General features: G+C 35.0%; 1 protein-coding gene across 13 annotated transcripts; it reads left to right on the top strand.

Annotated features, from left to right (window-relative positions):
- The first annotated feature begins 13,888 nt into the window (after window positions 1-13,888).
- Window positions 13,889-65,732, top strand: LOC131145430 (dihydrofolate synthetase). 13 transcript variants are annotated; one of them, XM_058094495.1, is made up of 13 exons: window positions 13,889-14,051; window positions 15,516-15,599; window positions 20,859-21,116; window positions 21,798-21,895; window positions 22,036-22,186; window positions 22,909-22,971; window positions 23,217-23,378; window positions 23,477-23,668; window positions 23,833-23,932; window positions 37,218-37,349; window positions 37,725-37,856; window positions 38,157-38,444; window positions 65,180-65,732. In XM_058094495.1, exons 3-13 carry the CDS (start codon window positions 21,069-21,071, stop codon window positions 65,251-65,253), a joined length of 1,440 nt encoding a protein of 479 aa, XP_057950478.1. In that variant the 5' UTR covers window positions 13,889-14,051; window positions 15,516-15,599; window positions 20,859-21,068; the 3' UTR covers window positions 65,254-65,732. The 13 variants fall into 13 exon arrangements, with proteins under 13 accessions (XP_057950478.1, XP_057950477.1, XP_057950480.1 ...); XM_058094494.1 differs by lacking the exon at window positions 15,516-15,599; XM_058094497.1 differs by lacking the exon at window positions 15,516-15,599 and having other exon boundaries at window positions 13,890-14,051; window positions 65,224-65,732.
- Window positions 65,733-72,089: the final 6,357 nt, after the last annotated feature.

Genomic DNA, 72,089 nt, shown 5'->3' with positions numbered 1-72,089 from the left:
GGAAACCATCCCAAATCCAGGGTAAAAATTTCTACTCAATATTTGGGTTTTTGACGGTTGAGGAAAGTGTTATACTCGTAGAAATACTAAACTTTAATTCTAAGGAATGTTGTTTCCAGGGCATTGAGTTGGGAACCCTGCGGGTGCGGGGCAGATTTTCTTAGGGGCTTTTTAGGAATCAGGTAAGGGGATAAAATAAGCTAGTCCTTTTTTAGGAAATGTATGTATATATATAGCATTTGATTTCTGGAAAGTAAACATGTTTATATATATGATTTATATTTTGGAAAACACTGTTAAAATGATGATACATTGAATATGTGAAAAACCTATTAGTGTGGCATGAGTATAAATGTTATGAAATACTGTTTTCTGGAAATTTGATTATGATACGGATTTTTATAATGTAATATCGGCGTACGGACCGAGATTTTTATATATTTGTCGGCGTACGGGCCATGCTATGTGTATGATTTGCCAGCGTATGGGCTGTGCTATGATTTGCCAGTGCACGGGCTAAGCTATGGATATGTTTGCTGGCGTATGGGCTGAGCTATGGAAATGATTTCCAGCGTATAGGCTATGCTATGATTTGCCGGCGTATGAGCCGAGCTATGGTAAAATATGTAATACCAGCGTACGGGCCGATGATTTTCATGACATACGTATATATATGCAAAATGATATGAGTGATTTGGTAATTAATGATATGAAATATCCATGTATCACAATTTTAGTATATGTTATATGGTATCAGAACCTGGTTGGTTTGGTCTAGGTTAGCACTTACACGGTACCGTTGCTATGTGTCCATGGCCTTCGTGATCATGATATTTATGTTAACGCCGTTGTATGGAGTGGCGTGAGATTGGATAGTTGATGTGGTTTATAAGAAGTGTGTGAGTGCCCCTGGTGTACGGATCAGGCCTAGTAGACCCATCAGACTTACATAGTGTACTTTTGACTTGACAGTGGTCGGCCAACCATTGTCAGGTCCCACCTTCGGGTCACACAACCCAGTCATGTGGGGGTAATACATGACAACAGCCAGCTAACCTACTGGGAATGTTTTGTATTATTATGATATGAGATGAAATATGTTTATGAAAATGCAGTATGTTCTGCCATGTTTGGATAATATATATGTTCTCCCAGATTTGATATAACAGTTACTGATTATGTTTTATATGGTATATGTATAACACGGAATACTCATGTTGCCACACACTGGTATTAGTTTATTTCCCTTATTGAGAGATGTCTCACCCTGAAATTTTATAAACTTTTCAGGAGCCCCAGATAGGAGAGCGAGAAAAGCACCGCTGATCTAGAGCTGTAGATCTGCCCTTCTAGAAAGGTACGTATTTTGATAGGGTCGGATGTATTTTGTGGAAATGGCTTTAAGACATATTTTTGGGTTGAGTGTTGTATATATATATATATATATACAGTGTTTGTAGTAACTCTAGTATTGTGCTGTATGGTATAATGAGATGGATATGATTGTGTATTTCTAAAAAATGGGATTCTTTCATTTCTCTCTAAGTTTCCGGCTCCGTCTCTCCCCGGTTCGACGATCAGAAGCTACCATAGTGATCCTTAGGAGATTCTCTACAACATAGCCGGAGTGAAATGTCGATTTGAGAAATTTGGGAACAATCCAAAAACCTGGGAGAGTGGATTATTTGAGCATTTTCAATATTACCCAGTTCATTTGAGGTCAGATTTAATATTATATGCGAATATACTGGAGTTTTATGAAGTAAAATTTGAGTATTATATTTTCAAGAATAGGGTGTTTTGGGACCCTGTAGACATGGGTTGGGGACCCCAGTGAATAATTTCAGGAGCCCAAGTAAATTATAATCCAGAAAATTTACGAGTATATAGGTTCAGGGAAATATAGTTGATTTATTGGAAATATGCATATGTGTATTATTTGAGGATTTTGGGGATAGTACGCCATGAGGGTGAGAATTAGGTTAGAGGCGAGCCTCCCAGCCAGTTAGATAAGGGAAATATGTTATGCTAGGAAATTCAGAAATATTATTAGTAAATTAAAGTGCTTATTTATTAATATATAGGATACAAATTATACAGTTTTACAAATTTCAGAACATGAGTTTTAATAATTGTGTGGCCTGAGTAGATATTCGATTAGTACAAAATTTGTATAGTTTTCAGAATATAATGATTTACAGAGTATATATATATACAGATATATTTACTAGACAGATATTTACCAGACATATATTATACAAACTAGTATTTTACAGTAATTGCAGAATGCCATGCTTTCCAAAACCATAACTCTCAGACATTACAGATTATTCAGTTAGATACAACAGTTAGATATAGACAGATATTATAGTATTTTCAGATCAAATTTATAGTGTTATCATTATTTTGGAATCATGATGAAAACAGTAGATTATCTATAGAAATAGTATATATAGTATCAGACCTTGATGAATCAAGTTATGTTCAGTTAGCAGAGCACGATATTGTTGCTATTTTCATATTAGAGTGCAACCACATATCTTATATAGTATGTGGATTCCGTCAACCGTGCCTATGAAGAGATTGCAATCTCCCCAGTATTCTAGGTTGAGGAGGCCGGATTGACGAGGTAGTTACCAATTCCGTGTCTAGGAAAGGACGCAGTTTGTCCGGGCTGAGGATTGGTAGAGTTACAATTGACTTACCTTGTGGGCCAACTAGGATTAAGTCCCACCTACGACCGCACAACCCTGTCATGAGGGGTTAAATCATGATCCACAGTTTTTCTAGGGTAAAATCTCAATTATATATGTATGTATACAAATTTATAGAATATCAGCAATATAGTATGATACTAGAAGCAGGAAAAATTAGAAAACTTAGATATTACAGTTATACTTTAAACTATGATAAATGCAAGTTATACCGTATATTGAGTTATCAGCTTTTACAGTTTCAGATATTGTCATTATAATATTTATGAAACTTAGTTGCCACATACTAGTAATAGCATATTTCCTCTTACTGAACGTTGTCTCATCCTAGTAGTTTAACATTTTTCAGGTGATCCAGCTAGGCGAGCGGATCAGACTTGTAGATAGAGAGATATTTTGTATTACCTTATTTTGAAAGGTAAGTGTGTTTAGGGGAATGTATTTTTTTTGGAGTAGATGAAGCTAGGGTGATGTGTAAATATGTATAGATGGTTGGGAACACTAAATTTTGGTATTATAATTATGGTTGTATGACTTTATGTTTTCCTCTACGTAGGCATGTCATTTTGAGTACAGGGATACCTCAGTGCCCATCTAGGGCATGAGATGTTATAGTAGGTATTACAAGTGTATCAGAGTAATTTATATTGTATATGGAAAAAGAATGGTGTAATTTTTGGATCGTTACAATTTGGTATCAGAGCTTAGGTTGTTAGGTTTTGTAAACTCTAAAGTACAGTGGAAAATAATACCAGAAAATAGGAAAGGAATCATAAGAAGAGTGGAATAGGATAACAGTGAGTTAATGATGAGGAATTAGGATGAGAATTTAGGGTTCTGTCTTACGGTTTAGAGGTAGAATTTCGAGGTGGTTTCTGTGTTTTTCCTGGGGTGACAATTTCATGAAAATCGTGGTAAGCTATCGTTGAATTCTATTTTCATATGGTAGGGTCAGACCTTAAATCAGTGATAAGAGGTAAGGGGTATTTTAGTTAGAATAGTATTGTAAGGTTCGAATTCTCAAAATAATTTGGTAATATTGCAGGATGGACCCAAAAGGTAGTAGCGCTCATGCTAGTGGCGACGACGGAGTAGGGCCTTCTGGTGTAAGAGGTGGGGATTTAGATGCTGTGTTATGCAATGTGGCTCAACGGTTATGGCTGAGATTTCTCGGAGCTCCAGGGAATAGGGAAGTGCATCTATAGCTTGGGGGTGCACGATAGAAAAATTTACATAGATGAATCTACCAGCATTTTTAGGAGTGACTGATCTCGTAGTTGTGGAGAACTAGATGTAGGAGATAGAGAAGATTTTGATGGTGCCTCACTGCACCGATAAGCAGAGGGCCCTATATGCCACGTATAAGCTGATAGGGGAGGCCGAGAGATGGTGGACGACCACTAGATTACTAGAGGAGCAGAGATTAATTCCAATACCGATGACTTGGGTCCGATTCAGGGACATATTGTTTAACAAATACTATCTTGCCTTGGTCAAAGAGGCTAGAGTACATGAGTTTCTGAGTTTGTCCTAGGGATCAATGACATCTAGCAATATGCGGCAGGTACTTTGGAACTTTCCAGTAAGCATTTAGGAGAAAGTACTATTATCTAATCTCGTGGTACTAGATATGCAGGGGTTTGATGTAATACTGGGTATGGATTGGCTGGCGGCTAATCACGCCAGCATAGATTGCTACCGAAAAGAAGTGATTTTCAGACCCTCGGGTGAACAAGAATATAGATTTGTGGGTTCACATGTGCGTGCCTCGCCATAGCTAGTGTCAGCTATTCAGGTGAGGAAACTGCTACAGGGTGGTTGCTAGGGGTATGTTGCCTACGTAAAGGAATTGCCAAAAGAAGAACTAAAACAGGCTGATATTTCATCAGTAGTTAGAGAATTTTTTGATGTTTTTCTAGAATAATTGTCTGGCTTACGACCAGATTGAGAGATTGAATTTACCGTGGATCTACTACTAGGGTCGACATCGGTATCTAAAGCACCATATCGTATAACTCTAGTTGAATTGAAGGAATTGAAAGATCAGTTGTAAGAATTGCTGGATAAAGGATTTATCAGGCCTAGTGTGTTGCCGTGGGGGGGGGGGGGCAGTCCTGTTCGTGAAAAAGAAAGATAGGACCATGAGGTTGTGCATAGATTATAGGGAGATAAACAAATTGACAATTAAGAATAGATATCCTCTTCCCAGAATTGACGACTTATTTGATTAGCTTTAGGGGACCAAAGTCTACTCTAAAATTGACCTGCGGTTGGGTTATCATCACGTGAAAGTTAAGGTAGAAGACATTTTGAAGACGGCATTCCAAACTAGATATGAGCATTACGAGTTTCGGGTGATGCCATTTGGGTTGACTAACGCACCAGCAGTATTTATGGATTTAATGAATCAAGTGTTTCATCAGTACTTGGACCAGTTTGTTATAGTATTCATTGACAATATACTGGTCAACTCGAGTAGTTTTGAGGAGCACAAGTATCATTTGAGGCTAGTGTTGCAGATGTTGAGAGAAAGGAAGTTGTACGCAAAATTTAAGAAATGTGAATTCTGGTTAAGGCAGGTTACTTTCCTCGGGCATGTGATCTTCTAGGACGGTATATCGGTTGACCCGAGTAAGATAAAGGTAGTGGTGAGTTGGGAAAGGCCAGGAAATGTCTTGGAGGTCAAGAGTTTTTTGGGTTAGGCAGGCTACTACCGACACTTCGTAAATGGTTTCTTCGAATTACTGAGTCCACTAACACGACTTATGAGGAAAAATGTGAAGTTTGATTGGATCGATGATTATGAGCAGAGCTTTTAGGAGTTAAAGCATCGGTTGGTTTCAGCATCGATACTGGCTATTCCATCAAGGGAGGATGGATTTGTGATATACTGTGATGCATATTTGAAGGGTTTTGGATGTGTGTTAATGTAGCATGGAAGAGTCATTCACTATGCATCTAGACAGCTTAAAGAATATGAGAAAAACTATCCTGTGCATGATTTGGAACTAGCTGTAGTAGTGTACGCTCTCAAGATTCGGAGGCATTAACTGTATGGAGGGAAATGTGAAATCTTCACGGACCATGAAAGCTTAAAGTATTTCTTTACCCATAAAGAGTTAAATATGAGGCAAAGAAGGTGGCTGGAACTCATTAAATATTATAACTGCACTATTAGTTACCACCCAGGGAAATCGAATGTGGTAACAGATGCTCTGAACAGGAAATTAGTGGGACTAGCACTGGCAGCTATGAAGGTTTAGCATCCGATCCTGACGGGTCTGGAAAGACTTGGTGTAGAGTTGGTAGAGAGTAATCCTCAAACATTTATTGCTAGCCTTGTTGCGTAGCCTATGTTATATGAAAAGATTAAAGCTGCTTAGGGAGATGACGCAGAATTAGCGGAAGTAATAGTCAGAGTATAAGAGGGTCAAGGAGAGGAGTTCAGTATCTCTGATGATGGACCTCTAAGGTTTTGCACCAGATTGTGTGTGTCTGTGTATGAGAATGATTCCAGAGGAGGCTCACGAATCTCTATACACGGTTCATCCTGGCAGTACTAAAATGTACAGGGATCTGCGAGAGTATTTCTGGTGGAGTGACATAAAGAGGGAGATTGCCGAATTTGCTCAGTAGTGTTTGACATGCCAGCAAGTTTGAGGTTGAGCACCAAAGACTAGCAGGGTAGTTACAACCACTTTTTATCCCTGAGTAGAAGTGGAACCACATATCCATTGTAACGCCCCGAACCCTTAAACCCGGGTCCGGCGCGTTATACCTGATAAAATCCTTGATAATTCATAATCAACATATACGCAGCGGAAAACATAAACATAATCTCCATATAACATAATACCAGAGTTTACTAATTCTAACTATAATCCATAATAAATCATCCATCCCCTGCATTTCCATAAATCTACATAACTCCCAAAATATTTCAGTATTTTCACAATCATTCCTTACTCAACAGCCTTAAAACTTAAATACATAAAACATAAATATTTACATCCCAAAATTAACATAGAAATATACCCTTTTATTTTTCTATTTCCCAATAATGCTATAAAAACCTCGAGCTCTCAAAGCTCGATCTCGAGGAAATCCTGAAAAAGATAAATTCATATTCGGGTGAGGCACATCTCAGCGAGGGAAGAAACAATATATTAAAACAGTGTGTGGCTAACATGAGTTTGTATAACAACATAAAATTTAACATTTGAAAATCGTTAACATAATTTCTGAAATCATTCTCTAATCCTAACCAAACACATGCAAAAGATTGAACCCACGAGATTACTTAAGGATAGGGGTGATTACCTGCCCATACAAGTAGCACCCCTCTACTCTGATACCTACGCAACTCAAAAGTCACAGTTAAAGTATACCAGGGCACTCACCTTACTCAGTAAACCCTCAAGTAATAAATTGATCTCGTACTCACACAGTTCATACAAAAGTTTACCGGCGAAGGCTCCCAAGAATAGGGAAATCTACCCGCCCATACAAGTAGTTTCCCTCTGCTTTAGCACATTATGCAGCCCACTGCTACACCTAATACAACCAAGACACTCGCCTTTCTCAGCAAGCTCTCAGGCGAAGAGTTGGCATCGCCCAAATGTAACATGTTCTACTAATATAAATACTGCTAATACCATAATACATTATTTTGTTTGCCATTATTCTGCATCTCTTAACTGTTTTACCCAACATTTTTCAGCAGTCATATATTTACCCAGCATCTTTCAGCTATTTTACCCAATATTTTTCAGTTGTTACATATTTACCCAGCATCTTTTAGCTGTTTTACCTAACATCTTTTAACTATTTTACCCAGCATTTTTCAGCTGTTTACCTAACATTTTTCAGTTGTTTACATGGTTGCATTAACACACACAAGCAACATAGTCCATATCATGTTTTATTCACAATGCATTACTTATTTAACCTGCATCTCCTACATTTAACATATATTTGTACAAAACTTACATTTATTCATGCCACACAATTTAATAATAAAATTCATACACATCCTGTAAAATAAGCCAACTAACATTTAATATTTATATACCGAAAATACCTTTCATTTCTTATATAATTATCCTGAAAATATTTTCCATTTTCATCAGTTCATTTTCGTATATACATATCAAATAAACAACCCTAAACTCGAAAAAATATGATTTAAATGGTTGGCATTTACCCATACCCAAACATATACATGTACCTATAACACAATTTATTTTTCATTAAATTCATAAAAATTCTGATTTAATATATATTTTTCCCCTTATCTGGTTTCTTGAACTACGTCAACAGGGATCCTAAAAAGATGCCTGCGGTGCTCACTCGGACCCTGAAATTAAAAATTCTAGTTCCATGTAATTAGTCTTAAATAAAATATTATTTTAATATTTCCTAAATCCATAAATTCTAAATAAATAATTATTCGCTTAAATATAACCAAATTACCAAAATTTTCAAATCTCACTCTCGCTTTGGAGTAGGGCCTAAAAAACCTCAATTGGAACTTTACTTATGTCAAAATGACAACGATCACGACTAGGACCCCATGGTGGTCCTTGATCGTCAATTTGACTATAGATTTAACGAGAAATTGAGAAATTACGAGAAATATACCTTTTTCCAAGAGTGGTGCCTACGCCACTCCCACAACAAATTCGCTCAAGTAGAAATGTCGATAGTGAAGTTAGGAATCCAACGGCACCTTCTATTTCCTTATCAGTCGAATATTCGTCGAGAAATGAGGGAAGAGAGAGAGGTGGAGATGGAGAGGCGACGGGGAGCCTGAGAGAGGTTGAGACGCACCAGTTGTTTCAGGAAGCTGAAAACTTACTGAAGATGTCTCTTTTTTTTTTTTCCTTTTTTTTTCTTTACTTACTTAACTTAACTTACATATACTTATATATATCTTATCCTTATATATTAAAATAGTAATTATATATATATATAATTACTATTTTACTTTACTTAATTAATTCAAATTAATAATATTTAACCAAATAATCATTAATAAAAAATTTTAATTTAATTTATTTTTTTTCTATTCTTTTATTTGTTTATTTAATACATTAACCAATTAATTTTTTTTTTTAATTTTAATATTTTTTTTCGAGTTATTACATCCATGGACTTCGTCACTGAGCTACTGCCAGCGCCGCATGGTCAGAATGTTATCTGGGTAGTTGTTGATCGGCTAACGAAGACAACTCATTTTCTACTTATTAAAGTTAGCTACCCTATGTATAGATTGTCAGAGATTTACATTCAAGAGATTGTTCGACCCCATGGAGTGCCAGTGTCTATAGCCTCGAACCATGATCCACGCTTTACATCACAATTTTGGAAGAGCTTGCAAGAGGCTTTGGGGTCTCAGTTAGCATTTTAGTACCGTTTTTCATCCTCAGACATATGGTTAGATAGAGAGAACGATTCAGGTACTTGAAAATATGTTGTGAGCGTGTGTATTGGACTTTGGGGGTAGTTAGACCCAGTATTTGTCGTTGGTTGAATTTGCCTATAATAACAACTATTAGATCAGCATCGGCATTGCACCTTACGAGGCACTATATATTAGGAGGTGTCGTTCTCCTTTATACTTGGATGAGTTAGGTGAGATGTGAGTTTTGGGGCTAGAAATCGTGCAGCAGGCGTACGATAAAGTCCTACTTATCGAGATAGAATCAGTGTAGCACAGAGTTGGTAAAAAAGTTACGCAGATACTCGCCGCAGGAAATTGGAATTTAAAGTGGGTGACCATGTGTTTCTGAAAATAACATCATTGAAGGGAGTCATGAGGTTTGGGAAGAAGGGTAAGTCGAGCTCTAGGTTTATTGGCCCATTTGAGATACTTGAGAAGATTGGATCAATTGCCTATTGACTAGTTTTACCACTAGTTTTGTTCAGAATACATGACGTATTTCATATTTCTATGTTAAGGAAATACGTCCCAAATCCTTCCCATATCATCAGTTATGCAGGATTAGAATTAAGTGATGCTTTAACATAGAGGAAGTTTTAGTACAAATCTTAGACGGGAAGGAACATGAATTGCGTAGTAAGAAAATACCACTAGTAAAATTCCTGTGGAGGAATCACGCAATGGAAGAAGCTTTTTGGGAGTTTGAAGAGGAAATTAGACAGAAATACCCACAATTGTTTAGCGGGGTACAGTAGTGATTTGTAAATTTTTAGTAATGATAGTTTATTTTGTTTAATATAGGGTAATAGATGTATAGTTGTATTTTAGATTATAGGATAGATAGTGTTTTGGTTTTGAGAGAATTTTCTTTTGTAAGTATATTTGTAATCTCTAGAACCCTGAATGTAATCACGGTATTCCTCCGCCATAAGTGAGGGTAAGTAATAAAATAAGTAACCTATTTTCCTTAATGGATGGTGTTCAATACAGATAACAAATTTCAAGAACAAAAATTATAAGGAGGGGAGAATGTAGAGACCCGTAGAATTATGGTAATTAAATAATAAAAGAAAGGAGGAAATAAAGGAAAATTTTAAGATGGTCAGCAGGGTCTCGTCGATGAATAAGCTTCTTGGGATCGTCGACGTGGACGCGTATCTCATTGACGAGAAGATACTGAGAGGACGATTTTCAAGACCTGAATTTCATTGACGAGGAGTAAGAGTTCATCGACGAAACTCCTTTTGGACTCGTTGATGAGGTGACGTGGCTCGTCGACGAGGCCACGTGTCAAGACATCTATAAATATGTAGGAAATAGGTTTTCAGCAGAGGAAAATTCTCTCTCTCATTTTCTCTCTCTAAAAAACAGGATTCTCTCACTTCTCTCTAAGTTTTCGGCTTCGTCTCTCCCCGGTTCGACAATCAAAAGCTACCATGATGATCCTGGGAAGATTCTCTACAACATAGCCAGAGTGAAATGTCGGTTTGAGAAGTTTGAGAGCCATCCAAAAACCAAGGTGAGTGGATTATAAAAAGTAAAAAACTTAGATATTATAGTTATACTTTAAACTATGATAAATGCAAGTTATACCGTATATTGAGTTATTAGCTTTTACAGTTCCAGATATTGTCATTATAATATTTATGAAATTCAGTTGCCACAAACTAGTAATAGTATAATTTCTTTTACTGAGCGTTGTCTCATCCCAGTGGTTTAACATTTTTCAGTTGATCCAGTTAGGCGAGCGGATATGACTCATAAATAGAGAGATCTTTTGTACTGCCCTATTTTAAAGGGCAAGTGTGTTCAGGGGAATGTATTTTTTTTGGAGTAGATGAAACTGGGGTGATGTGTAAATATGTATATATGGTTGGGAACACTAAATTTTGATATTGTAATTATGGGTGTATGACTTTATGTTTTCTGCTGTGTAGGTATGTTATTTTGAGTATAGGGATACCTTAGTGCTCATTTGGGGTCTGAGAAGTTATAGTAAGTATTACAAGGGTATCAGAGTAATTTATATTGTATATGGAAAAAAAATGGTGTAATTTTTGGGTCGTTACATTGAATATGTATGAAAGTTGTGAACATACTGATATCATTTGTATACGAAAAATGTTTTCTTTGAACAAGTGCGTAGATGGGATATGGTCATTTTTTAAAAGGAGACTGCCAAAATTTTTATAGTTATTTGATACGTTGAATGTGTATGAAAGTTGTGAACATACTAGTATTGTTTGTATACGAAAAATGTTTTCTTTGAATAGGTGCGTGGATGGGATATGATCATTTTTTAAAAGGAGACTCTGCTGAAATTTTTACAATTATTTGATACATTGAATGTGTATGAAAGTTGTGAACATACTGGTATCGTTTGTATATGAAAAATGTTTTCTTTGAACAGATGTGTGGATGGGATATGGTCATTTTTTAAAATGAGACTACCAAAATTTTTACAGTTATTTGATACGTTGAATATGAGAAAGTTGTGAACATACTGGTATTGTTTGTATACAAAAAATGTTTTCTTTGAACATGTGCATGTATGGGATATGGTCATTTTTTAAAAGGAGACTCTATCGAAATTTTTACAGTAATGATTATTTATATAATTGGATGCACAGACCACACTAAATGATATTATTCATATTATAGAATGTTGGTTCAACAACAAAGGAAAATTATAATTTAAGTTTTGTAACAACGAATGATAAATTTATAATTTAATTTTTTTACATTAATGATAAATTAATTATATTTTAAGAATTAGTTAACCAGAACATGACCTTGTAAGTTGTATGGCAGATATGTATATCAAATTTTGAGCTCCAATACTTACTTGATATTATTCATATTATAAAATATTGGTTCAACAACAAATAAATAACTCAAAGCGCATAGCTGAATATGGGCAATGGGAGTCACTAGTCAACAATACATTAGTCATACGTTATAAATATACACTAATAATAAGATTATTTTAAATTAAAATTGTTCAATAACCATCATTTCAGTAGTTACAATTGCCTGAATCTACTTACACATATGACCTATAACTGAACAAGATCTTACAAGTCATCCGCAGAAAAACCAACCTCATCTAACAACACATGGTAATGTGTGGGCATTGTGGTCCCTTGCAAACTAATGCAAGTAGTAAAATAATTACAATTGACATATAGGGTTGAAAGGCGTAAATAACTCTAATTATCCCACATCAATAACATATGAAAATGTAAGTGAGATTCTGGATCGTTAAATAGTCAGTTTAAGAATTTGTTTCCATCTCCCAACCCACAGGACCCTAAAAGATGGAAGAAGAAAGAAATAACGGTGTTTTAGCAAGACACTACTTCACATTTGAAAACATGGTATGTACATCTACAACATTCCTTTTGGACACTCACCAGCTTGGAAGAACTTAGTGTGATGATTATTCTGAGCAACAATTACCACAAATTTGGGACATCACTTCTCATCAAGGAACTTACATGGCTACAAATATGAAACATTGTTAAAAAAATTTATGATCACAGATCTATTTCAAATTAATCCAAGGAAACAGTGGGGGTAACAAGTGTTAAAAAAGGACTTCGATAAGCACAAACACATCTATAATTTGATTCAGCTCAATGTTCAAAACGTGGTTGAATCGGGATTCTCTATAAGGAGATGACGCTTTGTGTTGTGATGATTTCAACATTTTCAATTTTACCAACCAAAGAAGTGATAGGGGAACTTAAGTTCCAAATTTTGGATTGGGTGTTCACTAATGAAATGGATTTAATTTCAACCCATGGGAAGCTAAGTAGTTATGATGGGATGATTTCAATGGATTCAATCTTTTCAGTGGACTGTGAAGCAATGCCTAGGTCAAGAGTATTATTGCTTGGACGTGTTGCTTTCTTTCAACGTCTTTTGAGAAGTTCTTGTGAACTATAAGAAGATGTGAGACTCAGGATAGCTAGAAAGCTTGAATGACTTTTGAATATTTTAATTGAAGAAGAGGTGTATTGTTCATTGCTTGTCTTGTAAATTCTTATATTTCATGACACTGGAAAATCCCATGAGTTAGCTTGGTAGCCAATGTTTTATTGGTTTTTGCATACTTTGAAAAGCTTCATGATTGTGGTCTCTTCAAGTCTAGCATGGGAAGAAGTACTGTACTTCTTGATTGAGAATGTCTTCCATCCTCACTTCCTTTGCAGGGAGATTGTCATAGAACTTTGATGTTTTATGATATGCTATGCACGCACACGTGGTGAATGATGTTGTTGATGAACTTAGTTTATTGTTGAAATTAGTGACATCTTCTCAATATGTTCTTATTATTACTATAATAACTAAATAAAAAAGGAGAACACAAAAAATTGAAACAATTCATGTTACAAATTATAGTTAATTTTTTTTTTTGAAAATGATATACTTTAAATTATCAATAAAAAAAAATAAATGCACAGTAAATCTCACCGCTTGATTCAGCGAGATTTGTTGAAATCTCATTAAACTAAGCAGTGAGATTTAAATGGTAGACCAATTAACTGACTGACATGTGATCTTACTGATTGGTCCAGCGAGATTTGTCTGAGACATAAGTTAGGGTTGACGTGTGACAAATCTTACTGTTTGGTCTAGCGAGAATCTCGCTAGACCAAGAAACGAGTCATTGTGAGAATTATTTTCCCAAATAGGGTATTATTTATTTAATATATTTTTTTTGAAAAAAAGATAAACTGGAGAAAACTCTGTTTCCAAACATACCCCGAGACAGTGGTTGGGCATCGTTTCGGACAGCGACGAGGCCGAGGGATCGACTGGGGGACTTCGAAGTTCGATTGTTCCTCTATCTCCGGCAGCCGGCGAGAATCTGAAAACCACGTTTTGTAACTGTAAGTCTTGCCATCTTTTGATAAAACCCTCAATGATTGTTAGTTTTCTGATTCATATTTGAATGTAAAAATTAAATATAAAATAAATTAGTGCACAGCAGGGAAGTGATTCAAGGTCCCTGCGATTTAAGTGTTTTACTGCTACTCTGCTACTGGTGTCGTTGTGTGGATTTCTGCTATAACCTTGGGTATACCAAGATGGGTATTAGGAAAAGAAGGTATAAGGAATTAAGGTTGTCTTTTCGGGAATAGAGTTTTAGGCGTCAAGATTTTGATGAAACTTAGTACAGGTTCGCATGGCACTTTATCAAAATCCATACAAATCCATCCGAGTTTGGAGTTCCAAGCTCCCAAACATTGGGTAAGTATTGGCCTAGTGGGTAACGTGGGTTTGTCTACTCCTTCGGCGGTGTGAGCTTCTGCTATACTGCTATCGCCTATAGGCGGTGGGTACTGAGAATTTGGGTTTGGCATATGGGAAGGTCGAAGGAATCAGGGGTACCAATGAATGGGACTCATTTATGGCTTGTTTAGTTGTGTACATGAACCTGGTTTTGCTGTAAATCTATGGCAAATGGGGATTATGGGTAAGGGTAATGTAGTTGTGTACCATTGTATATGGGTAAGGGTAGTATAGTTGCTACCAATGAATGGGATATTTGGATTATTCACTGCCATTGCCTGATTGGGCACCCCCATACATCCTCGGTTTCGGTACCTTAGTCTTGCTAAACGCCCCGCTGTTAGAGTTTCCCATAGTAAGAACCATCACATTTATATTTGCAGTCAGTTCAGCTATCTGAGTTTGTAAGGTTTCCATAGTGTGGTGAAAGTCCTCTACATTTCCACTATCGAACTTTGTTGATGCTTTTGTGATCCCTCTAATTCATCAACACGTTCTGTTAGTCGGGTCATATCTATGGCCATATTGTCGGTTGCCGTCTCAGCTTGGGTTCCAGCACACTAATTCTCTCAGCATTGGCTGGCATGGTCATTTACCAAAGCTTTACGAATCCCACAACGAAGGTAATTGAATTCATGTAACAACTAAACGTGCTTTGATACCAGGTGTCACGGGTCGAATATTTCACACTTTTGTGAATGGACCGTGCGACGCTAGCTAACCCTCTTGTTTAACTAGCCAACCTATTGTTTATGACAATTCATTCACAAAACATTTTCATTGTCATTCAAGCAAATTGTTCTGGGCTGTTTGTTGAATTAAATTAAAAATTAATATCAAATTATTTCTCAATTAAATGAAATTATTTTTTAATTTATTAGATATATTGGTTAAGATGCATGATGCGGTGAATATTGATTTTAGTTTTATATTAATATAGTGCTAATATAATTCAAAATGGGAAAAAATAGATAAAAAAATTATTTAGTTTTTTAACTTGTTTTCCATGAAATTTCAATTCATTAAATTTTCACTACATTTGCTTGTATGTTTTTTTTAAGTTAATTGAAGGTTGAAGCCCTCATTTGAGAGCTAAATTTAAGTAAAGTGGGATTCTACAAGACGTAGTTGGAGAGGATCGAGAGGTAAACCAATCTTTATTTATATGATGAATTTTGGCGATGTTTGTGTTTTTTTTTTTTTTTTCTTAATTTTTTTTGTTAAATTTTTGCTGCTAGAATTGATATGTGATGAGTTATAAAATATGAACTTTTAACTGAAAAAAAAGGTGCCTTCAGGCCACAAGATTCCCCGCTTTGCGAGGGTAGGGAAGGGTCATCACAGTGTATGCATCCTTACCTTGCTTTTGTGAGAGAGGCTGTTTCCGTGGAATCAAACCCGTGGCCAATTGGAAAAATAAAAAGGATGTCCTTGGGCCAAAAGGCTCCCTGATTTGCAAGGGCAAAGGAGCATGTTATATTGAATGAAATGAGTTAAACTATAATATTTTTTTTAAAGGAGTAGTTATAGGTGTGATATATATATATATATATATTGTGTATATATTGTTGTTGTTGTTCTTGTTAATGTTGATATATGATTATTTTTAAGATAAGATGGGTTATATTTACCATTTGAATAGGACATGGATTAACTTGATAAACAATTGCTTTAAGAAATACAGATAATGTGCATTCTGCATATGATTGCCCCCACCAACCAAAGATTTGCCACTGCACGTAAACCCTTTTTAAAGAAAAGTAAGGTACACTATCTAATGTTACACGCGATCCAAGCCAATTGCCACGAATATAATTCCATAACCAATGATCGAAACCCAGTTCTTCCGCCTCAAGTAATTGTCTGGTAATAAGAACTTGCATCTCCTATGCGGCTCACTTATAATTCAAGAAAAAATCACGCTATATCAGATTTCTTACCCTCTGTTACAACTAGAGTTTCTGTTTCTCAAGACAACTCCTTAAGTCCAATGAAACAAATTCATGCCTCTTCCTTCATTGCCAGGTGGCTAACTTTCTTCATTGTGCTCTTTTCTTGTGTTTTAGCAAAGCTCGGGTGGCCTTGGCTGTGGAGAATTTCCTGCAAGTGAGCATTTTGGGTTTTTGGCAAATCTAGAAAGAGTAGGGCTTGATGGAGATCTGCAGTTTTTGCTACCTCACAGACTCTGTGGGTCGAGAGGAACTTGAGAATCTTCAAGGGCTGCACAATCTCTCCTAGTTTGTTATGGGATAGAGTTGTGTTTCTTGCGTCATTTTGGGTTCATTCTTTTGGGTTTTTTTGTGGTTGTCACCTCTCTTTGTACTTTGTTATTCTGTTTAGTATATTTTCTCTTATCTAAACGGAACATCATTTTTGATAGAGACTTCTTACGCTTTGTTTTGGTAATGTTTTTACTTAAGCTTCATATTGGTAATGCTTTTACCTAAGCTTCATTTTAGTAATAACTCCTCACAAATCCCATTTTGGCTTACTTATAATTAGAGGGAGAATCACCTCAAGCCATATAAGAGTTCTCCCCCTTATCTGTATTAGCTTACTCCTTTTTTTAGCTTACTAAGTTAAGCATAAGAGGACTATTTGGAACCATTGTCTCTGTCACCACTAGTCTTCTGTTTCTCAAAACAACTCCTCAAGTGCCGTCTTATTCTTGATAAAAAACTGCATCAACACCGCCCTTTTTTAGCAAAGAATTCTTTAGCCTCATCTTGGTAATGTTTTTATTTTAGCTTCAATTTGATAATGTTTTTACTGGTTAAGCAATTTATTTTCTACTAAAAGCAACGTGTTAAAGTGTTTCAAAAAGAGCAGTTGTGCGGCAATAAGATGTAATTATTGTCCCACAAACAACTTTTAAAGAATGAAAGATTGCTTCATGATTAAGTTTTAGTAAAAAGTGATTAAAACTATTATAATTATTAGTTATAAATATTAGTCTTATCTTCTTATCAAAATACAAAGCTACATTGATATGGTTTCTAGTTTGATAATTTGTTGGAATTGGTGTGTTTCCAAGAGGGAGGGGGGTGAATTGGGTATTTAAAAATTTTTGCCTAGGTTCGGTTCAAATCACAATTCATTAAAACACAACCTAGAGTCTTTCTACACAATTCCAAAAACCCAACACAATATAACTGAGCAGATATTAAAATCATATATAGCAGGCTCAGTATTTTCTAATCATTCACAATGTTTAACACATGCACAACATATAAAATAAATCAGATATAAGCATACATGTGCAAGAAATTATAGTGCAGGAATATAAAGAATAGTCACAGAAAAGGATATCGGGGTTCGGCTAATACTGCCTACTTCCCCGCCTCAGGCTCACAAGAAAGATGATTCACTAAATGCTCACTTAACAGGTGGAGCGTCACTGATACAACACCTTACAGGATGGTGCACCTAGTTCTCCTAACCGGGTCTGAACCAATTTGGAATTTTTGTAACTGGGTCTAAGTCTATCCGGTGCTCTCCTAACCGAGTCTGAGCAATTTGAGACTTTTCACAGGGCAAGTCTCCCTCTTCCGACCACACGTCGTGAATACAACGATATTCAAATAAAATATTTTTTTGTACAACCAAGGTGCTTCTAAAAAGCAGATGTGTACATCATTAAAGCACAAATGCCCTCACGTATGATATGAATTAAAGCTCAATGTGAGTATACGAGTTTTTCTCTCAAAAATGATTTTTCCAATAAAAGAGAGTGTGTGAAAATAATTTTTCTCAAAATGAAGAGACCTTTCAAACAAGGATATTATAGTTGAAAAATATGCTCAAGGTTCTTTTGAATAATTCAAATTTTTTCCCAAATATAATTTTTCAAATGAAGTTCAATGGAAGCTGGGACTTGTGCTCAAAATGATTTTGCAAATAAACACAAGTGAGCTTTTGAATCTTTGCAATGCATGCGCAAAGATTCACAATCAAGTAAATAAAATTTCTCCAAAGAGTTTTATCAATAAATCATTGTGGAGAAACTCTAGATTTTACTCTCAAAAATGATTTGAAAAATGAAGTGTAAATATGAGAGTAAACGCTTTGAGTAATGAAAATATATGCCCAAGAGAATAATCCTCCAACAATCTTCAAATGCAACAATATGCAAGTGAAGAGAGTGAGTGAAAATAAAAGCTCTCTTTTAACAAAGATTTATCAAAATAATAATGAAAAGAGAGTAAATATGAATGAAGAACAAAAATTGTTTAGGGAGGATTTTCTAATCTAACCTCTCTTTAAAAATTGAGTTATGAGGGGGTATTTATAGACTCTGGGAAATTTATGACCGTTGGGGATACGCTCATCATTTTAGAAAAGATTAAGTGAAAAATTAATGACGATTAGTGATTAAAAAATAAGCCAACCCGAGAGGTTCAATCGGCTAACCTTTAGCGTCGGTCGACCGAACACACACAAAAAATTTGATTTTTGAACAGTTTCAGTTGGCTGTAGGACATGACCGGTCGGCCGAGCCAAGGGCGATTCCGAGTCTTTGTAGGTTCGGTCGACCGTGGCCTAAGGCCGGTCTGCCGGTTCTTGAGGGTCAGTCGACTGAGGGCATTTTGAACTTAATTGGCCGGTCGGCTGAGGAAGGTAGGAAGGCCTAATTTTAGGTTCGGTCGATCGTGGAAGCTCTGTTCAAATTCGGTTGGTTGACCGAGCTTTAGTCAAATTTTGACTTCGGGCTTACTGTGTGGTCGGTCGACCGTGGAGGCTTAGTTCAAATTCGGTTGGTTAACTGAGCTTTTTAATTAAGCCAAAAACTCCAACATCGGTCGATTGAAGTTTTTGTAAAATTCATTTCAGCTCTAATCTTTGACCCTAACCAATTAGTTATTTAAGAAATTTTTTTTTTTATGGAATGTGTTGGTCCCTAGGGTATGTCTATGGTCGTTCTAAGCTTTCATCCACATCATGTATGTAATGCATTATTACAGACCAAATGGAAAACAAAATACATTTACAATTTAAACCAAATGTCTTCTTCTTCTTCTTCTTCTTTGCTCTTCACTTCATGGAATATGCCAGGTATATGTGTTCTTTGAGTTCCTTCTGGCTTCCATGACCCTCTTCCATGTGTGTGTTCTGAATTATTAACCTGTTCAGTATTAGACACACACATTAGATCCTTGTGCTTTGTCAGCATCAAAACAGGGATTGACTCAAAAAGTCAACATAATTTCTATACAATATTTACCAACATGGAATCATTTCAACTGTTTATAACAACCATTTAAAAATATTTATCAAATATTTTTAAATTTAAAAAGTCCTTTAGTTTTTTATAGTGAGCCTTTGGCAGCAGTTATTTCATATATATACATGTTGGGAGATGGCCAGGGAAGAAGCTAAGGTTTAATATTCATAGGGGCTTGGATAAAAGATATATGAAAAAAATTAAATATATGTCCAAGTTAGTCGTAATAGATGGAAAACAAAAACAAAAACAAAACATGTTTCTATTTTTATATTATAGATTTGTTCTTCACAGTTTGCAAATAAATAAGATGAAGATGAGAAAAAAAAGAATAAGAAAATTTTAGCAAAGGAAACAAAAATAAAGATGAAGACTGTATAAAGAAGGAAGTTCTTTGTGTTATCACAAGATTGTGTAAATTCTATACATACAGTGCTTAAAGCATTGCAACTGCCATAAATTATTTTTCAAATCATTGACATTTTTCCCTTTATAGTTTATATTCCTCATGAATTTTTTTATTAAACTAACCACCATGGATGTGTGTATGTGTATATATATAACTTTAGAAGAGAGGGGAAAGGTTTTTGGGGGGGGGGGGGGGGGTTGAAGTCCTCTGTCTTCTGCCTTTTATATTTGTCCTTTGTCATGGCTCTTGTCTGCCACTGTGTATATGTAACTTTAAAAGAGAGGGGAAGGGGAGGGGGGATCCAAAGCCTCTATCTGCCCTCTTTTGTATTTGTGCTTGGCATGGTTCTTGTCATAAGTTACTTTTTGATTAAATTAAATGTGGTGAATATCTTATCCTCTTCTTCTTGCAATTTCTTCTTTTCTTAATGAAGAAGTTTTATTATCAAAATATATAAGTACATATTTAAAAAACTCTATAATAATTGCATTTGACAGAGCTTAAAGAAGAGCGAGTAAAACGACACTTGTTTGACTTAAAATTGTAATCCTAATAGCCACTTTGGTTGGGAAGAAATAGAAAAAAAGGAACTTTCTAGAAAGAAGATCAGGGAAAAAAACCATGAAAAAGAGAAAGTGAAGGTAATGAAACTGAAAGAGAAACTAATTTTTTAACAAACATTTCTGTTTGTTTACAAATATATACCTTTCAATGTTTTGCACAGATTTCCTATGATTCAAGTCTTTTCTTTTCTGAGAAAGAAACATTATGAAGGTTTCTAGGCTACTTGGTCCATGCACCCACTTTCGGAGGAGAGCATTTGTTTTTGAGAAACCGGAGTTCAAGCAAGGGTTACATACCTCTGCGGAAGACCCAGAGCTGAAAGACTTTGTTGATTACTTGGATAATCTGAAGAACTATGAGAAATGTGGAGTGCCAAGAGGCGCTGGTACGGATTCAGAGGATGGGTTTGATCTGGGTCGGATGAACCGCTTGATGGAATGCCTTGGTAACCCCCAGTCCGGCTTCAAGGTTTGATTTTGTTTCTTCAAATTATAACCATTGATTTCAAAATTAGGAGGTTTTATAAACAAGAAAGGTAATTTCAAAGTTGTCACTCATAATATAGGATGAGTTGCTCTGGATTTATATGTGATACTTTTGTTCTATGTATGGTTCGAGTTTATAGTATAGGCATTGGTTAATATGATAGTCTGATTTTTATTATCAAGCTTCGCAAAAGAGGCTGTGAGATGCTGTTTAGAGAATTAGTCAAACTTGTGGACAGGATAATTTGATTCTTTGAATTATTTGGTTAGCATTTTGAAAGCACCTTTATTGCTTTCAAAAGCAAAAGTGGATTGATTTTTTGCTCCCACAAGGAAGAGAAAGAGTTAATAAAATTATAAAAAGGTAATGCTAAATGTTCTTGACCAGAAAGATTCTTCTGATGAGCTGGTTCATTGCTGAGCTTACTAATGCTGTTGAAGTATAGGCACCCACATTTTTGTTGGAGGTGAAACTATGAGCACCTATATTTATTTCTGTAGATTAATTTAATTGACCACTCTGGTTGGGTTTTAAAGCTCTCATGAATCAATGTCTCTTTGAGTTTTGGCACCTTTTTTTGAAAAAAAAGACAAAAAAGAAAAAGATTCAGATCTTAATTTTTAATTTTATCATGAGTGTAAATGACTAGCATATCAATTTTAGGCTGTTCACATTGCTGGTACCAAAGGAAAGGGATCAACTGCTGCATTTCTTTCTAATATTTTACAGGCTGGAGGGTATTCTGTTGGTTGTTATACCAGGTATGGCCCTTTTTTTTCCTTCCATTGTATTTATTCATCTTAGATGCAACATCAACAGAGATGAATATCTTGAGCTGTATTTTTTTTTTTTTTCTTGTATTTCATCCTTTCATCTTACTGGTTCCATTTTCTTTAAGTAGTCCACATATTCAGACTATTAGGGAACGTATATCCCTTGGAAGATTTGGGGAGCCAGTGTCAGGAAAGGCATTGAATTGTCTTTTTAGGAGGATCAGAAAAATACTTGACCAGGCAATGGAACTTGAGAATGGGCGCTTGAGTCATTTTGAGGTATCAACTTGTGCACAACATTTGTATTCCTATTTTTATTGGAAAAATAACACATTGTAGTGATAAAGATAAGAAAAATCACTACTATGCTATGAAATTCATCAGATTTGGTATTTATCCATTATATTATCCATTATATTTGAGCAGTGTTTCCCTCTTTTGTTATTTTTCCTTTTATGTATTTATTTCTTCATTTTATGTCATTGTTGGTATGATTGGCATTGCTGCAACTTTGCATCATGAAAGCCTGCTTTTGGAATATGTAGGTGGATAAATTACTTGATCTGCCTTGTTCCCATGATTTCTCCCAGCACCCCCCACGCCACTCCCCCCCAAAAAAAAACTGTTTGAAAGTGATCACTTGCAAAACTGTTGTTATTTTTATGTTTTCTATTGCTGAAATTTAAATGATTTTGAATGCTTGCACTCTTAGTATGCTGTAGTCTAAACATAGCATCACTGCTGCTAAAATTCATGTTCCCACTTTATTTAAATTTCTTTTGCTCTTGATAATGATCATTCCAGGCTCTTGCAGCTATGGAATTTGGTCTATTATCACTTGCAAAAATGTTGTTATTTTTATGTTTTCTCAGGCTGAAATTTAAATGATTTTGAATGTTTGCACTCTTCGTATGTTGTAGTCTAAACATGGTATCACTGCTATTAAAATTCATGTTCCCACTTTATTTAATTTCTTTTGCACTTGCAAATGATCATCCCAGGTTCTTACAGCTATGGCATTCAGTCTATTTGCTCAAGAAAATGTTGATATTGCAGTTATCGAGGTTAACATTTTCTTTCTCTTAAACCTTTTTTTTCCTCTCTGTTTGATCAATACTTTGTCCGAACCTCACATCATGCATTTCAACTTTTTATTTTTTGGTGCAATGCTGAAAATGTTCCACTTTTTATTTTTGCTTTCCTTGAATATTTTTTTTTTCTATGTTTTCAGAATTTGCATTTATTTCTATTTCATGATAGGAGTAGGAGGATTGTGATACTTACATTTGTATTATTTATTTTAATGTAGGCTGGGTTGGGGGGAGCTAGGGATGCTACAAATGTTATACCTAGTTCAGGACTCGCTGCATCAGTCATTACAACAATAAGTGAGGAACATTTGGCTGCACTGGGGGGTTCCTTGGAAAGCATTGCATTGGCCAAGTCAGGAATAATCAAACATGGCCGTCCAGTTAGGTGGTTCTCCCTACACATTTCTTCCGAATGTCTAATATTTTTTATGCTCTCTTTTTAAAATAAAAATTGAATCTTATAGTTGAACTTTTTCAGCTGGTATTGGGTGGTCCATTTCTTCCAAATATTGAGTGCTTACTTCGTGATAAAGCATCCTCTATGCGTTCACCCATAGTATCAGCCTCTGATCCTGGAAATAGGAGTACCGTAAAGGGCCTCAGCACATTGAATGGCAGACGTTTCCAATCTTGCGATATGCTGATGCATATTGAGAGGGACTTTCAGTTGGTATTCTCTTGATTCATTACTCCTGAGATCCTTTTGATCGTATTTCCCAAAGTCTTAATGAAACATTTTCCTTCCTTTTCCTTAATTGTTGCTGGTAAATAGTTATTGTTATTGGTTGTTAAGATTTTTGAGTGTTTAAGATATTATACTTCATTAATCTACAGTCCATTGAGTTATATGATGTGAAATTGCGCATGCTTGGAGCTCACCAACTTCAAAATGCTGCAACTGCTACTTGTGCAGCTCTGTGCCTCCGTGATCAAGGTGAGCCCGATTTCTGTCTGTTTTTACATTTGAATTTGTGGCAAACTGTTTATTTAGATCTAAAATCTTCAAAAATTTTTAAAGTTTGCTTGGATATAGGATTTTATATCATAAATGAGTAGATGCGCCCTTTCTCAATTGCTAGATTACAAATTGTCCCAGAATTTTGAGCTGTTAGGAGTTAGGTCTAACCGTACTCACCCCTCACGTGCAACATGAGTTGAGCTGGTTTGGTTACCTGAACTATGCCCTTAAACCATTAACTGAACAAAAGTTTTGGTTCACCTAAAACTGAATCATTTCAAATGGTTAACTCGTTTGGGAGCCAATATCCAAAGATTAACCAAACTGAATTGATTAACTTAAAAATTATAAGTTTCCTGCCAAATAAAAATGTTTTTTTTTTTTAAATCCACAAGTTATCAATATTGAATGAGAATTAATCCCTCCATTTTCGCCTCAGTTTGATTTGGTTCTGCAGTTTGATTTGGTTTTTTGGTTTTTGCCTTCATGCAATCCCATCTTGCATGTGGAGATGTGTACAAAATTGATGTTTGATGGAATGGATACTTCTGTTCCCCTTCATTTGCTTTTGGATAGATTGGAATTCTTCGCTGTACTATTGTCTTAAGTGATTGGTGTTTTTGCTGTTTTTCTTCGACTTAATGTTCAGAGTGACTAGGAGCTTTAATTTACTGAGCTATCTTTTGTTTATTTTATTTACTTCTTATTTTTTTTTTTTTTGAAAATTTACGAGGAATTACGAAAAACAAGCAAATCTCTTAACCAAGATATTCTTATCTTAGCACCTTCATTTTTCATTTGCAAAACATCATCAGAGTTCAGAGGAAAGTACTCAAAAATAAAGGAGTTTCTGGATATCCAGACGCTGTGGATGCAGACAGCCCATGTAATCTTACTGATGACAGCAGAAGGTTTCTGCCCATGAATGCCAGATTCCTTACCTCCACCTCCCAACTAGCTAACTGATCGGGGAATTTCAGGGAATTAGTAGCCTCCTATAAATAAGCTTAGTGAAAAAACATTCAAAAAATAAATGATTTCTGCCTTTTAAGTACTGAAAAGAAGAGTGTCATGAGTCCTCAGATTGCAACATCGTTGAAAGTCTAAAAAGTAACGTCAAATGATAGCTCAACCACTTGGAAGATTTTGGACACAAATAATGTTGTAGCATTTTTCAACCCCATTTTCACAAAATCTTGATTTCCATTATACAAGCACTACCTACTGTGTACAACTCAATTAATTCCATTAATAACAGTGTAAATTTTTTCTCAGACCAACGTAACCACACACGCACACAAAAAAATTAATAATAATAATAATAGTTTGCCATGGAGTGAGTAAAATTTTATATGATAAGGAATACTCCTAAATTGGAACCTACTGATCAAGACAAAAGGGGAGAATTTCATGTTAAAATACTGAATGATAGAACTGCCCTAGTGTTTGTATTGATTGATTGTCTGGTCACAGGCTTGATCTTGTTGGAAATTAAAACTAGTGCATTTTCCACATAATGTTTTCCCCTTTTTTCTTCTGCTTGTTTCATGAACAGCAGGGTAGGAATTATATCCATGTAAAATTGAAGTATTTCTTCCCCCCATCTACACGAGTACGCGCACACACACAAACACATCAATCAGATCAAATCAGCATATACTGAGAACCATAAAACCATATACAGGCAGCCTATTTAACCATATATAAAGCATAAGTAGATTAAATCAGCAATCAATCATATGCAAATCAAATCATATAAACGTATATAAACAACTAGATGTAAAAAATCTGCCTTAGATATGCACAAACAGCTGTAAAATCAGAAGAGTCCTTGGGAATTTGAAAACACAAGACCCAAAAAAAAAAACATAATGTGATCATGCACAAGAAGCAGCACTGGAATCAGACAGATAAATCTCTAATATAAAATTATGTTGTCATTTACAAGAAAAATGTGTGCCAGGATAGCTTGGTAATGTTCAGATTCAACCTAGTGCTTTTCCAAGGGGATTGGATTTCTTTCCCCCAGTGGCTGATCCTGCTGTACAACCTGAAGGCATAATTTCAAGTTTTTAAATTATTATTAATTAGCATTAATAAGATGAAAATTTATTAAAAAATTCACGTGAATGGATAAACTCTACAAAATGTAATCTTTAAAGGGCGTTCAAAATGTTGGAGTCTCTGCCTCCGTGTGTTAATGTGCCTATAATGGTATATGTCATTGGTCACTTTTTTGACATTAAAAAAGTGAGACCTGGAATAGATATGGCAGCCACCACGAGGGGAAGAGATCTCACCAGAGAGAGCTAAGAGTAGGAGCTGGTGAAGGGAGAGAGAGAGAGAGAGAGAGAGAGAGAGAGAGAGAGAGAGAGAGAGAGGGCGAGGGTGGGAGGGGAAGGAGAGGAAGCTCACTGGACAAGGTGTCTGTGTTGCAGCAGCGGCCAAGATGTTCTTCTTCTAGCAGGCAAGCAAAGAGACAAGTGAGATGCATTTGATGCTAGGACATTTTCTATATTATGATTTGGGAAGTTTAGTTAATGGATATTTGTGGTATTAAATATATTTGTTTAGGATTATAATGGCCCTCTAGAAGTTAAAATCAGGCACGGAATGGTGACTCCCATGTGTAGTGGCGGAATCACCATTCCCTCAAATGGTGGAATTAGTATTTTGGCTGGAATCACAGCCTTAAATATGATTCCATTTCAAATCTGATTGCTCAAACCAAATGGGGGGTTATTGTATTCAGAATTCCCAACTCTCTTCCAAGCACAAAGTGCTGGAGGCTTTATTAAAATATTTTTGCATATTTTGGCCTATATGTGTGAATACATTTGACTCAAAGAAAGGAATAAGAAGAAGAAGTAAGCCGGAGAAACATTGCCTGAAAACTCATACTTAGCGTCTCCAGGTTTTTGACTGCATTCAGTGATTGGTTTACAAATATTAAACCAACTGATTTTGCACCCGTTAGTATTAGAATCATCTCCTTTCCAAACGAAAGATTTAAGCTTTTGCTCAAGCAATTAATGACCGGAGTGGGAAGAAAAAGAGTTGAACTCCAGTAGTGTTGAATGCTCATCAAAACTGATTTTATTGATTAAAGTCTCCTGGAATGGCCCAGCTATTAATTCCATTGGACATTTTATTTACCAACTAAAAGCATAGATTACTAATCTTCTTTGCAGCCAAAGGAAGCCCCAAATATTTCACGGGAAGGTTTCCCCTTAGCCATGTCTGGAATATGAATGATATCTTGCTTTTTGGCACTAGGAGGATGTGCAATAAAGATAGTTGATTTTGCTGGATTGGCCTTGAGTGCTGAATGCAAATGGAAAAGATCCAAGGAGAGCTTTATACTTTGGGTAGAAGTAGCATTACCATAAGAAAAGGTCAGCATGTCATTTGCAAAACACAAACTTGTGATGTTAAGCTTCTTGCATTTATTATGAAACTTCAGTTCCCCCTTTGAGCAGCAGTCCTCCAAATTTGAAACAATTTTGATCACCATGACAAAAAGATAGGGTGAATGGGTGATAGGGGGTCCCGTTGCCTAATCCCCTTTCAATTTTAAAAAAGCCTCAACTGCGCCATTTAGGAGTAAAGAGAAAGATGTAGTAGTTATTCACTCCTTAATCCAAGAAACAGACAGAAGGGTTACACTTAACGGGGAGAGCAATGACAATCACCATACCTAGACCTAGGCTTGCCTGGAGCAAGATCTCTGACTACTTAAAATTTTCCCCAATTTCATTGGGAGGATAACTAGGCCTAGCTCACCCCTCATCCCATAAACTTTCCCCAATCTATCCCAAGTTTGAAACTTATACCTCCAAGGTGGAAGTCCCAAAATTTAAACCAGTGGGCTGTCCCCTAGGGGACAAATCTTTGATGGCTGGTATATTACCAATTACTTCAAAACCCTAAGCTATTAGGAACCGGGATCAACAATATTTACCAAGCCATTTAACATTAAAGGTATTCATAATGCATTAATTTAAGAGTTGCATAGCTTATTAGGATCTTTCAAATCCCTATAGGCTTCCTTTTTCAAATCGTCAAGTAATTACCAAAAAAGGCCAAAAGTTTTGTGCTTGCAGCGACATTATGTACTTGATTCTTTCTTCTCAATGGTGTAAGAGGTTAATCATTTTGACTTAGCTTAATACAACAACGACGACGACAACAACAACAACAACAATAAGAAGCCTTAAATCCCACTAGCTGGGTTCAGCTATATGAATCTTTTTCGACCAATTCACACGATCCAGGGCATTTTCGACGGATAGCTTAAGAGCTATTAGATCCTTCCTCACTACTTCATTCCAAGTTATTTTAGGTCTACCTCTACCCCTTCTTCTACCATTAATAATAACTAACTCACTCCTTTTCATTGGGACACTACTTGGCCTATGTTTCAAATGCCTAAAAACCATCGAAGTTGCCTCTCTCTTATCTTATCTTCAAGTGGCGCTACACCTACCTTATTATGATTATGTTTGTTCCTTAATTTATCCATTAAAGTTGTACCACTTATCCACCTTAATATTGACATTTTTATAACGTTTACTTTTTGGATATGTTGTTTCTTAGTTGTCTAACATTCTGATCCATATAGTGTGGCTAGTCTTATAGCTGTCCTATAAAATTTTTCTTTTAATTTTAGGGGATTCTATGATAACACAGCATGCCTAAAGCACTCCTTAATTTTACTCGACCTGTTTTAACTCAATGAATTACAACCTTTTTGATCTCTCCCTCTGCATTATGATAGATCAAGGTATCGAAATCTACTAGCACTATTAATTTCTTGATTATTAATTTTAATCTTATTTCCAATATTCCCCCTTACATGGTTGAAGTAACATTTCATACATCCTATCATATTTCTATTTATTCTAAAGCCTATAAACTCAAAAATTTTCTCCATTGTTTTAACTTATATTATACTCCACACACCTACTTGCATCATCTAGAACAATATCATCTATAACAACATACACTATGGATTCTCATTTTGGTCATTCGTAGTGGGTTCATTGATTACTAAAGTGAAAAGATATAGACTCAACTTAGAACCTTGATATACCCTTATTGTGATTGGAAATTCTTTTCACTTTCCTCCTTTAGTCCTAACATCGTTCGTTACTTTGTCATACATATCCTTGATAACATCAGAGTACCTATTGCCTATTCACTTCTTTTCCAAAACCTACCAAATGACTTTCTTAGGTACTCTATCATATGCTTTCTCAAGGTCAATAAAAACCGTATACAAGTCCCTTCTTCCTTGCCCTAAATTTTCCATTATCCTTCTTAGGAGATGAATAGCTTTTGTTGTCGACCTTTCAGGCATAAGACCAATTGATTCTTTGAGACCCTTATTTCTAGCCTTTTTCTTTCCATAATTTCATTATATGATTCATAAGTTTGAATCTGCAATAGGGATTACAGTTTTGAATATCACCTTTGTTTTTGTATATTGTGTTTTTCCTCCACTCTTTTGGCATTCTCTTGGTTTTTAATATAGTTTTGAAAAAAATTGTTAACCATACACCTCCAATATACCCAAAACATTTTCAAACTTCAATTGGGGATGTTATCCGATCCTATTGATTCTCCACTTTCATCTTTTTTAACACCTTATTTACTTCATTGATTCTAATTTATAAAAAAATCTCATATTTTTAGTCTTTTCATCATTTGTCAACTCTAAATTCAAACTTTCAATTTAGTTTTCATAACAACTTATCAAATTATCTTCGCCACTTCTCTTTTATGTCTTCTTCTTTAATGAGGACATTATCTTCCTCATTGTTTATACATTTTACCTTACCCATGTCTCTGCACTTTCCTTCCTTAACTCTAGGAAGTTTATATATATGCCCCTTTCTCCTTCTTTTGTATCTAGCCTAGTTTTTAAAATGATCATAAGCTCTACGTTTAGCTTCACTAATGGGTCTTTTTTGCATCTTTTCTTGTCTCGTTATACTGTTCAAGGTCTTCTATGTTTCTACAATTTTGCCATGTTTTTGTGCCTACTTATTTTTGTCTTTATGGCTTTTTGGACATTTTGATTCCACCAACTTTCTTTACTACTTGAGCATCTTCCTCTAGATTCACCTAAAATCTCCTTGACTAATTGGCCATCATATTCCATAGATTATCTTCCTTATCTCCTATTATCCAATTCCGCTTTTTGATTATTTTATCTTTAAATTTTACCATATTTTCTCTCCTCATCTCCACCACCTAGTCCTCTAAAACTATCTTTATTTTTATAATCCTATTCCCTATTATTTTCATGTCTAGCACATTATCAATTAGGTCTTTGTCTACACTGATTCTCACCCCATTTTTATGTTTTTCTTTTCCAATGTACCAACATTTATAACCTATTCTTTTAATTTCTCTAGCTTTTTCCCCTATCCACTTGATCTTTTGAAGATAAATAGTGGAAATGTAACGCCCCGACTCTACGTACGTGGGCTCGGAGTGCTACTAAAACATAACATACACGTCTCTCTAATATCATACATATACAACTTGCCCAAATAAGGGGAAACGGGTGTTCCATACTGATCATCATATACATACACAGCGGAAATTACATACTAATACATTTAACACTTACTAGAGTTCTAACTATTTCCCACATACATACATAACTAATTCCATATCCTGTTATTACAATCCCCAAAATAACAAAACTATTGTCTATGTCTCACCGACTTTGACAATATCTATTGATTGTTTAACACCAGCCCGGCAGTATGCTAGACTCGACCCCTCGAAGGACCTGAAACATGATTTGTATAATAGGGTGAGACACCTCTCAGTAAGACGGATTATATTATATCAGTGTGTGGCTAGCATGAGTTGTCGTATACACATATGACTATTAACATTTAAATATATTTAACTGGAATTCTAAAAATATTATCGCAATATATCTATCGGCAAACCCATAATTTCATAATAAAATACTGCTGGCTCGATATAACCTATTCTATAGTAAATATGCCTATATATGCCTAGAAGATACAACCTGGACTACTGAATTAGCGTCGTTACACGTTCACATACTACTACGACATGCTTCCCCCCATGACGGGTTGTGTGACTCGTAGGCTGGACCTAGCATATAGTCGGCCAACTATAGTTAATTCAAACTAAGTAGTAAGTACGATTGAGCCTACCCTATACCTGGAATTCTGCATCGGAGGGTCACCCGGAATTCTGCATCGGATGGGGCCCCAGAATTCTTCATTGGGGAGTACTGCCCAGGACTCCAATCGACTATCCAATATCAATACTCTCTCTAAGACGTGTGGTTGCACTATCTCCCAACATATAGCTACGATATCGTGCTCATAACATAACATCATATTCACAGGGCTCTAAAATCATATATGGCAATTTACATCATAAAACTGAAATCATAATTCATTTTCATAAAACTGTATAACACATAAACTGTTCGTAATTCTGTGGAATATTTGTCATATACTGTTTACTAACATCGGCCCCCAGCCGTCAATCATAACCTGGCCCCCGGCCGTTATATCTAATCTCGGCTCATAGCCGTTACAATTCAGTATTATACAAAACTTGTTCATTCATGCCAACTAAAACTGTACTCATGCCACACAATTTTTCACTTGGTAAATCATAAATAAAATAACCGCTTGAAAAAATAGACATTGTGCTAAAAATAGAGGTATGAGTATCGCGAAGTTGTTATTTTTCTAAAATATAGATACGTAATTAAGTATAGGAAAAACGGAGATAATCGACCCTACCACCTTTGAAACCCCAAATTTTCAATCGGTGAAAACATTCAAAAAGTCCAGTACTTTAATCCAAAAATATCATATTCAAATTTAATCAGTTGGTTTTGAAAATAAAGTCTTTTAATCGAATCCGAGGCTCGAAAACTTAGGAAAAGCCGTAACTATATATAAACATATCTAGTATTTCAATCGGCTAAAACTTGTAAAAGTAACTGACATAATATAATCCCCTTACCTGATTTCCAAAAAACGACCCGAAACTCTCGAAAAACGAAACCTTAACTTTTAGAACGGGGCCTGAAAATGAGATCCCACGAGTCGGGAGGAGGGAGAGAGAATTGAGGAGCACTTGTGAGTGATCCAGAGGACTTAGAGAGAGAGAGTAAGACGTGAGAGAGAGAGAGAGAGAGAGAGAGAGAGAGGAAATGAGAGTTATAAAATAAAAACATAACTTAGCCCTTCAGTAACTTAAAATATCTCCTTCAAGATATTTATATATATAAATATCTATAAATATCTAAAAATATCTCCTCCAAGATATTTATTATTATATTTATTTATTTATTTATTATTTTATTTATTTTATAAATATCTTGGAGGAGATATTTTTAGATATTTATATATATAAATATCTTGAAAGAGATATTTTTAGATATTTATATATAAATATCTTGGAGGAGATATTTTAAGTTACTTAAGAGCTAAGTTATGTTTTTATTTTATAACTCTCTCTCACTCTCTCTCTCTCTCTCTCTCTCTAAGTCCCCTGGATTACTCATGAGTGCTCCTCGATTCTCTCTCCCTCCTCCCGGCTCGCGGGATCTCATTTTCAAGCCTTGCTTTAAAAGTTAGGGTTTCTTTTTCTGGAGTTTTAGGTTGTTTTTAGGAAATTAGGTAAGGAGATTATATTATGTCAGTTACTTTTGCTAGTTTTAACCGATTGAAATACTGGATATGTTTATATATATATATATAGTTACGACTTTTCCTAGGTTTTCGAGCCTAGGGTTCGGTTAAAAGACTTTATTTTCGAAATCAACCGATTAAATTCAAATATGATATTTTTAGATTAAAGTACTAGACTTTCTAAAACGATTGAAAATTTGGGGTTTCAAACCGTAGGCATGTTTTAATACGAACCAAAGGCAGTAGGGTTGATTATCTCCGTTTTTCTTGTACTTAACTACGTATATATATTTTAGTAAAATAACAACTTTGAGATACTCATACTCCTATTTTCAGCACAATGTCTATTTTCTCAAGCAGTTATTTTATTTATGATTTACCAGGTAAAAAATTGTGTGGCATGAGTACAGTTTTAGTTGGCATGAATGAACAAGTTTTGTGTAATACTGAATTATAACGGCTATGAGCCTAGATTAGATATGACGGCTGGGGGCCGATGTTAGTAGACAGTATATGACAAATATTCCATGGAATTACGAACAATTTATGTTTTATACAGTTTTATGAAAATGAATTATGATTTCTGTTTTTTTGATGTAAATTGCCACATATGATTTTAGAGTCTTATGAATATGATGTTATGTTATGAGCACGGTACCGTAGCTATATGTTGGGAGATAGTGGAACCACACGCCTTAGAGAGAGTGTTGGTATTGGATAGTCAATTGGAGTCCTGGGTAGTACTCCTCGATGTAGAATTTCGGGGCCCCATCCGATGCAGAATTTTGGGTGACCCTCCGATGCAGAATTCCGGGTATAGGGTAGGGTTAATCGTACTTACTACTTAGTTTGACTTAGCTATAGTCGGCTGGCTATATGCTAGGTCCAGTTTATGGGTCGCACAACCCGTCATGGGGGGAAGCATGTCGTAGTAGTATGTGAATGCGTGATGACTTTAATTTAGCAGTCCAGGTTGTATCTTCTAGGCATATATGAGTATATTTACTATAAAATGGGTTATATTGAGCCAACAATATTTTATTAAGAAATTATGGGTTTGCCGACAGATATATTGCAGTACTATTTTTAGAATGCCAGTTAAATGTATTTAAATGTTAATAGTAATATGTGTACACGACAACTCATGCTAGCCACATACTGATAATAATATAATTCATCTTACTAAGAGGCGTCTCACCCTATTATACAAATCATGTTTCAGGTCCTTCGAGGGATCGAGTCTAGCCTACTGTCGGGCTGGCGTTAAACAATCGATAGATATTGTCAAAGTCGGTGAGACATAGACAGTAGTTTTATTATTTTGGGGATCGTAATACGAGGATATGGAGGATATGAAATTAGTTATGTATGTATGTGGAAAATAGTTAGAACTCTAGTAAGTGTTGGATGTATTAGTATGTAATTTCCGCTGTGTATGCATATGATGATCACTATGGAACACCCGTTTCCCCTTATTTGGGCGGGTTGTATATGTATGGTATCAGAGAGACATGTATGTTATGTTTTAGTAGCATTCCGGACCCACGTAAAGGGTTGGGGCATTACAGGATCAGAGTGGCCCAGCAGAAGCATGGTAGGCCCATAACCCATAGGTCCTAGGATCGAAACCTGGCTCTGATACCACCTGCAACGCCTTGACCCTCTACGTGGGCCCGGAGTGCTACTAAAACATAACATACACGTCTCTTTGATACCATACATATACAGCCCGCCCAAATAAGGGAAAAAGGGTGTTCCATATTAATCATCATATACATACACAGTGGAAATTACATACTAATACATTCAACACTTACCAGAGTTCTAACTATTTCCCACATACATACATAACTAATTCCATATTTTGTTATTACAATCCCCAAAATAACAAAACTATTGGCTATGTCTCACTAGCTCTGACAATATCTATCGACTGTCTAACACTAGCCCAACAGTACGCTAGACTCGATCCCTCGAAGGACTTGAAACATGATTTGTATAATAGGGTGAGACACCTCTCAAAAAGACGAATTATATTATTACCAGTGTGTGGCTAGCATGAGTTGTCGTGTACACATATTACTGTTAACATTTAAATACATTTAATTGACATTCTAAAAACAGTACTGCAATAATATCTGTTGGCAAACCCATAATTTCATAATAAAATACTGTTGGCTCAATATAGCTCATTCTATAGTAAATATGCCCATATATGCCTAGAAGATACAACTTGGACTACTGAATTAGCGTCGTCACGCGTTCATATACTACTACGACATGCTTCCTCCCATGATGGGTTGTGTAGCCCGTAGGCTAGACCTAGCATATAGCCGGCCGACTATAGTTAAGTCAAACTAAGTAGTAAGTACGATTGAGCCTACCCTATACCCGGAATTCTACATCAGAGGGTCACCTGGAATTCTGCATTGGATGGGGCCCCAGAATTCTACATCGGGGAGTACTATCCAGGACTCCAATCGACTATCTAATACCAACACTCTCTCTAAGACGTGTGGTTCCACTATCTCCCAACATATAGATACGGTACCGTGCTCATAACATATTATATTCATAGGGCTCCAAAATCATATATGACAATTTACATCATAAAACTAAAATCATAATTCATTTTCATAAAACTGTATAAAACATAAACTGTTCGTAATTCTATGGAATATCTATCATATACTGTTTACTAACATCGGCCCCCGGCTGTCATATCTAATCTCGGCTCATAGCCGTTACAATTCAGTATTACACAAAACCTGTTCATTCATGCCAACTAAAACTGTACTCATGCCACACAATTTTTCACCTGGTAAATCATAAATAAAATAACTGTTTGGGAAAATAGACACTGTGCTGAAAATAGGGGTATGAGTATCTCCAAGTTGTTATTTTACTAAAATATAGATACGTAGTTAAGTACAGGAAAAATGGAGATAATCAACCCTATTGCCTTTGGTTCGTATTAAAACACTCCTATGGTTTGAAATCCCAAATTTTCAATCGGTGAAAACGTTTAGAAAGTCCAGTACTTTAATCCAAAAATATCATATTCAAATTTAATTGGTTGGTTTCGAAAAGAAAGTCTTTTAACCGAACCCTAGGCTTAAAAACCTAGGAAAAGCCATAACTATATATATATAAATATATCCAGTATTTCAATCTATTAAAACTTGCAAGAGTAACTGACATAATATAATTCCCTTATTCGATTCCCGAAAAACGACCTGGAACTCCCGAAAAACGAAATCCTAACTTTTGGAGTGGGGCTTGAAACCAAGATCCCACGAGCTGGGAGGAGGGAGAGAGAATCGAGGAGCACTCGTGAGTGATCCGGGGGACTTAGAGAGAGAGAGAGTGAGACGTGAGAGAGAGAGAGAGAGAGAGAGAGGAAATGAGAGTTATAAAATAAAAACATAACTTAGCACTTAAGTAACTTAAAATATCTCTTCCAAGATATTTATATATAAATATTTAAAAATATCTCCTCCAAGATATTTATATATATGAATATCTATAAATATCTAAATATATTTCCTCCAAGATATTTATTATTTATTTATTTATTTATTTTTTTCTGTTCAGGTTACTACACGAAATGTTTCTTTTTATCATTGTGTCCATAGTCTACATGCTTTTGCCCGTAATCCCTATATTCCAAGTTTCCAATCTAATCTAAGTTTCCTATACTAACTTCTTTCCCCTTTCCTGTCTAGAATGCCCTGGCCTAGTCCATCCTTGTCCATATTTTGCTACATCCCGGTGATAATAAGTGCAATGTGTTGCTTGTAGGGGACGCCCTAGATAACTAATTCTATCAATCCTTCTTTTAGTCTATGCCCTGCATATAGAAAACTGCTATGGTTTGGTTCTTACAATGGTACTTTGTAGATTGTAAGGCTCACATTTTACATGTCAATTGAGTTGAACAATGGGCTTTACTCCACCTGAGGTGTTTTTTTTTTTTTTTTCATGCTTGGAAGGCTGTAACTGCGTTCTGTGCATCCCCAAAGATGTCTGCCTTTAGAATGTTTTAAGGGGCTCAATGATGTGGCTTGATCATGGGATTGCAGAGCAGTCAAATGTGTTGCAGCTTTCTTCAAGCAAAAATATTATTTATTAATTATTTTTTATTTTTGAATCATTAAGATGCATGTGTGATGGATGAACTTATAGACCTTGCTCAGCTTCAACCCTTATTGCCTATCTGTTAGAAAGAAAGATTGTTTTGTGATACGTAGAAGGATGCTCATGTCAAAGACTCATGCACACATGGTACTTGGCAAATTAGAGTTCTCTTCCTTGTCTTACCTTCGCTGCTTTCTTTTCAAATTAGTTGTTTCTGTTTTTTCTTTGCTACAATCCGACTCTGGAGGCAACTTGTGAAAGTAGCTATATGGCATTGAGCCTGACACTTGATAAAGTAGAACGGTGAATATTGATGTCCATGTTGAGCAAAAGACATCATGATCAATCTTTGTTAAGTTGAGCTAATTTCTTTAGGAATTCTTATACAGCATCTCATTATTTGTTTGATGCTTCTGTGTCAGGATGGAGAATTTCAGATGGATCAATCCGTGCTGGTTTAGAGCACACATATATGCTTGGAAGATGTCAGTTTCTAGCACCAAAGGAAGCAGAGGCATTAGGATTACCTGGAGCAACAATACTGCTGGATGGAGGTTTAATTTTGATGTCCTTTTTAGTACTTATTTACTTATTTCTATTGCAGTGAATGGGATACTCTCACTAGGTTCAATTTCAATTTCTGGCTTATAGTCATCATATTATGGTCCACACTTGTGCATTAAGATTTAAGGTAATTTGTCACATTGTCTCTTAAAATTAACCTCATCTTTTTATTGTAAATTTGTTTCCAGTTTGGTCTTTAAGATGAGTGAAAAAAAAAATTGTTGGAGGATCTAGATTAGATAGCTATTCAATTTTGATTCAGGTTGATTTTAGCTTAAATTCCTTTGTTTCACATCCTTTGACCACCTACATGTCATCTCTATCAGCAGAATTTGTAACCATTTTTTTTTCCAAATATGTTGCAGCTCACACCAAAGAATCTGCCAAAGCTTTGGTAGACACAATTGGAATGACATTTCCTAATACACTGGTTGCTCTTCTTGTTGCTATGGCAAGTGACAAAGACCATTTGGCTTTTGCAAGAGAAATTCTTTCTGGTAAAAACTGTCATTACATTGTGTGCTGCTTATTTTCTTATGTTACTTTTTGGGGTCACGAGAACTGGAAAATGAGTAAAACATTTGTTTGTTGAAATTTTAACTCAAAAACCTGAGACTTTGAAGAGAAGTAAATCTGATAAAAAGGTTAGTTTCTTGTAGAAGAGGATTAACTCCTTTATTTGCATTTGCTAGCATGACCTTTGTCACAGACAAATAATAATAGCGAAGTTGAATTAATTTTCAGTGGTTATCAGTGGACACAAGGGTGTAACTGACGATTCAGTCCATGTTTTTCAGGCAGACGATTAGAGGCCGTCTTTTTGACTGAAGTTGATATTGCTGGAAGCAAATCTCGAACCACTCCGGCTTCCTCTTTAGGAAAGATTTGGAAGCAAGCTTCCGAAGAGTTGGGTATCGACATTATTCATGACGGAATGGGAGAATACAGGAAGTTATTTTGGGATCAAGAAGTTTGTCCTGCAGGGGAATTCGGGCGCAAAACCATATTGGCTACAGAGAGCTCATTTCTAGTTTCAATGAGAGCTGCAAATCAGATTCTCAGAGCAAGAAGTGGGGATCAATCAGGTATTATTGTCGTCACTGGTTCTCTGCACATTGTTTCATCAGTATTAGCTTCTTTTCATGGGTAAACTCTTATCCTCCTATGTGAAGTGCCTGTCAATACCGTTTCTTTGTTTCATCGGTATTAGCTTCTTTTATTGGGTAAACTCTTATATCCTATGTGAAGCTGCCTGCCAAAACCGTTTCTAGGTTTTCCCCTCTTTACTGCAAATGAAGTTAGGAGTTTATAGTAGCTGTTTGTTTTTGTGTGAGTTGGGCCTCACTTGTTCCCTGGTTTGTCTTTGGGCTGCAATTTCTCAGCCCATGAGATCTGGCCCACTGCATATTTGGGCCTAGAGACAACCCGGCTCGTGAAATAACAGTTTTTTTTTTTAATTTCCCGGGGAATAATCTATCTGATGGCCCCCCCATCTTAATTGGCCTATCAATGCAGAAGGCATCACGAGATGCATGCATGATTGCATGCCTATATTTGTTTAAAAATCATTTTTGAAAGACTGGAAGGACACCATCAAGTCTAGACACCTACCAACCAGAGTGCCCCCTCCTTTAGGGGGTGTTTGGATATACGTAACAAAACATTCTAGTCATAAATGGGTTAGAGTGTCGTATGAGTCACTAATATACACACGCACAAAACATTCTAGTCATAAATGGGTTAGAGTGTTTTAATTTTGTGGACAAATATCGCTTTCCTTTAAATATAAAATTAATGTTATTCAAAATCAAGAAATACATGTAAATCTATTTAAATTATTAGCAAGTAGAATTTAAACAAAAAAACGAAAGAATAAGTCCAATGCCATGATATTAACAACTGTCCTTAGTCAACAAAGTGGAGAATAAAAATAAAACTTTTGCCTCCCTCTAGAGTAAATATGCAAGTATTCAAGTATGGATCTCTAATTTATTAAATTTAATTTTATTACATTTCATTTGAATATTCACCATTATTAGGTTATAATTTTAAATTTAAATAGGGTAAAAGTATGCATGTCAATTATTAGCAAAAAAGAAATGAATTTTATGGATTGAAAAAAGCAGTTAAATGTTAGATGCTTAGCTGGCTGTACCGGCAATTCATGACGATGTGGTAGGAAGAAAGATTGTATCATAATACCCGATCCAGTATATGTTCTGACTTGTAAGGAGAGTCTAGCAAGCTCGGGTTGCAGAGCTAACTGGTTCTTCATTAGCCTAACCTAATTCGGTGTCAAATTCGTTAAGCGCATGCTTAATGCATCGGATTGGACCTAAGGGGCTATATAAGCTTTTGGGCGATGTTGTTGGTATCTAATATTTTTTCATCATTACATATCATGGAACAGCAATTTATATTTATGTGTGAGGGTACTTTAAAGAAGACATGGAAAAAATGATACATTAAAATGTTGTAAATATGAGAACTTAGAGAACACAACACATGAAAATATTCTATTCTTCTTCAATAATCTGAAGTACTATTTTTTTTTTTCTGCAAAATATTTATAAACAATAAATTTTGCGGCTCTGCGGCTTTTCCCACAGTGCAGCTGTGATGATTACAAAAAAAAAAAAAAAAATAGTATTATATAATAGTATGGTAAAAAGTTTGCAAAGGGGAAGAAGCCAAATTACTCAAAAAAATACAAGATGGGCTTGATATTCAAAGATAAACAAAATTTTTAAGAAGTTTCATGAAATTAAGTTCAATTTAGAAAATATTGAAGTATGAATTCCCTACTCTTTATGTTTTATGGCTATTAAATTTTTTTTACTTATATATTGAGCATTTTTAATTAATTTAATATCCGTGTTTAATATTCCTTAATTTGTGTTGATGTTTCTGCGTACTTTAAATAGGTACCATAAAACGTACAAAGAATCACGATGATAATATTTTAATTAAAGAAGACATAAAAGAGGGATGGGGGAACTATTTTAATGCGTTATTGAATGAAGGTCATAGAAAATTGCCCATGATAGGGTAAATTAGTAGAAAAAAACTAGTGTAGCAGTCCCAACTTAGTGGGACTCAAGATTTGGTTTGTTATTATTGTTTATTTAACGAAAATCATAATGAAGGCTTAAATTTTGCGACAACAAATGAGGAAAATGCAAACAATATGTGATTTATTTGTAAAACTAGGGTAAGGACGATCTTAAAAAAGATAAAAAAAGTGGGAAATTTATAGGATTGGATAACATTGCAATTAAAGTTTGGGAATGTCTAGGCAATAATGGATGTATTTGGTTAATTAATTTATTTAACGTAATTATAAAATCTAAGAAAACGCTAGATGAAGGGTGGAAAAGCATAAGAATTCCTATATACCGAAACAAAGATGATATTCAAAGTTGTAATAACTATTGTGGAATTAAACCTATGAATCATATGATGAAATTGTGGGAAAAGGTAATTAAATGTAGAATAAGATGGGGAAAGAGAGTCAAAAAATCAATTTAGGTTTATACTTCGGAGATTGACTAAGAAGCTATTTTTCTTTTAAGAAGATTAATGGAAAAGTTTAGAGAAGAAAAGAGGGACTTGCACATGGTCTTTATTGACATAGATAAAGTCTACGATAAGGTGCCTTGAGAAGCTTTATGGTTGGTTTCAGAAAAGAATTGAGTATGCTGTAGGTATGCTAATGTCAAGCTATATATGTAAAGCAATAACTTGCATTAAGACCATTAGCGGAGAGACCATATATTTTCTATTCACTGTGTGTATATCAAGGATGTTCATTGAGTCCGTGTCTTTTTGTGCTAGTGATTAATGAGCTCACTAGGAGTATATAAAAGGAGATATTGTGGTGTATGTTATATGTATATGATATCGTGTTGGTTGATTAAAGTAGGAGTGGAGTAGAATTTTAGATAGAACTATGGAGAGAAGTTTTAGAATCTAGAAGTTCGAGGATAAGTAGAAATCAGACAAAATACATGAAATGTAGTTTTAGTCATAGTAGGACGAATGTTGGAGAAAAGATTTAACTTGATGGTTAAGAAATTAATAGTGCTAGTAGGTTTTGATTCCTTGTATCTATTATGCAAGCAAAATAAGAAATTGAAGAGGAAGTTATTCATAGAATTAAAGCAGGTTAGCTTAAATGGAGTGCTTCGGGAGTGCTATGTGATCATAAAATATCCTTAAAAAAAAAGTTTTTTAGAGGATAGATGTAAGACTAGTCATGCTTTATTGCTTTATGGATCAGATTGTTGACCAATTGAGAAATAACATATTCAAAAAGTAAAGTTGCTGAAATGCAAATGTTAAGGTGGATGAGTGGTATAGAATTAAAGGATAAATTAGGGAACAAATATATTCATGATAAGTTAAGGTTAGCATCGGTCAAAGATAAGATAAGGGTTGTAAACCAAGTAATGCACCAGTGTGGATGAGTTAATTACTGTTACTAGTAGTTGAAGGGATAGGGATATACCTAAGATAACATGAATGAGATAGTGAAGAGGGATCTAATAGCTCTTAGGTTGGTAGAGGAAAATGCCCTCGATCATGTGAATTGGTGGAAAAAGATCCGTGTAATCGATCCTACCTAATGGAGCTTAAGGTTTGATTTGTTGTTATTATTGTTGTTATTGTATAATTTATTTTACAATTTTTTTAGAAGGGTTTCTAGAGTTTATGGCCTTGTATTCTAATTATAAATTTGGATATTAAATTTCACATAAATACACATAAATTAAAATTCAAATGATCGAATTTCATGTTTCCAAACATTACTTTATTGTATACATTCTCATTAATATATACAAAAAAATACAAATTGACAAGTTGAGGGCTAATCAATCAAAAACTTGTTTCTAAAAGGGACCCATGAGTTCCGATACATAACCCTACAATTTGAATTTGAAATGGGCAAGTAGATTGATAGATATATAGATAGGCTAGGTTGGGTTTAAATTGTGCGAGACATTCCTGCAAAAACGACATGTTATGGGCTAAACCATCCAAAAAGAAGGGGCAAAAAGGGTGATGGCTACCCAATACATACATTTTTAATACCCAACCACCTGCCCTGCCTTGCCCTTTTAATTTCCCTACTCGTCACCATCACCAAACGACATCTCTTCTACCTGTAATCCCTGTTCCTCTCTCTCTCTCTCTCTCTCTCTCTCTCTCTCTCTCTCTCTCTCTAAATATATATATATATATGTATGTGGATGGGTTTATGTATGGATGGATGAATGCATGAGGTGGTGTTTGCAGCCCATAGTGGCATATAGGGGCAGAGGTCATCTCCATTTCACATTTAAACCATGCATTCCTATTTCCTGGTTATTAAATTAACAATGCACACTGCACGTTATGTGCGGTAGCCCCTCAACCACTCCTGACCCTTTTTCTTTAATTTCAATCCCACCCCTAACCAAATAAGTCCAAAGACAATTCTGTGAGATGCTGTACTGTAGTACCTTGGGAAAAATGAAGAGAGAGAGAGCCTCTGTCCCCGACACTTCATGACAACTCTCCCCATTCAACAGCAACTCCCCCTTGCTTATTCATATCTATATGAATATTTCATATGCATGCATGTATGTATGCATGACCCATTTCATCACTTGCAGTAGTGACTTTACTTACCGAATGCTAATTAATTATCCCCTTGTTTTATTGAACTTTTTACTTTATTAAATGAAATAATTACATTTATCTTACATTGATGAAATAAGAGCCTTGATCAATGCCATGATCAGGAATTGAATTTATTATTTGATTTTGTCATACTTTTTATTTAGATCTTTATTTTATTTTTGTCCGACTCCCTTTTCATCTGCCAACCAACCATGACAGGAATTCTGTTGGCAGACAGTAACATAGTCTAGTTTTCAGTGTGAATTCTTTTCAGTGCTTTTCACTATTTGTAAATTAGTTTGTCCAAAGTTTATTATATTTATTATGTATATATAAAACCCCATGACCAATTCAGCAAGCAGACCCACCTCTCTCGCTCTGTCCCTCTCTCCCTCTCTCTCTTAAAATAAGCCATTTAGTGTGAAAACTCTAATCATTTTGCCCCATAATGCTAGAATCTCATACATGAATAAGCTTTAAAAGACTACTTGTAGGAGAAAACTTTAAGTTCCAATGAACCCAATTGATTAACAGCCACCAATATTTAGTTGGCTAATCAGTTGAGGATATGCACCTATCGAGCTAAAGCAGCAAGGTTAGACAAGTTAACTGTGGATTAGCTATCTATCCCAATCCTACCGAACTAGACCAGCGAGGATAAGAAATTCTAGTGTTCCTAGAATGGTAATAACTTAAGAATAGATTTTAATTTCATCATCCGTCATCTTGAGCTTTTGTGTTATACATGCAGGTGGACGAAACCATTCATCTAAAAAAAGTTGTCACTATTTATAAACGGATATGAATTCTTGTGTAGTATTTGTAGTCGTCCTAGAAAACAGAATATAATTCGTTTTTCATTCAAAATTCTTTTGCACCCATTTGAGATCCGAACGTAAAATCTCAAACAAGATCTTTCAATCTTTGACGAATAAGGTATCTTTGAGAGAGAATGAATTGAATAAATTAATAATGAGTAAAAACAACATGGAGGAAGGGTGGGGGGCAATAGAAATCAAAATGGGGTATGGAAATATATTTAATTAGGTCAAGTTGCATGGTGGGGGCGCCGGAGACGGCATGGGGATGGGGCCACGCAATTCCCGATGACCCCCGAGAATTCAGCCAGACGTTGACACTTCCGGGGGAGTAAGACGACGGGCAATGACGATGGAGGGCCCCCCCTCACTCTTTATTATGTATGTAGGACTTTATATATTAAATATTAAATATGATATGTGATGGCTGTGCATACATTTAAATATTATAATAATAAATAAAAATGGGGTGCAGTATTACTGTCTGTCTCATACATTTCGTGGTGGCATTGAATAAGGATTCAGATTGACATGTGAGTTAATGAAGCCTTCCCCCTCTCCTTCCCCCTCCCATTTATTTTCATCTGTCTTACAGTTTTGTCCCACATTCCCCTCTCCACCCCATCCCATAATTGCTTCCTAAATTAATTAATTATGTATATATATATATCTTATTAATTTTAAATATTAATTTTACTAATATTGTTAATTTTAAAAATTCTTATGAAAATTATGCAAATTTTATAATTGTGAATACTTTTAAATAGTGTCAATGTTTGTTATAATTGCTGAGTTTACTTTGAGACTATTTTCACAATATTGACACCAAAGATGCATGTTGAAAACTGCCCAGAGTTTTTGAATTCTGAGTGTGTGTGTGTGTGTTTGAATTTCTGAATTCTGATGAGTAGATTATTTTTGAAGCTAAACAAAATGTTAATTACATTTGTGAAAGCATAGATGTTAAGCATGTGCGACTATTCTCGTAGCTTATTCAAATAGAAGCCGATGATGGGTTGATGCACCAATGAAATTTTAACGACTATTCTCACCATAAACGCGATAATTTCTTTGTGTTCGGCTCTTTAGAATATCGTAAATTGTCAACTTTCCTTCATAAAGGCATTTAACGCAATTGCCGTGACACACGTCAATCATGGATTCGAGGATTTTCAAACGAACAATTTAACACTAATTCTAGCTGCCATCCTTTTTAGCATTTTTATTGAGCTGACTTTTGCATGTGACCCATGAGATGGCCAAATCAAGCGATTAATATGTTTACACTGGAGATGGTCTGGGACAGCTGCTTGGTGAGAGTAACTGAGTTTCAGAGGCTTACATTCTTGGACAGTCATAATTAGACAACACTGAGTTGGCAATTGTTTGATGAAAAATTTAATTTCTGTTTGTGGTTCTTTTGTTGGCAGAGTGAAGTGATTAATGTGTTCGTACTTGAGACGTTAAAGAGAGTGGGTGAAACGAGGGTGTGCTAAGAGCAATTGGGTACTTGGGCGTCTCATATATGCATGAGATCACTAGTCAATGGATGCTTGCTTTGCATTTAGATATTGCAAATTAGCAATTGCTTGATAAGAAGTTAAATTTTGGGATGAAAAAGACATCTATACTGCGTTTAAGAGTATGGGTTCGATGAATTTGGATAAGTTCGGTATAATTTTGTATTGCATGTTTTCGCCAAATATCTAGGAGATTGTGTTTATTTGATAAGCCTCAAAGAAGGTTTGTGAAATTTTAGAATCTCAAAGAAAGTTTGTATTTGGAAGTGCCATTGATTTTGAATTTGTGTGGATTTAGATAAGATGTAATATAAAATTGTATTGAAGTTTGTCTTAAGTCTATCCAAATTCAAATTGAAGGCTTGAAATCTATGTTTCCAAACAGATTTTAGGATTTTTGAAATCTCAAGAAAAGTTTTTTTTTTTTTTTTGGGTTAAATTTTGAGTGAATTTTTTTAGAATTTTTAAAATTTTAAAACAAGTTTTGAGTCTTTAAAAATTTTTGGATGGGTTAATATCTTGTACCCTAAATTTTATTAAAATTTTTTATTTAAAAAATTAAGCAATTAATACGTGTAACCTTGTAATGTCAGGGTGTTGGTAGAACAATTGCATGCTAAGAGCAACTATTTTCACGTTGCTTGTATTGGTGTATTGTACCAAAGATGAATTTTTTTTTCAATATGAAAAGTGACACTTTTGCTTTTGCAGTGATAGGTTTGGTTCTAGAATGAATGGAATGAAAAGAGGGAAGAATGGAATGAAAATTTATATGGTGAATATATAAAACTATAAAGATGAAGTCTATTATATTCCATTCTTATCTACTAAACAAAGTATAAGTTTATTGGGAGACAAAGGAACCTTGTTTTATGATTTTTCACATTAAAAATGATGCTTGTCAAAGTGTGCTTGTATTGAAACTTGAAATGAATACAAATTTTAATGTCTCTATTTAATTGATTATTGTTTTGACTTTATAAATATGTTAAAAATTGTTAGGAATTTACCATGAAATTCTTAAATCCTGTGAGAAACAAAATAGAGAAAAACACACGTCAAAGGACAAATAATCATATGCACAAGATAGTATGTATGTGGTTTGACAATTTTACTTAGGTCCACGGAGTTGCAGGAATTTCACTATTATCAGGAAGAAAATATAGAGTGCGGCCGCACTATTTCAATACATTAACCCTAATCACCAAAATAATAGTTTTTATGTCTTGCGCATAGGGTTCATAATGGGCTACAAAACAGGCCAAAAAATTTCTCTCGAGGGCAGACCCCCAAGAGGCTTATCAGCCCAAGCCTCCACTCCATAGACTAGGCCTCATAAAGAAGAATCTCCCATTAAAAAACCACGCAACATTATTTCGGGTCAGGATATCATCAGAATTAAACACTGTTGAAAATTAAACTTGATTGGGGAGGGCTGGTAGCTCACCTCTGTTGAATTTGGGTAGGAGTCGGCCGCCAACCTCACCAACCAGCCCACCATTGTTGATTATACTGTTCTAGCAATTGCTATAAATAGATGTGTGTGTGTGTGTGTGTGTGTGTAATGTAATGTGTGGTGTAAAGAGGGTGAATAGCCAATGAGAAGAGAGTTTGTGTATTTTAAATTCCTTTGTAATTTTTTTCCAGATTGAAATTAATTGAGTGCTATTCCTCTCTGAGTTTCAATCACAACCAGTGATTGACTGAGTTCCCTCCACCCATCAGTGGTATTAGAGCGCCCAAGTTCGCTGAAATTTGCCAAACAGAGGCGAATAGAGAGAAAATCAAATTTTCTCTCTGATTTGAAGTTGCTTAAAAATCAAAAATTGAGTATACCATTGTGATATTTGCATCAAGATGAGTCCAGAGGTGAAAACCGTGCTTCAAACGGAGTTTGGGAACCTGTACATGTGCTCACATGTGCTGACAGACGAAACAACGTCCTTCACATGCATCGCACGTGTTGGCGAGGAAATTGACCATCAACGTCACGCCCTCATGCGTCAACGTCACGCCCTCATGCGTCTTCTTCGCCCGACTGGTGAGATCTGACCCAGACACCCGATCCGCGACCCGACCTAGTAACCAGCAACCCGAATCTTGACCCGTGAACACATCTCGACCCGGCTGACCGACCCGTGTCTAGTCGCCGACACGCGGCACGCGCAGACGCCGTTACGTGGCCCTGATGGTAATTACTGATGCCGTTATCTCCGTTAAGTCAAATCGTTTTTTTAAAAAAAATCGGTCTAGAACTTCTTTTAGCTAGTTCAGTGATTTTTAAACTGGTTCGTTGTAACCCAAAACTGGTTCCTAAGGTTTTTTGACCTTCTGAACACATTGGTGGCATCAAATTTGCCAAAATCAGTCTCTATCACTATGTTTTTTGATATATTAAACCCGATGGTGAACGATGCTACCCAAGCTGTCATTCCAAAGTTGACACGGGAGAATTATGACAACTGGTCTATTCAAATGAGAGCCCTTTTAGATGCTCAGGATGTCATGGACATTGTTGAAGATGGGTACAGAGAAAGCCCATCAAAAGAAGTCGAAGCAACTATGTCTGACGCTTAAAGAATGATCTTGCGAGCCGATCGAAAGAAGGATTACAAGGCGAAATCCATTATCTACCAAGGCCTTGATGATGTCACGTTTGAAAGCATCGCCTTCGCTAAGACGTTTAAAGAAATTTGGGACTCTCTCCATTGAACACACAAAGGTGCAGACAAAGTGAAGAAGATTCATCTTCAAACATTGTGAGGTGATTTCGAATCCTTAAGAATGAAATCTACTAAATCTATTGCTGATTACTATACACGAGTTATGGTAGTATCAAATCAATTGAGAAGAAATGGAGAGACTCTTAATGACGAGAGAATTTATGAAAAAAATTTGCGATCTTTGGATCCAAAATTTTATTATATAATTGTGACCATGGAAGAAACAAAAGATTTGAAAACTATGTCCATAGAGAACTTGTGGGCTCACTCCAAGCCCATGAGCAGAAAGTCAACAGAAGGAGTAATGATAAAGCACTGGAGCAAGCTCTCCAAACGAAGTTGTCCCTCACTACAGATAGATACGACAAAGGGGAGACATCACAGCGAGGAAGAGGATGAGGCCGAGGATCTCGTGGAAGAAATTTTGAAAATTTTGAATCCAGAGAAGGAGGTAGAGGCGGAAGAGGTCTCACTAGAGATGAACGCAATCAACAGAATTATGTCTCACGAGGCAGAGGACAAGGAAGAAGAGGGGGATACAATAATCGCTTGAACGTAGACAAGAGAAATGTTCAGTGCTACAACTGCCACAAGTACGAACATTACAGTAATGAGTGCAGAGGTAATCCCCAAAATCACGAAGTAAATGGAAATGCTAACTTTGCAGAAAAGGGGAAAGCCGAAGGAGAATCGTTTATGCTAATGGCACATAGCTTAACCTACCAGGACCAAAATATTTGGTACCTTGACTCTAGAGCCACAATCACATGACTGGAAGAAAGAACCTGTTTAATGAACTTGATGAGAAAGTTCAGGGAGAGATATTATTTGGTGATCTCTTTAAAGTCTCAGTTCGAGGAAGGGGAAATGTCTTAATTAAGAGGAAGAATGAAGACCATGCTTTTATCTCCAACGTGTACTATGTGTCAGTCATGAAGACTAATATACTTAGTTTCAGACAGCTTGTGGAGAAAGACTATCGAATTAGCCTTAAAGATAAGCAGATGGTGATAACAGATGCTCGAGGTAAGCTCGTTACTCGAGTACAAATGGCTAAGAATCAAATGTTTCCGCTCGCCATTTAACATGACACACCAAGGTATTTGAGCGTTATCATCAAAGACTGGTTATGGTATCTTAGGTACAAACATCTGAATTTTGAAAGTTTGAAACAGTTGGGAAGCAAGAAGATGATGAAAGACTTACCCAACATCCATCACCCAAATGTGATATATGAAAGTTGTGTTCTGACTGAAGATCTACGATGCTGCTCTAGCTAGTACACAGACGTGTGTGGTCCATTGAGGCCGTTTTCAAATATACAGAATCGATATTTCCTCACCTTTATTGACGATTACAGCAGGAAAACTTGGGTTTACTTCCTGAAAAGGAAGTCAGAGGTGTTTGACAAGTTCAAAGAGTTTAAAGCTCTTGTGGAGAAACAGAGTGGCTATCGCATCAAGTCACTTCAATTAGATCAAGGAGGAGAGTACAAGGACGAAACTTTTTTGGAATTCCTTAGGCAACAAGGGATACAAAAACAGTTCACACCGACCTACACTCCCTAGTTGAACAGTGTAGCTAAGAGGAAGAACCCCACGATCCTTAACATGGTTAGAAGCATGTTAAAGGATAAGAACGTGCCCAAGAGTTTTTGGGCAGAAGTAGTGTCATGTGCAGTTTATCTGCTCAACCGGTATCCTACAAAGAGTCTTGATACAAAGACACTACACGAAGCCTGAAGTACTCACAAGCCCAATGTGAGTCATCTTAGAGTGTTTGGCTCCATAGCCTACGCCAAGATCCCAGAGGCAAGAAGGACAAAGTTGGAAGATAAATGAGAGAAATATATCCTTCTTGGATACGACGACAGCACCATAAGATATCGACTATACAATTCCATCAACAAGAAAGTTATTCATAGTAGGGATGTCATTTTTGAAGAAAATAAATCCTGAAAATGGGACCAGACTGAATCTTCCAAAGATGCGGAATTGATGCTTGAAGGAGAAGAACTGACACAGACAAAAGAAGTGGCTATCGAGTCATAAGTTCTTGAGTTGCAGACACCTCCACACGATTCACCATAGAGTTATGAATCTCCATCACCAATTGAGCGTGAAATCTCAGATATGAGGCCTGTAGGAGCTCGAAGTCTAATTGAGGATACTTCGCTATGTCAAGGGTACCGTCACTGATAGTATGTTTTATTCATCAAGAGGTGATTGCAAACTTATCGGTTATTCAGATATCGATTGGGGAAGAGATCTTGATGAAAGAAAAAGTACGACTAGATTCACATTCTTCATGGGAGATACAACGTTTACATGGTCATCAAAGAAGCAACCCATCGTAACGTGTAATCATGTGAAACTGAGTATGTTGTTATGAGTTCAGCTGTTTGTCATGATATATGGGTAAGGAATGTACTGAAGTATCTGTGGTTTCTTTAAAATGACCCTATGGAAGTCTACATCGACAATTAATCAGCGTTTGCATTTGTGAAAAATCTAGTTTATCATGAAAGAAGCAAACATATTGATACTCGATATCATTTTATCAGGGCGCATGTCAAGAATAAAGAAGTGGAGTTTTATGAAATAGAACGTATGATTAGATTGCTAATATTTTTATGAAGCCACTCAGACATGATATTTTTGTAAGACTGAAGACAATGCTTGGAATGACAAAACCAGGAGAGTCAAGTTTAAGGGGGGATGTTGAAAATTAAACTTGACTGGGGATAGTCGGCAGCCCACCTCTGTTGAATTTGGGTAGGAGTCGGCCACCAACCAGCCCACCTTTGTTGATTATACTATTCTAGCAATTGCTATATATATATATATATGTGTGTGTGTGTGTGTGTGCGCGCGCGCGCGCGTGTATGCGTGTGTAATGTAATGTGTGGTGTAGAGAGGGTGAATAACCAGTGAGAAGAGAGCTTGTGTATTTTAAATTCCTCTATAATTTTTTTTTTCCGATTAAAATCAATTGAGTGCAATTTCTCACCGAGTTTCAATCACAACCAGTGATTGACTGAGTCCCCTTCACCCATCAAACATAACTAGGCTCCAAAAAAAGCCCAACAAATCTCCTACTTGGAGACTTCTTCAATCACCAAAATCACCCTGCAATCCTCCAAAAGAACAATCCCTTATCCCCTACAACTCATCCTCTTGTCCTCAAGCTAGAAGGTCAACTAAAGCTGCACACAGCTTCAGCATCTCAATAGTGACACCCTTAGTCAACATGTTTGTTGGGCTCTTAGATCCACAAATTTTCTCAAGTATTACCAGCTTCTCTTCGACAAGGTAATAGATAAAAGTGGTATTTTTTCTGTATATGCTTCGACTCTGAATGAAAAGACGAATTTTTAGTAAAAAAAATTGCACTCTGACTGTCACTGTGTAAAATGCCCATCTCCTGCTTCTTACCCAATTCATCTAAGAAGCCATGTAGCCAAATTATCTCCTTTCCATCTTCAGTTGTTGCAACATACTCTGCTTCTGTGGTAGACAAAATAATAATCTTTTGTAGATTTGAAGTCTAAGATATAGTTGTACCACCCAGAGTAAAGACAAACCAAGTAGTACTCTTTCTACTATCAATGTAACCAGCAAAATCAGCGTCTACGTAACCCTGCAGTTTCAAACTTGATGAACTCCTCAAATATCTCAGAATCCACTTGTCTGCCTTCTAATGCTGCTTTCCTGGCCTACTCATGAATCTACTCACAACTCCCACTACATGTGCAATGTTTGGCCTTGTACACATCATAACATACATCAAGCTACCGATAGCTGAGGCGTAGGGCACCTTGCTCATATGTTCCCTTTCTTCTTCTGTCTTCGGTGATTGTTCCTTGCTTAGTTTGAAATGACTATCCAAGGGTTTGCTCACTGGTTTAACTTCATTTATGTTGAACCTGTTGAGAATTTTCTTCACATATTCTAACTGTGAAAGTTTCAATGTACCATTAGCCTTGTCTCTAATGATTCTCATACCAAAGATTTGCTTTGCAACTTCCAAATTCTTCATTGCAAACTATTTTGGCAATTATTTCTTTAGATTATTAATCTCCTCAATGCTAGACCTTACAATGAGCATATCATCTACATACAATAGTAAAATAATGTAAGAATTGCCAAAGAACTTAACCTTGCAACAGTGATCAGCTTTACATCTCTTGAATCCAATTCTATGCATAAAACTGTCAAATTTCTTGGACCATTATCTTGGAGCTTGTTTTAGGCCATTCAAGCTCTTTCTCAGTTTGCAGACTAAATTTTTCTTGTCCTTGAACAATGAATCCTTCTGGCCGAATCATGTAAATGTCTTCCTCCATGTCACTATGGAGGAATACCGTCTTCATATCTAACTGCTCAAGATGTAGGTTTTCACAACTGGAGAAAATATTTATGAGTAGTGAGTGCCCTTCTTCTGCTGGAACCCTTTGACAACTAATCTGGCCTTATAACGCTTACTATCATCATGCTCATTCTTTATTCTGTATATTCACTTGTTGTGCAAAACCTTCTTCCCTATTGGCAATTCAATCAGTTCCCATGTCTGATTCCCCAACAAGGAATCTATCTTCATCCTTCATGGCTAACTCCTACTTGCTTGAATTTTCATCCTGCAAGGGTGATCGTAACACTCTGGCTCACCACTATCAGTCAAAAGGAGATAATTTAGAGTGAGTGAATAACACTGCGGAGGTCTAATGGTCCTGAAAGATCTATGGACTTCAACTACAGGTGTACTCTGATCTACTTGTGATTCTACATTCTCCTTGTCCTCTTCACCCCTTTCCTGGACAGTACGTTTAGTTAATTCATCTAAGTTAACAAACTTAGATTTCTTCTGATCTATCTCTGTGACATATGACATTATAGTTGACTTGTTTTTGTGCATAACTTGTTTATTAAATATCACATTTCTATTTCTGATGATTTTTCTCTTTTGTTAATCCCAAAATCGATAGCCAAATTTCGCATGACCATAGCCAATGGAAAAACATATTATAGACTTTGCATCAAGTTTACTACGAGTATTGGAATCAATATGAACATAAGAAACACAACCAAAAACTTTTAAATGAGAAAACTTTACCTCTTTATTGCTCCAAACCTTTTCAGGAAGTTTGAACTTCATGGGAACTGAAGGTCCTCGGTTTATTAAGTAAGTTGTAGTACTAACAACATCAGCTCAGAAAGTTTTTGATAGTCCAACATGTAACCTCATAATCCTAGCACACTCTGTTTATGTGCTCAGTGACTCACTCTAAAAATGAGTAGCGTAAAGGCTATTTCAAGTATAAGAGTTTTGTCGTGTAATAATTAGCCCAAAAAAGTCATATCGTTTCCTCAAGGAATGCATATTGGTTTCAAGCTCGCATTAAAACAAAAAGGATAACATAAAAAAAACAATTTACTGAACATAATTCAGATTCGATTTCTTGGGATTTTTGAGAGTTTCTGATGAAATTTAAACGATGTGAAACCTAAACTATGAACCTAACATGCATAAACCAACCAAATAACTCACTAATTAAACATTCAAGCAAGAACCTCACTAATCAGTTTCAAACAAAGACAAACTAAACTTAGACTTTAACAATGGTTTAACATAAATAAACCCAACAATAGTTAACCAACAATAACTTCAACAAAATAATTAACTTCAACACTGACTTAAGAATTATAAACCAACTCAACACAATAATAACTTAACCAAAAAATTAAAGCAAATAAGATTCATTCAATAAATAAATAAACTCAACATGATAATAACTGAACAAAAAAAAAAAAAAAATAAAAAAAAAATAAAGGAAATAAGATTCATTCAATAAAAAACTAAACTAAACATGATAATAACTTAACTAAAAATATAAAGCAAACAAGGTTCATTCAATAAATAAATAAACTCAAGATGATAATAACTTAAATAAAAAATTAAAGCAAACAAGATCTTAAACAAAAATGACTTAATCCAAGGATAAACTTAAACAAAATGTTAAAGAAATAACACATGAGTAAAGCAAAACCATTAAATAAAGGAGAGAGAGATCTCGAGAGGCGCCGCACACCATCCACACCTCCCCTCCAAGCTGCTACCCCTCCTTTAATCCTTTATACATGGTTCCCTAAAAAAGCCCTTTGCCCTAATCTCCTTTTATTTATTTATTTATTTCTTTTTGGGCTCCTCCCCCTTGATTGGTCGATTTTCCCTTGTTCAATTAAAGCCCATACAGTCTGGTTACTTCCTAGCGCATGGGCCATCTCATAGCCTAGCCCCATTGCATGCATGCATGACCCGAGACCACGAATTGCATGCATGGCCCTCAAGTCAAAAGCTCACAGCTAGCCCACTTCAATTCGACTCTCCTTTGTTTTGGACCCCAGCACACGACAACTTCCTTTCTTGCATGGCCTATGCATGCATGTGCCTTACGTGACATTGTTATAAAGCTCACGACCCAGCCTCTCTCACGCATGCACGCCCACATTTAATGTCCTCCATGACCTCTTCTCATTCTCGTACATGGCCCATGCAACGCACGACTCCCTTAGTTCATGAGCCCTTCACGTGCATGACCTAGCTTCCAATTTACATGCATGGCCTCTCCTCACACGGCCTTTTTTTGCGCATGACTTCCTTTAAAGTTACATGGCACGACTTGAGACCCCTTGATGTTGCCGTGCATGGGCCTCTCCTCTTCACACACGCATGCCTACGTAGTTTCATACACATAGCCTTCAAGAAAATAATTCCTTGCATGCTCACATACTTTAATTTCAGGCCCTCCTCATGTGTGTGGCTTTCATCTTTTATTCTCAAGCATTGCCTTACAATAATTAAACATGAATACTCATTAGTTTACGAGTAAAATTGGAATAAAAATTCAAATATTGTAAATTGAGTTCAATGTTGAAATATTGGACGTAATTAGGCATTTAAGTAAAATTGCAATCCTTATGTCATGATTTTAAACATGTAATTATGCAATTTTGACGCGTAATCACTCAACCACATCATTTTGCTATGGTGTCCCAAGAATGGTTTTCTCCATCCTGATTCCATGTGCAGCACAATACTTACTGAACCTTTCATCTATGTACTCACCTCTATTGTTTGACAAAACATTTTACTTTCAAACCTATCTTTGTCTTAGCTATATAGCCTTTCACTTTTTAAAAGTCTCAAATACATTAGATTTATTTTTTAGAAAATAAACCCATACCTTTCTGGTTGAGTCATCAATGAAAGTGATATAATACCTTGAACCTCTAAGGGATGCAACCGGAGAAGACCCCTACAAATTAGTGTGTACTAACTCCAATTTTTCAACCTTTGGTGTCCTGCTAGTTTTCAAGAAACTCACATTTTTCTGCTTTCCTAAGTTGTAGCTTTCACACATGTCGAAATCAACGGACTTCAATTCTAGTAATTTCCCTTTTGACAGCAACATCTTTATCCCTTTTTCACTCATGTGACCAAGTCTGTGGTGCCATAAGCTTGTATAAGTATTTGCTTCAACAATTGTAATTGTGTCTCTTGGACTTGAGGTCATATATAGAGTATCGGTCTTCTTTTTATGAGCCAATACTCTGGTTCCCTTTGTAACCTTCCAAGTACCACCAACAAACAACATTGTATGCCCTTATCAAGTTGTCCAATAGAAATCAAATTCCTCCTCAAGTCATGAATATGTCGAACCTTCTCCAGTAACCAAGCAGACCCATTGGGCAACAATATCCGGACGTTTACTATACCCATAACATCCAAGGTTGTACCATTAGCCAAATACACCTTACCAAAATCACCTGCAACATAGTTCTGTATGATTTCTTGATGTGAAGTGGTATGAAACGAAGCTCCCGAGTCCAAAACCCAATCATCAAGTAGATTGTTTACTGCAAGAAGTAATGTATCCTGTACCTCTTCTGTTACAACATTAGCAGAATCATCTTTATTCTTCTTCTTAAGACTTTTGCATTGCGTCCTAAAGTGACTCGTTTCCCCACAGTTCCAGCATTGCACTTGTTGGTCTGATCTAGATTTACTTATGTTCTGATTAGAATTTCTGGATTTTGATCTGCTCTGATTTGAATTTTTGTCATTACCTTTGCCTCTTGTCTCAAGGTTTAGGGTAGAACCAGATCCCGAGGTTTCCTGCATTTTTTTTTGCGAATCTCCTCAGCTAGAATTAAATCTCGTATGTCATTGTACTTCAGTTTTTCTTTTCTTGTAGAATTGCTTACTGTCATCCTCATTGCCTCCTAATTATTTGGCAAGGAAGCCAAAACGATTAGTGCACGAATCTCATCAGCAAAATCAATTTCTACAGACAACAATTGATTTGTGATAGTGTTAACTTGTTCAGATGTTGTGCCACTGATGCATTCTCTGCCATCTTCAAATTGAACAGTTTCTTTATCAGATGCACCTTGTTGTTTGCTGACAACTTTTCATATATACCAGACAAAACCTTCATCAGATCTGCTGTGGTCTTCTCCTTTACAACATTGTGTGCAACAGACCTAGATAGAGTTAACTTGATAACTTCCAGTACTTATCTGTCAAGAAGAGTCCATTTCTCATCCTTCATAGTCGCAGGTTTTTCCCCAAGAAGCGGCAGATGCAACTTCTTCCCATAAAGATAATCTTCGATTTGCATCATCCAGAATCCAAAGTCTGTGCCATCGAACTTTTCTATTCTAGGCGCCTTTCTTGCTTCCTTTGCTATTACTCTCACTCAAACCTAAACCTAGGCTCTGATACTAGATGCAAGGAAATTAACACAAAATTTCCAAATCTTGTGAGAAACAAAATAAAGAAAAGCACACACCAAAGAACAAATAATCACACGCACAAGGCAGTGTTTATGTGATTCGAAAATTTTGCCCATGTCCACGAAGTTGTAGGGATTTCACTATTATCAGGAAGAAAATACAGAGTGTGACTGCACAGTTTCAATACATCAACCCTAATCACCAAAACAACAGTTTTTATATCCTGTGCATGGGATTCACAATGTGCTACAAAATGGGCTAAAAAAAATTTTTCCAGGGTTGTTGCCCCTGGACCCCCAAGAGGCATATCAATCCAAGCCTCTGTGGACTAGGCCTCATAAAGAAGAATCTCCCATTAAAAACCTTGCAGCATTATTTCAGGGCAAAATTTATCATCCAAATCAAACACAAATAGGCTCCGCAAAAACCCAACAAAAATATGAGTAATATTTGTCTAATATATAAGTTAGAAATTAATTTAGAAAAATATGAGACTTATAGTTGTCACTAAAATCATTAGAATTTTTTTTAGAAAAAAATCTTAGAAGAAATTATGAAATTTTAGGCTTATTATGGACTAATTTATATGAATATGTGTTGAAAATGTGCTAAAATCAGAAATAAAAAGGTGATTGACAGGATAAATGTAATTGAATCTTGATTGATCAAATTGATAATTTGTTTTAAAGTTTGATTGGGCAATCAAAAATTGATTAGTCAATCAAATTCAATTAAAATTAATCCTTCAAGCCTATAAATAGAGGCTTATGAAAGTGAGATAGTCACACACATTCACACAATTAAGCACAGACAATTATGAGCAAAATCAAGAGTTTTGATTGAGAGATAATTTAGAGTGTGCTAAGAGTTTGAATTGTCAAAGAACTGAAAGAGTGAGGATCTACAAAAAGAATTCAGGAAAGCCTGAATGAATTTCTGGGTGAGGATGCAGAGACTCAGAGAAGTAGCAGGAGTCGGAAGCTCGAGGAATAACAAAGCAAAGGACTAGGGTCGAAGAAGAGTTAAAGAACTAACATTGGCTTCGAAGACTAGAGGAGTTTAAGATTAAGGTTGGTTTTTGTTTAATTCTGCTTTTAATTATACAAATTTAAAATTTCATAATCTAGATGTAGTATTAAGGTTAGGATCCAAATCCAACCTGTTAACCCGTATCTGATCTATATATGGATCCAACTCGTTGACCCATAACCCATGACCCATTGAAAAGCCCAAGACCTAGGTCTAAGTTGGACGTGGGTCCATTGACTACTTACCCATGTTAGTTAATCTAATAGACTTAGTCTAGAATCAATCACAACACAAAGCCCACTAAACCTAGCCGATTGAATTCGATCTATTTTTCTCGAGCCATTGTTTTATATTTATTTATTTTTTATTTAATTTTTAATTTTTAAAAATTAAAAAATAACAGTCTTTGCACAAAAAAATGGCTGGCAGCAATGTGATGGTAAAACTAGATATTGTTAAGGCTTATGACATAGTGAATTGGAATTTTTTTCTAGAGGCTCTTAAGGCTTTTGGTTTCTTTGTGAGGTTTTGCAAGCTCATAAAAAATTGTGTGGAGTCTCCATGGTTTTTTGTTTTGATGAACGAAACCTTTGTTTTTTCAATCTACGAGAAGCTTGCGGCAATGGGATCCACTCTCTCCTTATTTATTCATCATATGGAGGAGGTTTTGACAAGGTTGCTTAGGAAAAGCTATGAGAATGGTCAAATTGGTCAATTTAATCATCCGATTGGGGCCCAATTGGTTTCACATTTGCTATATGCGGATGATATTCTTATTTTTGTGAATGATGGGAAGAGGTCTATTAGAAATTTAGTTTACGCTTTAGAAATATATGAGAAGTGGTCGAGTCAAAAAATCAGTAAGACAAAGTTAGCGTTATTGCTTTTGAAATGCATTACTCCTGCTTGGAAGCATGGTTTATTGAGAATCACGGGTTTCATGGAAGGTAAATTTCTAGTTACATCTTTGGGTGCGCCTTTGGTGTCTGGAAAATTGTCTTCCAGGGTGTTGGAGCCTCTTGTGGAGAAGATTAGAAAGAAAATTGTAGGGTGGAAATATAAGTTGCTCTCGCAAGGTGGAAGATTGATTTTATTAAGATATGTGTTGTCTAGCATGCCTATTCATTTGATGTCTGTTATTAAGATTTCACAGGTCACATATTCTCGCATTAATTCTTTTCTTTCTAATTTTTAATGGGGAGAGGTGAAAGATAAAATGAAGATTCATTGGCGCTCTTGGGGGAAAATTTGTAAACCTACCTCGGAAGGGGGTCTGGGCCTGAGAGTTTTTAAGGAAGTTAAAAAATCTCTTCTCATGAATTTGCCTTCAGATTGCTCACCTCTAACAATCTGTGGATAGATTTTTTCAGGGCTAAATATTGTAGAAATGTTCATTTATTAATAAGGAAGGGGAGATCAAATGACTCTCGGTTCTGGAAATTAATTATGATCACCATTCCAGAAGTTATGAATAATGTTAAAATTTTGGTGAGAGGTGAGAACTCTTCTTTTTGGTTCCAAAGGTGGTTGTCATCAGGCCCGTTATCTGTGAGCACTGAGAATATTTTGAACAAGAAACTGTGTATTAAGGATTTCTGGCTGAATAATAATTGGAACTCTGATTTAGTTCTAGAATTGGTTGGTGCCGATAAAAAATGGAAATTATGCACCAGGTGTCGGCTGGTAAAAGTGAGCAGGATATTTTTGTCTGGAAGCCTGCCCTTGACGATAACTTTTCTACAAAAAGGGCTTGGGAGGCGGTGAGAAGAAAAAGTTATAATTTTGTGTGGAATGATTGGTTTTGACATTCTTTATTGTCCAGAAGAATCTCAATGTGTTTATGAAGAGTTTGGTTTAGATGCTTGACTATAGATGATAGAATTCAGTCCAAAGGAATATCGATGACTTCAGCTTGTGATTGCTGCGTTTAGAGAAGTTAGGAAAACATTGATCATATTCTTTCTTTAGGTGAGGTGGCTTCAGAGGTTTGGCGTTCGGCTAGTGTAGCGTTGGAGATTCCTTTCCAACGATCCCTTCCTTGGAAAAACAAAATGGCAAATTGGTTCCTCTATGCTAAAAAATTGTCTATTAAAGGTATTTTAATCGGGCTGATTCCGTGTTTGATTACGTGGTGCCTTTGGAATCGAAGATGTAAAGTAAGAATGGAAGGAATTTATTAAAGTGCAGATTAGATGTGGAGAAGTGTTCGATTCTGGGTTACTTTTATTGTTGAGAGCACCAATTCTTTTCAAAAATTGAAGAAGTCGAACATTAAGATTTTGAATGGGTTTCAAATTAAGCATTAGGGAGTTTGCGACAGGCCTGAAAAAATTATTTCGTGGGTTAAACTTTCAGTAGGGTAGATAAAATTTAATTGTGATGGGAGTTGTAGGGATAATTTGGACTTCAGGAGGTCGAGGAATTATTCAGGATTGCCATGACATGGTAAAAATGGTTTTTTCAAGTTATTTTGGTAATGATACGAATAATAGTCCGGAATTAAAAATAATCAGGGAAGAAATTCGTTTGTTCAAACGTTTGCATTTTTTTAATGTAATTATTGAAAGTGACTCGCGAATTGTAGTTGATTGGTTTTAGAAAAGTAGATGTACTTTGTGGTATCTTTGAGATTTTTGTGAGGAACTCGTGGTGGAATTAGGAGTCAACGTCATGGTGATACTTCAATATAGGGAAGACAATAGTGCGGCTGATTTTCTTGCTAAAGAAGGAGAAATGAGAAATAATGTAATCTACGAAAAACAACACATTCTACCACGTTATTTGAAAGATATTCTTCGGATGGATACGTGGTGTCTCGTTTTCGTTCGTCGTTAGTTCAATTCTAAAGTTTCGTTTGATGTATTTTGATTTGATTTTGGTTGTATTTATGTTTTTATCTTCTTTGTTAGTTATGCTTAGTTTTGTTGTCCTACTTTGGTTGGTTGCTAGTGTTCTTTGTTTTTTGGGAGGGTTTTTCTGTAATCTCTCTTTTGCTTATTTTGTAACCACGGTATTCCTCCGCCACAAGTGATGGTATATTAATAAATAAATAGAGGTGTCGCCCTTTTTAGTAAAAAAAGAAAAAAAGAAAAAAAAATTAGGAAAAATATTTGAGTTATTTTGGCCCAAATTTAAAAAATGGAAAAAAATAAAAATACCAAAAATTGAGGAAAAGTCTTTAAAAATCCCAAAAAGTTTTAGAAAAAATGTTGAAAAATTTCAGAAAATTTCTACAAAATTTTTGGAAAAATCTAGAAATGTTTTTAGAGATTCCTTTGCTTAAAATTTGATGATTTTACTTGATTTTTGTGTGTGCGCGTTCTGTTAATTTAACAATGGATAAAAAGATATTTTAGACCTTACCTATATCAGTTATGAGGGGGATTTATCTAAAAAGATCTTCTTGTTTGGAGGTCTTATTAGATATTTCTAATCGCACTTTGATTTTCATTTTTCTTTTAAATTATTTATTTATTTATTTAATTTTTTATTCTAAAAGGGTTAATTAAAGAGCATTAGATTCAATTTACGAATAATTTATGATTAATTAGGTAGTGTTTGTAGAACTGGTGTGTAGGGGTTGCTAATACCTTTTCTTTGCATAAGTGAACGCTTGATTCTAACTTTGTGAAAGCAGACTAAGACTATTAGTTCCTTAGCCTAAGAATAGTCTAGAGACTAATCAATGAGTAATAATTAAGTGATCTAACCGTACCAAGGTAATTAACATGTTAGTGGCAACCACATCAAAATTTTAATATTATTATTTCTCGCCATTTCAAGCCCTTATTCGTGACATTATGACACATTTTAATAAATGAATTATGTTGAAAAAATTTTTAGTACAAGAATTAAACATTTTGATGTGGAGGTGTATATGGAGGAGAAAATTTTGATGCAAATTTTAAGAATAATGTATGAAGTTAAACCATCTTTTCCTAATGTATCTTTCAAAGTTTATGGACATAAAAATGTAGTCTTAATAGACTTAACGAATGCTACATAGTAGATTTAGATACAATCAACTATAATTTTGTGCTGCATTTTATTTACATTAAAGATTTGAATTCCAAACTCATAAGGATGTGATAAGTGTATTTTGATATTTAATGCTATGGAAGTAATTTATAAGGTCTTTTTAAAAGATAGTATTTGATCAAAAAACATTTTTTCTTTAAAAGATAAAAATAAAGGGAGCAATGTGATTCATAGGCGGTCACGGGCTCATGTGGCATGCACTGAGTGGAGAGAACTTGCAGTGCCTAGATCCTTCCTTTATCTGTGTATGACATGTGGCACTTGTGATGGTCATGATGTAAAGGATACCTAGCTACCAAGTGGGAATATTTTTATTTCGTTTGCATCATAAGATTCCTAGTGATGAGGAAAAATAACATTTATACAAATAAGCTTGTCCAAAGGAAATTAAAGGTTACCTTGTATAAAAGATCTAATTTATATAACTAATTTAGGGAGAAAAATGAAGAAGAGGTGTAACTTATATCTCTAATAAAGACATATAACCCCTATAGTCTAAATGGAGCATTTAACGCCTTGGATTTTGGAGGAGTTTATAAAAGGAATGTACTGAGAGAAGGTAGGAGGGACACCTAAATATAATAATTACGTTATATATATATATATAATCTTCTTACTAACTTGAGCGTTTGAGAATGCCTTTGGAGGTTGCTGGGAGTTCTCCTGAACTTTATTTAGTTATTTATTTATTTTGGTAAAAGAGGGTGACATCTCCTATATTTATTAGATTATTTATTTATTTATTTTCTTGATTGTAGATAATCATCACAATTTGTGAACGTGGAGATCAAGTTCAATTTTTGACGTCAACAATTTTTAGCATCGTCTATAGGAAATTTGTTTTTTATTTTTCTTTTTGATGGTCCTTGTAACTATGAAAACAATAAGAAAAAGGAAAGTGGAGGCACCTTGACTAGTCCCCTATAATCGGGGAATAACTCAAACCTAAGGCTCAAAGAGGCTAAGAAAAACATAGGGTTCAACCTTAATAGGACAAGTTATAGATAACACAAGTTTTTCGATTGTCAGAGTTAGTGACATTATATGTTGCACTATATTCAAACGTTCAAATTTAAGCTTGGTACATTTGCCTCCTTACACTTTCGGCCTAAATAGTTCAGAAATTTGATACATTCTTTCACCTTTTACTCCTTTATTTCAAAGTTCTTTTCTGATATTTGGGATAGCGGATCCCCATTAATTTACTCGTATAACTCTACAAGATCATGATGGTTAGCAACACCTTCATGACTTGAATTATGAGAGATACCATTTGAATTAATTATCATATAAATTAGCTCCTTGTCCATACAAACAGTTAGAGTTTCTCCATCCCAAATTAGGGAGCATCTCGGCTTTGAGGCCTGAGAGGAGTTAGGTAATTAAGGACCTTACTCATGGACTCGTGGTAGTATAGTCAAATTCAGAAGAGAATACAAAAAATCATTGATAAATGCACATTAGGTAACTTGATTATATGGTGATGGGATTTAAGTGATATTTGATTGTAGGAATATGTTCAAAGAATACCTAAAAAGGTTGCGAGATTAGCTCTAGTGAAGAAATAGGCCCTTTGAAAAAGTGATTAGGAACAAACAACTAAGTAATCTCACTTGACAAAAGGATTATGTACAAATAAACTCTATGAACTCTACTCATATTTTGATAGATGACCTCTGTTCATATCTTGAGAAATGAGTTTCATTTATATAAACAGATGAGTTTTGCTCATATTCAATAAATGAGTTTCGCTCATATTTTGATAGATGAACTCTATTTATATTTAAAATGAGCTTCACTCATATAGATAGATAGGCTCTGCTCACATATGATCTCCACTTACATTTGATAGGTGAGTGTTAGCCTTGGTGGCTACATGTTCTTTATTGTCATCTTTTGATTATAATAATCCATTAGTGGTTTTAGGTGAACTATCTTTGCATATCAAGTCATGGTAAGTACAAAATCAAATACAAATATTAAGTAAAATCGTAATAGGTTAGACATCATAAAAAAGGGGGAAATTGTTAGACTTGGTGGCTTCATTATCATATTTATTGTGTTTTGATGATATTAACCTATTTGTTATTTCTAGTGTATTCCTATCTCTGCAGATCATGTTAAGTACAGGTACAAGTAACAAATACATGAAATACTAGATCAAAGGAAAATATTGGATCGGGTAGACGTCGAATAGGAAAGATCAAAAGGACACTTATTCAGAAGAGTTCAAGCACATCCAAAGGAAGTTTAATATAGAATTATATGTAATGGGGAGTGATTGCAGTTTTGTTTCATGCATGATTTCTGAGCAAGAGTTGGGCAAAATGCATATGCATACTAGGACACGAGAGTATATAGGGTTTCACTAAGTCACAAACTCAATACTCATGGTTTTCAAAGATAAACAAAGAGTTTGACAAAAATATCCTAAACTCAAATATTTTTTTTTCATAAGGGACAAGTTTTCAGCATCTTAGTATTGCAAACTTTTAAATAGTTGGTCTCGGTTGTGTCAAAATGAGTTTTATGTCCGAAAGACTCAAGAAAGTCAAGTATATTTTTGTAAAGGACATACTAACATATAAGATATCAAAATAAGTTTTCAAATGCGTTTTCATATACAAGATATCTTGTGTTCAAATTAAGCTTCATAAAGACAAGTTTTAAATCATATTAGTGTTATAATCTTTTAAAAACTTGGTCCTGGTTGAATTTAAAACCTCAATTATGCACCTCTCAAATTTCCTAAACACCATTCAGTATTTGAGGCATAACTTTTGGTAGTAAACTCCAAAAAGGGTGAGCTTGGTGTCTATGGAAAGTTAAGAAAAAATCTCACAACTTTCATGTTGTAGACCTTCCTTCAGGGAAAAACAGTTGACGGATTCAGAAAACCGTCGATAATTTGGGACGAAAACAGAACATCAATGGGTGAAAAACGGTTAGTTTTCAAAATAGCTTTTTATATTAAATGTCGAATGGCCATAAAATGGTTAGTTCACCCCTTTTCCTATAAATACAAGTCCATAGACTTGTTTAGTAATGGTTTTGATGATTTTTACATGAGTTTAGTGATTAACATCTTTTAATACAAAACTTAAGCACTTTGCTTTTTAGTTCTTCATATCAAGTGCTCAATTTCTCTCTTACTCTCTAATCTTCTTTTTCTTCTTCTTTTATTATTATTATTATTATTATTATTATTATTATTATTATTATTATTATATCACTAGGTGTCTTGGGCTTACGCACCAGACTAATCCTATGCCTATGCCAGCTGTGCTCTCGATCAACACGTAAGAGGTAAATCGTAGATGTGCGCTGCAGGCGGTAGGGTTCGAACCCCATACTTCACCTTTGCCAAGGCCATCTGACGCGAGTCCTTACCACCTGAGTTTATGCCCGTGGGCTCTTGCTCTCTAATTTTGTTTGATTCATTTCTTGAGAGATTAGTGTGAGGTTCTATTGTAATTGGTATCAGCTCAATTAAAGAAGCATTGCTTTATACTCCATCCTCTTATTGTAAAAGGTTCTTTGTGAACCAATTGGTGAGGGTTCTTGGTAAATCGATTTGCAAGGTTTCTTGGTGAACCTTGCGGCTCTTGGTGAGCGTTGTGGGATTTGTTCCCACGTGAAGGCTCTTGGTGAGCGTAGAGAGATTTGTTCCCGTATTGTAAGGCTTTTTCTCCGGTGAAGGAGTTTGTTAGTGGATTGTGGAATCATTGAGTTGGTCTCTAGGTGCGGACATAGGCTTGGTGCCAAATCACATTAAAATTTCGGTGTTAAGCTTCTCTACTCTACTATTTATTTTACATCTAGGGTATGATATACATTTCATATATTGTGGTATAATTACTTGTATTTTTCCAAAAAAATATTTTGTAGATAAAGTCAAAAATACGCGAAAGAGTCCATTTACGCCCGCTCTGGACTCTACACCCAGGTCGACAGTGAGTTTCACTCATATTTTGATCAATTAGCTCTAATCATATTGACATGAGTTTTTTTCACGTTTTAAGAGATGAGTTCCTCACATATTGGCAATTTATCTGTGAGCACTGAGGATTTTTTGAACAAGAAACTGTGTATTAAGGATTGCTGGTTGAATAATAATTGGAACTCTGATTTAGTACAAGAATTGGTTGGTGCTGATAAAACAAGAGAAATTTTGCATCAAGTGCTGGCGGGTAAAAGTGGGTAGAATATTTTTGTTTGAAAGTCTGTCCTGGACGATAATTTTTCTACAAAAACGGCTTGGGATGCAGTGAGGAGCAGAAGTGATAATTTTTTTTGGAATGACTGGTTTTGACATTCTTTATTACCTAGAAGAATCTCAATGTGTTTATGGAGAGTCTGGTTTAGATGGTTGGCTGTAGATGATAGAATTCAGACTAAAAGAATACCGATGACTTCAGCTTGTGATTGTTGCGTTCAGAGAAGCCAAGAAAACATTGATCATATTTTTTCTTTAGGTGAGGTGGCTTCAGAGGTTTGGCGTCGGGGCAGTGTGGCGTTAGGGATTCCTTTCCAACGATCTCTTCCCTGAAAAAACAAAATGGCAAATTGGTTCCATTTTGCTCAAAAATTGTCTATTAAATGTATTTTAATCGGGCTAATTCCATGTTTGATTACGTGGTGCCTTTGGAATCGAAAATGTAAAGCGAGAATAGAAGGAGTTTATCAAAGTGCAGATCAGATGTGGAGAAGTATTCGATTCTAGGTTAGTTTTATTGCTGAGAGCACCAATTCTTTTCAAAAATTGAAGAAGTCGGATATTAAGATTTTGAATGAATTTTAAATTACGCATCAAGGAGTTTGCGATAGGCTTGGAAAAATTATTTCGTGGGTTAAATCTCCAGTAGGGTGGATAAAACTTAATTGTGATGAGAGTTGTAGGGGTAATCCGGGTACTTCAGGAGGTGGAGGAATCATTCAGGTTTGCCATGACATGGTAAAAGCGATTTTTTCAAGTTATTTTTGTAATGGTACAAATAATAATGCGGATTTAAAAGCAATTAGGGAAGGAATTCGTTTGTGTAAACGTTTACATTATGTTAATGTGATTATTGAAAGTGACTCATGAATTGTAGTTGATTGACTTCGGAAAAGTAGATGTACTTTGTGGTATCTTTGGGAATTTTGGGAGGAGCTCATGGTAGAGTTAGAAGGAGTGAATGTTATCAGTATAGGGAAGACAATAAGACAGCTGATTTTCTTGCTAAAGAAGGGGAAATGAGAAATAATGTAATCTATAAAGAACAACACCTTCTACTACGTTATCTGAAAGGTATCCTTTGGATGGATAGCTAGGGTTTCGTTTTCGTTCGTCGTTAGTTCAACTGTAGAGTTTCGTTTGGTGTATTTCGTTTTGATTTTGGTTGTTTTTATGTTTTTATATCTTTTGTTAGTTATGTTTAATTTTGTTTGTCCTAGTTTTGGTTGATTTGTTTTAACTTGTAACCACGGTATTTTAAAGTGAGGGTATATTAATAAATAAATAGAGGTGCCACCCTCTTTTAGTTGAAAAAAAAAATATTGACAATTTAGATTGGATGGTAAATTTGATTTAACCACAATAAAAGGGATCTTAACTTAAAATTATATGGCAAGGCTTGTTTGGCTTCTGGCTTGTTGTGGTTCAATTGTTAGCTTGGTAATAACTTGGATATTTTGAATTTTTTTTAAAATTTTTCATGCAGATTAGGATGAAGTTAATGATTTAAAAGAACTTCAAAACTTGAACACAATTTCAAGGCTGAGGAGTGGGGGCGTTTGGTAAGGAAAATTAATATCTATACATACAAATAAGTTCACCCAAAGGAAATGAAACGTCACCTTATAGAAAGGTGTTACCTATCAACCAAATTTACAAACCTAATTAAGGGGGAGAAGTGAAGAGGTGTGCTTGTATCTCTTATAAAGACATATAACCCCCTCTTGTCAGTGGCATGTAGTCTTAATGGGGCGGGATTAGTCACGTGAACCGTAAAATGGACACGTGAAAATCTGGTGCGTAATCCAAAAAGAAAAAAAGAAAAAAGGCCTTCGTTTTCTTGATTGCAAGTAATCGTCACAATCTATGGGTGGTGAGGTTGTTTGATTTTTTAAGTCAACAACTAGGAATGGACACATAATTTTCATATAAGTTTTTTGTTCAACTTCAGAATTCTTATTTGAGAGACATTTAAGGAAGATAACCATGATACACTTAATAATTATATTTTTGACACTACTAATACTAAGTTCTCGATTAAGTCTTTTTTTTTTTTTTGAAATATTTAACAATCATAAATTTAAAAGATTTAATATTTAAATAATTAAGTATTTGAAACAATTTATGGCAATATAATGTTTAAATATTAACTATGATATTAAATCATTATAACACAATTATAGTTAATTTTACTTTATTAATAATTTCTTATTTTAAATATAATAACAGAGTGTGATAATATTATATTACTAGGATATTGTAATTTAATCCGTCAAAGGTGGCGGACTCCTTGAGAAAGAAAGAAAGAGTTTAAATTTGAAAACGCATAAAGGGCGGCACGAAGATGTCGTGCCTGTCTGCAGAATGAGCATTGATGAAGGACTTTCCTTCAAGTTTTAAACATAAAAATAATTAATAAGAACATCGATCGAGCTGTAGCTCTTGCAGACTTTGCCGACTACTCATCCATGATCCATCCATGGCGTCATCTTCCTCCTTTATTGAAATCTCTCTCTCTCTCTCTCTCTCTCTCTCTCTCTCTCCATATTCATCTTCCTTTGTTTTTTAATTTTATTATTTTTTAGGATTCTAATGCTAAGCTGCGTTTGGCTTAGATTAATTTAACATCTAAGAGGGTTCATTTTTTTTTTTTTTTTCATGTATGCTATCAATTTTAGTTGAATTGATATATATTTTTTTTAAAAAATTTGGCTTCCATTAATTAAAGAACTTTATTTGAAAAAAATAAATAAAAAAATAAGAGGTAAATTTATTTATTTTCATTATATTTTTTATGTCAAATAGTATTAAAAAAGGAGAATCTGTTTCAATATGATTAAAAAATTAAGACCCGTTTGGAACTCAAAATATTATGGAAAAAAAAGAAAAATATCAAGAAATTCATATTTTCATGTTTGGTTGTTAAGAATAGTGAGAAAGAAATAAAAAATTTATCAAATTTATAAACAAGAATTTAATTTTGCACACAAATGATATTTAATTTTTCCTAATTTTTAATCATATTAGAATAAACTTTCATATTTATAGTATTTTTAAAGAAGGAAAATATAAGAAATAAAAAGTTTTTTCTCTTTTGTTCTTTCCTTTACTTTTCTCAAACAAAATCTTTGATCCAAACGGATCCTAACAAAAATTGACAGCTAATGAAACGTATATTAAATTGTTGGACAAACAGTTACCTTTCCTAAGATTTACCAAAAAGATGGGGACCCTTAAGATTTATAAAATTTCAAAGACCTACCTTCAAGTTTGAATGAATATATGGGCACTCATAACCCCTCATGTCAACTTTCTATTAGTATTCAAATGGAAGTTTTAGTTTTTACATGTGAAATTTCTTTTTCAATTATGCCCTCAACCCTCAATCCACAATTTGATGGATTTTTTATATGTTGATTATAGGTAAAATAGTAGGAAATTTGATGGGAGTTGTAAATATTTAACGATAAAAATTATTATTATTGTTTCAATTTGATATGGATGCAAAATTGAAAGTTGATTTTCATTTGATAGAGATGTTTTTTTTTGTTTTGAAGGTAGGCAACGTGAAATGAGTTTAATGAGGGTAAAGAAGAATTTTTTTTTTCGAAGGCAATTACCATGCTACAATACATAGTTAAGGGCAAAAAGGAAAAATATTTCAAAAGCTAATTATATCATGTTGGCAACATATAATTAAGGGCAATATAGAAAAATTATTTTTAAAGACATTATATAAATAAGGGTAAGAAAAAAAAAATAATTTCAACCATATCATGTGTACAAAACTAGCAGCTCTTGCAGGCTAAGGAAATAATTGGAAAAAAATTATGATTATTTTTAAACTTATGTTTGAATACTAATAAAAGGTTGACATGAGGGGATATGAATGTTCATAAATTTAAACAAGAGGGGAAACCTATGTGAGTGTCTTTTGCCTTGATTAGTTATATATATAACAAATCAAGGCAAAAGACACTCACATAGGTTTGTGTGTGTATGTGTCTGTATGCGTGCCTACGTACACACGCGTGTGTATAACTAATCAAGGCAAAAGACACTCACATAGGTTTGTGTGTGTATGTGTCTGTATGCGTGCCTGCGTACACACGCGCGTGCGCCCGTGGGTCGTGCTCACGTACACACGACTTGTGACTTAGGCATAGGATGAGAGCTTGTTCTAGCATAATTCTAAATTTAAGAAAAAATAAAAATTAATAGTATTATAAAATGTACAAAATCTGATATGTGTGTTCATTAATTGCGTTTTTTAGTTTTATTAATAACAAAATATACAATTTAAAGTGCTTCATATTTTTTTTATTTTTATTTTTAAAAGCTCTAAAAACAATCTGAATTAGAATTAACATTATATCCTGAAACATAAATTTCATACTTTAAATTTGAATTTAGGTGATTTTAAACATAGCACACTAGAAAATTGTATTAATTTTTAAATTTTTTAAAAATTTAAATTTTTATTTCAAAATTAGAAAAAATAGCTTAGGTTCTCTTCATTCACAAAAAAAAAAAAAAAAGTATAAATGAAAAAAAATTTTGGTTAAAAATGGAAGTGACTGCGGCTGGACATTGAGGAACATGTGGGGCTTATTATTAGTATCCATGCAATAAATTAGAATCCATCATGTCCCATCCCCACTCATAAGCTTACATATATGGCCATGAGCATGACACCAGAACATTCAAATTTGGCATGCCCTCCTCCATGAAATTTCTTTTTACCAAAAAACCACACACATACATATATATACCAATATTAAAAACATATGAGTAAATAATTATATAAGCTTAGAACTTTGTAATTTTAATTCTATTACCTTCGCTAATACTCACTTTAAAAGATTTTTTTTTTATCTACATATAACGTGAAACCATAATTAGATTGCTCATAATATAGAAGGAGTAGAAGTAATGTAAGTAATTTTCTTTAGTGATAAATTTGGTCAATATGAACATGACATTCTCTCTCATCCCACCTTGACAATAGTTTAATCTTGCTAACAACAATTATTTTTTTTTATTAAATGTTTTGCATTTTTTTTCTTAATTGGCATAATGACCTAATTGATTCATTAACTGCTAAGCGGATGATACCTTAAATATCATACATATCGTGAAGAGCTTATTGCTTCCACTTATAAGTCAATTACTATTATCTCTAGTTATTATATCTTATGTATAGTAGTCCACATTAACAAACATACCATCCAATGAAAATTGAATCTTACCATACTTTGTGATGACAAACTTGCAGCTTTATTCGAATACTCGAAAACCCACTTCAAAGTCTATCTATGTTCTTTACTTGAATTTACCAAAAGATTAATTATCATACTAAATAAATATGCATAATTTGGAGAAGACGTAACATTAGCATATCCTTGACATCTCCTCCATACAATACTCTTCTAACTATGAACATCGGTTTAAAATGATTTGACCATTTAGGTATTTCAAACGATTTTCTTGTCTTTATAATTTTCTATCTCAAGGATTCTTCCAATATAACCAAGATCTCTCATTTCAAAATAGTTTCTTTCAATGTTTGTTATGTTTTGGTTCAATTGCTTTAATTACTATCTCATGACTACTCTCAAACATTGGATAAAAATATTATCCAATGTTTAATTCCTTTTTTTTTTATCCAATTTATTTCATCATTTTTTTTAAAATTTTTTTAAATTTCAAGTTTTTAACTTTTTTCTAATAAACAAACAAAATAACAACAATTACAATAAAAAAATTAATAATATGACAAATAAAGATAGAAAAGGTTTTTTACATTCACACAGTGCTCTCGCTATTACCTCACCCCCAAATTAAAAGAGAGAGTCAACTCATTTTGAAGTGCTATTTTTTTTAATCCTAGAAGCATATATCATCATTTTATTTTGCATGACGTCGGGGTC

This window comes from Malania oleifera, chromosome 13 (assembly GCF_029873635.1).
Source record: "Malania oleifera isolate guangnan ecotype guangnan chromosome 13, ASM2987363v1, whole genome shotgun sequence".
NCBI classification, from domain to species: Eukaryota; Viridiplantae; Streptophyta; class Magnoliopsida; order Santalales; family Ximeniaceae; genus Malania; species Malania oleifera.
This window is presented reverse-complemented; position numbering and strand designations above follow the sequence as displayed.

Excerpts from the sequence above, each read along its gene's own strand:
- LOC131145430 (XM_058094486.1), top strand. The coding sequence starts at position 20,853 with ATGAAGGTTTCTAGGCTACTTGGTCCATGCACCCACTTTCGGAGGAGA. Across the intron at positions 21,896-22,035 it reads TCTGTTGGTTGTTATACCAG|TCCACATATTCAGACTATTA; the intron begins GTATGGCCCTTT and ends TTCTTTAAGTAG. Across the intron at positions 23,379-23,476 it reads TAATCAAACATGGCCGTCCA|CTGGTATTGGGTGGTCCATT; the intron begins GTTAGGTGGTTC and ends GAACTTTTTCAG.